The sequence below is a fragment of the Lycium barbarum genome, chromosome 3 (assembly GCF_019175385.1).
Source record: "Lycium barbarum isolate Lr01 chromosome 3, ASM1917538v2, whole genome shotgun sequence".
Lineage (NCBI taxonomy): Eukaryota > Viridiplantae > Streptophyta > Magnoliopsida > Solanales > Solanaceae > Lycium > Lycium barbarum.
Genome location: NC_083339.1, coordinates 5,046,981 through 5,119,069, shown reverse-complemented (window position 1 = coordinate 5,119,069; position 72,089 = coordinate 5,046,981). Strand labels below are relative to the sequence as shown.

The window sequence follows — 72,089 nt, the reverse complement described above, 5'->3', positions numbered from 1 at the left end:
TGATTTCTTTCTCTTGATATGTTAACGTGGACAAGTAAAAGTAAACAGAGGGAGTGACTTTTATTCCCGTTTCCTTCTTTGTCAATATTTTAAATGTAAAGAGAGGACGAATAATAGCAATGAAAATTTGGTGTATAGTCTCAATAGCCTCAGAAAATGATTTGAAAATGAGTAATTAATGTGAAGGGTAAAATAAGAAGAAGATTTTTTTTTTCTTGATATGTTAACGTCGACAAGTAAAAGTGAAGGAAAGGAGTGACTTTTATCCCCGTTTTCCTTCTTTGTCAATACTTTACTTATTTACTCTCCTTTGCAATCTCTAATTATTGTTTCTTTACATTTATAAAATGTATTACTTTATACTTTCATTTCAGAATTAAAATTTGGTGATTTATGATATAACATATATCTTTCTAATTTTTATTTCTTTGTAACAATTTGTTTTATCTATAATTGTTAATATAAAAAATTATAATATATTTTTTAATTAATTTGATAAAAATATTTTATTTGTTTTGCTTTTAAAAAAAATTCAATATATACAACAATGGTTCTTATAGTTGGATCTGAACAGTTACTTAATTGAAATGGATATCAACACGTCGGTATACATATAAGATATTAAAGAATTTAAAAGAAAAAATTTAGAATCAAAATATTAATTTTCCCTCATATTCTTACTAATTTCCTTTTTCACATCGATGAACAACTTTCATTATCATGATAATGAGAAAAAAATCAGACTCTTTCCATCTCAAAGACTTAATTCCATTAACTCTATTTTTTAATTATAACTAAAGTGATGGTACATAAAATACATTTTGTATATGTTGCTATATATAATAACAATTAGAATGTTTTTAAAAGTTATTTTCAAAATACAAACCATAAAGACTGGCTAATTAAAGTGAATAGACATGTTCGGCCCGTGCATCGCACGGGCATGTATTCCTAGTCTATTATATATAAGCCTCTAAGGAGGACCAACACAGCATCAAAGACTTGTACCAAAAGCTTTACAAACTGCATACGCAATGAATGCTTGTACCATAAGCTATATAACTTGTACACTTTACCCAACTATTTTTTTATCTCACGTGGACATATGTCATAGTACTTAATATTTATTCCATTCTCATGTATAGACGTATGCACTTCAATTTTAATTCTCCGACACATTTATTTTCTCCGTTCACTTTTACTTGTTCACTTTTGACTTTTCACGTTCTTACTGAATATTTATTCTCTTCTCATGTATAGACGTATGCAGTTCAATTTTAATTCTCCTACACAAATTTATTTCCTCCGTGCACTTTTACTTGTTTACTTTTGACTTTTGACGTTCTTTAAGAATTAATAAATCCCACGTGGATATATGTCATAGTACTGAATATTTATTCTCTTTTCATGTATACACCTATGCACTTCAATTTTAATTCTCTGACATATGTTTGTTTCCTCCGTGCATTTTTACTTGTTCACTTTTAACTTTTCACGTTCTTGCTGAATATTTATTCTCTTCTCATGTATACATGTATGTACTTCAATTTTAATTCTCCGACACATATTTATTTACTATGTGCACTTTTACTTGTTCACTTTTGACTTTTCACGTTCTTTGCTGAATATTTATTCTCTTCTCATGTATACATGTATGCACTTCAATTTTAATTCTCCGACACATATTTATTTCCTCCGTGCACTTTTACTTGTTCACTTTTGACTTTTCACGTTATTTAAGAATTAATAAATGAAGTACTGCCTTTGTCCAATATTACTTGACCACATTACTAAAAATATATGTCTATTTTTCTATTCTATATTTTTCTTCTTCTTATATATAAAAAGAGGCGGACATAACCAAAATAAGATAATATATTTTTTTTTTTAACAACAAACGCCCAAGTGGACAAACACAGCAACAATAAGTTGTACAAAAAGCAGCTGAAATTGTACTCTAAGCAGGGACTAACATGTGTACATTTCAGAAGTTGAACATTAATTCTACCTCTTGTGTGTTTACTTTTTAAGTCTCCACAGATCCGCAGTGTCTTAGTTGTCCTTTCATTTCCTTCATTTGACATATTTTCCCTCTGTCTCAATTTAAGTGTCTATGTTTGACTAGACATGGAATTTAAGAAATAAAGATAAACTTTCAATCTTGTGGTTCTAAATTAAAAATGTGTATAATATAATAACATATCCTATGAATCTTGTGATTATAAACTTGACATGTAGGATATTCGAATTGTCAATTTATTAAATATAAAAAGAGGCGGACATAACCAAAAGAAGACAATTTATTTTTTATTTTTTAACAACAAACACCCAAGTGGACGAACAAAGCAACAATAAGTTGTACAAAATGCAACTAAAATTGCACTCTAAGCCAGGACTAACATGTGTATATTTTAGAAGTTTAATATTAATACTACCTATGTTTACTTTTTAAGTCCCCACGTGTCCGCAGTATCTCAATTGTCCTTTCATTTCCGTCATTTGGCATATACTTCCTCTGTCTCAATTTAACGTTTGACTAGACACGGAGTTTAAGAAATAAAGATAGATTATCTTGTGGTTCTAAATTAAAAATGTGTATAATATAATAAAATATCCTTTGAATCTTGTGATTATAAACTTGACATATAGGATATTTGAATTGTCAACTTAATAAATATAAAAAGAGGCAAACATAACAAAAATAAGATAAATTTTAACAACAATTGACAAATTAAGGGAAAAAATAAGACGAAAAGAAAAAAATATGGAGACTCACTAAGGAGAATCACGGTATCTTTTGCAAAATATACAAACCTTAAAGACTAACTAAATTGAGTCACCAAATTAATCATGTTGGGCCCCGTGCATCGCACGGGCATAGTTTGCTAGTGTTTAGCTAAGTTTGCAAAAGGGATGAAATCTTTTGAAATGCACAGTACCACCCTAAATTTGTGGTCGACACATCGTGTCAAGATGGTTGTAGCATCCTTCTAAACGGCATCTCAGCTTTTCTATGACTTCCAAGGTTGATACAATTGTATCTGTCTAGATAACTCCTTCCCCCTTTTTTTTCTTGTTCTTGTTCTTTTTTTTTTTTCCAATTTTTGTTGAAAGTTAGGCATAGATACAATGCATAATCTTATCACGTTTTGGATATTTCAAACCCTTCCCCCTTTTGTGATAACATATGGAGTAATTGTTTTATTGGTCCATGGGTTCTATATTGCCATCTGATTGGTGTTAACTTAAAGTGCGCAAGTTCAAAATTCTGGGAGGAGTAATTGAGCATTGAAAAGATGCAAAGTCCAATCATGTATACTCTGTGCAACCCCCCACCCCAAAAAAAGAAGATGTGGCAAGTATTAGATACATGTACCTCAGATTTTTATCACTAAGGTTATCACAAGTCAATTTACTTTTGGTTGCAAATACTTATCATGTTGAATTTAATTTCCTCCCCACTTCCCTACCCTTGCTATTTGCAGCTTTGCACTGGATACAGGAGGAGAAGATTACGTTGTTTACCGCTGATGGACTCATTCAATTTGGAGGAAATATATAGTTCCACGACGTGTGTCTTTTGCTGATGCAAGTATTTATCATGAAAATTATCAGTTCTCTGATCCACCTTTCTTCTTGTCATCTCTTTACAAAAAGGACCCTAATTAATACTTAGGATTTCCATGTATTTGTCGCAAATGTAGCTAATTGATGGACTCAACACTTGAGCTATCTGTAAATAGTAAGTTTGTTCTGTTTGGGAGTATGTAACACATGCACAACATAGCTAAGTCTGCATTTGCTATTTGCATATTCTTTGACATTCTCATTGGCTCCCCTATTCCCTAATGCGACTGCTCTGATTGACGGGGGACACTTGCTTCAGCAAATCATAATGTTGAGCCCATTAAATGATTTTACTTTGGGATGCAGCAAAAGCAAGGAAAATTAGAAGTGCCTTCCAGATTTCAACGTTCCATGAGAGCAAATATATGGATCCTAATCAAAGCCTTTGCTTGGGTGCTCTCATTGACATCGCAGCGACTAACATGAACACTGTAATACTTTTTTTAACAAGTTGCTATTTTAATGTTTTCAGCTCATCACAACGGAAATGTGATCAATTACTAGGGGCTTGACATGGGCAGAAAACTCTGCATACTTGGATACTGTCGCTGTTCCGCTTCTCTGGGGAGTCCCTCCAGTATCTGAAACCCATCACTTTGCAGTTCGAAATTGTCACAACCCAAACAGCCGTGAGTGGCACCCACCCAAATCCCCTAGTAGGCAAACCATCTACTTGACCAACCATCCAAACTATTATCAAATTACCTAGCCAATTTTAAAGCATTCAAGGATATAACAAGAATAAATATCTCCAAAAGTCTAATCATGCCATAATTAAATAAAACCTGCGGAAGTCTAAACTATTACAACCCCAAAATCCGAAGGTCATTGTACAAGGACTATAACATAACCGTCTAAGAAAGAACCACTGTCTAAAAATAACATAAATGTCTGAAATGAAATAGACATCTAAAGTAGGAAAGATCTTCAGGCGGCCTGACATGGATAATAGCTCACCCTCGAATCTGTCGGAAACTGGCCTCAAGCTAAATATGAGATCTTGTAGAATTCTCTGGATCACAATCTCCACTCAAAAGAATGCAACAAGATAGTATCAGTACAAACACTATGTACCGACAGATATCATAGGCTAACTAAGATTAGTATTATGCATACAATCACAAAATCAATAAAATAGATAGATAGGCACAACAACACATAATCTCAAGAACTATCAACAGAAATCATCCAACACCGAAATATCAGCCAACACAGGGATAAGGTAAATCCACATAAATAGAAATCAATAAGAGTAACTCAACGCACGTAGTCACCAAACACAATTGTAAATCACAAATTATCTCAACTCTGTCACATATCCGTACACACATGCTAAATGATAGTGTTTCATGACCTGCAGGGGACCCATGGTGTCCATATACCCTCGCTCCTGAATCTTACCTCGGATCACGAGCCTTTAACTTAGGCCACATCCTCAGCCCTGTCAAATGTGCCCTTTCATATTTATATATCTTTCTCATCACAATGTATTTCCGTTCCACAATCAATAAGGAATGTGAATAATCAAGAATCAATATCAGGGAACCCAAGTCACCATGTCACAAGTCATATCAAGACTCAAAAATCAATTCATCAATAAACATGAATAAGGGATTACTCCAAGTCAACAAGAAGAGTATATATGAACTCCTTCTTTGTCATTTCATATCAATTCCTCATATAACTAATCAATCTTTTATCAAACTGTAGGAATTATCAACCACACTTTTATGTCCGAAGCCCTAATCATGCTTCTCCTATCAATTTCGTATCACATACAACCAACTAATCAAAGCCTAACTCAAGTAGACCGTAACCTACCTCAAAGCAGAACTGGAACAATGTAATCACTTCGCGATAGCTTTCCCCTTTCGCAAAGCTTCCGAACGTTCAAAGTCTAGAAATATAGAGCTATATGAGTATTCAAGTCATCTGCTCAAACAATACAACACCTTGGAGAAGAGAACCCAATTACATTCTACCATTTTTAGTGGGTGAACTATCACTAAGCGTGAATTCATTATAACATCAACCCCAAACCATCATACTATTCCCATTCATGGGTTCTCTAATCAATTCAACCCTTTTTTCTAGCAGTTTTTATGCTAAAGTTATCATCTTTATGAAACCCTAGGTCTCAATCAACAAGTTCCACCATTAATAGACAAGTTCTCATCCTAGAAAGCGATAATATATACTCCTAGATGATTAAACAACAATAAAATCAACAACCCGTTCATTAATCAAGGGTTCTATTAAGTTCTAGGGTTTTAGCCCTTTCATTCACCATTAATGGACCTTTAACTAGTCATGAGATCTAACATGATGATGGAATTAACAAAGTCAAGGGTTGAGACTTACCTTTCAAGCGCACTTTAGCCCTAGCCTTAAATTTTCGCCATAGCAGTTCTTGAAAACTATTTTGGTGTTACGTGGGAAATGGGTTCGGAATAAAGAATATAAGACACGGATTCTGCCTCCCGTCGACCGCTGCAGCGGTCGGTGTCTCGCTGCAACGGTGTCGCTATAGCGGGAAAGTCCCGCTATGACGGACCTCATTAAAGTCCCGCCTCCCGCGGCGGCGACCCACAATCCGCTACGACCGACCCGCTACAGCGGTCCATTTTGACCAGTAGCTCAGGTTTTACACCAGTTTTCACCCAAAAAAAAAACCCAACACCAATCCGAGGCCCTACAGACACAAACAAAACATGTACAGATACATCAAAGCACGCTACGAACTAACCCGCAGCCTGGGAATTCCCAACGGCGGTCTAGTTTTTCTAAGTCACCCCCCATAACAACCTAGCAAAAGTGGCGGAGGCATTGTAGATAAAGTTTACTGGCGATGGGACTTTTCTGTAGAAAAATGATCAAAGTCCCTGGCCATTGTTTGTACATTTGTGTGTAATTTTCTTGTTGTTCTATGTAAAAAGTAGAAATAAGTTTTAGATTAACCTCTGTACACTGATAGTGATAGACAAATAGTTCTAGAATGTACACTGGGACACCCTCAAGAAAACAATTTACATGTCAATAAAATTTCATATTGTTGAACCACCTGGAAAATCTAGACATGCTTATATATTGTTCTAGAAACTATTTGATACAAGCAGGTCCACCCCGTGTAAAACCTTGGACGATATTGGTCAAAGGGTAGTATGTGTACGTGGGTAACATCCTATGCAAATTCCATCGACAATATATAGGAGAGAATTTTGCAAACGTTAGACCTTCGTGACACATTTTAAAGTTGTGGAGGTCTAGATCCAAACGGACAATATTAGTAATGATCTAGAACATATGTAAAGAGGAGGAGGGTGGGGTTGAAAAGATAATAGTTCATTATTTTTCTTTTTCACTCTTTTCTGTTTTTTCCTCCCCATTTACATCTTTTAGATTTTAATTTCTCTTAGATTGGTTTGAACTTCTCATTCAGTTGGTATCTCAATCAATTCAGTTGAACCTTGCATTGACTCTGTGCCTTTGAGAAAATGACACCATATTTCTAATTACTTATTAAGTAATAGTTTCGTACCCAAGGCAAAGGTCTACTATAGAAGTCCTATTAAAAGGTTCAAACTTTGTGCCTAACTTTAATGGACAGCTAAAATGCATAGTGTCTGTGTCGAATACTAGACAGCTCATAATATGTCAATTTTTCAAGAGAACAAGACTTTTGTTTTTGCTATACGTCATCGATATCGATATGACATGTTATTTTATGACTTTTTTATAAGAGATCTTCATTTTTCACACATAAGAGATTTAAAAAAAAATACATAAGAGATTTGAAAAAGTCATTTTCTTCTATTTAAATTGTAAGAGGGTAAGAGATCCTATTTTCACGTTTAAATCATTGATTCATATTAACGTGTAATATGCGACATGAATAACTATAGACAAGGGTAAAAACTTGCTTGCGTTCAGTATTTATATCAATCCAATAAATACGTTACACCAGTCTTCACATACATTTTTATCACTAAACAATAGTTAATTGATATACGTTTTAATTTTAATTTATAACTTAACCATAGAAAATTAGTATGATCTACTGTAAACACGGGAGAATACGGGATGCATGTAAATTTTTACCACTCATTAAGGTAGCATCTAAGTTTTGGTTTATTCACCCCACACAAGAATTTTTTCACAAACAACACAAGATAGTATACATAATCTTAACACCAACTATATCATTTTACGATTTATATATTTATATATATATATATATATAATTTTCTTGTGGGTATGAGGTCTATAAATAATAGAACACAGAATATAGGTTTTCTCAACATTTCTTATTCTGAAATTTCAGTGTTTAACAATATTGTTAAATTTGTTCCATACCGAAACTTGGCTTGGTACGTCATCTAATTGTACTTCCTTACGTTGTCTTTGAGTAATTAAAAATGATAAAAGATTCCTACTTATCCAAGAAATTTTTTACTACATTTAATTTTACTCGTTGAAACTTCATAGCCTAGATGGTGAGTAGAGAGAAACAAATTTCTCGTATTATTGTGTGACAAAACCAGAATGACAAGCTTAGGATATGGATTAGAGAGAAGAACATCTCTATTGAGGTGAAAATTTTAATAGGGTATTCTTTTATTTATAGATTGTTTTATATCAAAATTTTCCGATCTTTGTTTGAGGTAATGCTCTTTGGGTTGATAGTGACAAGAAGAAATTAGTCTTAAAGCGACAACTCAAAAGGGCATTCCGCCCATTGTTTTTGTAAGTCGTAACTTATTTGGACTTATGATTTGATTGGGATTTGAAAAAAGTATTTTTTAAAATTGAAGTTGAGAAGAATAGTTGAAAGTTGAACTTGTGTTTGTAAATAGAAATAAGTTGAATTCCTAAAACCTGTTTTTTAAATTTCAAAATTTATATTTCAAGTTAAGGGTTGGTCTTTAATTTTTGCCCTTCATCAATCGAAGGCATAAGTTCTTTATTTTTTTTTTCACGGATTGCCCTTAAAAGGCGTTGGTCTTTAATTTTTGTCCCTCAAATTGCTGGTCTTTAATTTTTGCTCTTCGCTTAAAAAAGTGATCGAAAATACATCCAGGTTCTGGGTTCGAACTCCCACTCAGTCAAAAAAAAAAAATCTGCAAGGCAAGACTTAGCGAAAGGTTTGTCTGATCAGGCAGAATGCCTTAAGGCAATAGTTTGCTTGATTAAGCAGAGGTTTGCATTTGCCTTAACGCAAAATTTTTTTTTTTTACTCTGCTAGAATTTTACAAAGTTAGGCCTTAAGTCTTAACTTTTGCCTGAATAGGCCTAATTTTGTAACAAAACTTTGCCTTGCAATTTTTTTTTATTGAGCCGGGGTTCGAACCTCGGGGTATTTTAGGCGAAGAGCAAAAATTAAAGACCATCCCCGAATAAGGGAAATCGTGCAAATTGCCCTAACTTCATTAATAGCAAAAGTTATGTGGGGCATAACTTGTGAAATATTATACAAAAATATAAATTTAAAAAATTATTTGTTATGAGGGACAATAGGGGCAAAAGTGCAAATAACTCTTTCAAGTTTAAAGTTGAAATAATGAATTAATTTAATAAAACAATTATTTGAAATAATCTCCAAATATTATTTCAGAATTCTACTCATGCTTTTGGAAGAAGAAAAAAACATCGTGGAATTAATTTAATGTTTCAACTTTTAGGACTGCTTTTACGCGAAAAAGTTCTACAAACTCAAATGCTGCTTTAACACTGCACTTTGGTGTAATGTGTATATATAACTGATAACTACTTAAAAAGAAACTATGTTATACTCCTTTTTGTTCCAAAGGTTTCTGTCATGCTGATTTTTCAAATGGCTTCTATGAACTTCTTTGCATAGGAATCTTTAATGTGTTTTGTTCTATATATTGACTAAATAAATAAAAAATGCTTTCTCTTAGTCAGATTATTCAAACAGAATAAACATTCATATATGAAAAGAAATAGTATTATTTTCACAGTTACACATATGCATGTTGAATCAAATGGAACCAAAATTCATACACCATGGTTGTTCTTGAAATTAGTAACCATCTGATGTTTGAAATTTACTGAACTAATCATATTCGCGTCGTATAGGATCCATTAAAAAAAACGCTTTGTATCAGAAGTTTGTTCACTTCTGAGGACAAAACTAATCATATTCGCGTCGTATAGGATCCATTAAAAGAAAAAACGCTTTATATCAGAAGTTTGTTCACTTCTGAGGACATCTGATTAGAGATAAAAGTATCTCATACATCTCACCACACTCTAGTGATTCAATTGATATATCTGTAGACAGTGTAGTAATTCAACTTAATCAGATGGTCTCTCATAATATCAAATTGGAGTAACATTATAAACCCTAAATATAATTTATTGATTTGATCATTTAGCTGGCCACAGTAGCCACCTTTTGACCTTTTTAACTCCACTAGAGAAGACATTCCTAGAAAAAACCTTTTTCCCATAAGATTAATAAAGTCACATAATCTTTCTTCTCTAATAAATAAATGATTTAACGTTTCTCATAGCTGGCAAGTTCCAACAAATTAGTCTCCTTTTATACTATCATGCACATAAGAAAACAAAATGGGGCGAAGAAGTCAATGCATTCACCTCTCAAGAATCAAGATCTCCCACTTTCATCCTTATTTTAATTAAGATTCAGATTATATACATGTATAGAAATAAAGATCATTTTAGGATAATTAATCTAAATAATCGTTCAACCAACGACTCAAATTTAAAATAGCCGATGGATATAAAACAGATGTATAATCCATATAATAATGTGTATCATGTATACAACAACAACAACAACAACAACATACCCAGTAAAATCCCACAATGTGGAGTCTGAAAAGGATAAAGTGTACGCAACCTTCAATGTATAATCTATGCATAACGACTAGAAATTCAAAAAGTAAACAGTAAATCTAACCTGCTATTAGTGTAAAGACTCCATTATTTTACACAATCAGTGAATTTTAACCTATGATGGTTTCTACTTTTTACCATATTATCAATTTATGTTCAACAATAAATTTATCTATAATTACCTAATTAAGTGATTTAACTATGTAAAAAAAATTACACCGTCAACGAATAAAACTTAAAATTCAAATTAATTAACCTCTCTCCGGTGGAGAGCCTACATTATTAATTCAACTTGTCCTAACTTATAAAGCAAAGACATCACAATCTTTTGGATTTTTCCGGATTGTTTCCCTATGAGGATTCTCTTTACATTTTGCCTGCAAAACATGATTTGATTTCCCACTTTTCATAATTATGTCTTTTGTTCCCCACAAGTGGCATACTTTAGTGATAAATAAATTAATCTCCATTTACGTACTAATTAATCAAGCCTAAATATTTAATTTGTCCTAATCAAAGGGTTATCAGTGATGGGAACATGGTAATATAAAATATTAGCCAGAACTGTTACCATGTCATTGTTTGAGATATTAATTTAAAAAATTACGTCTTAAAATTGTTCGATCTTAAATATTGCGTAGGAAAAGTTCACAATTAATCACTTTTAGCCCAGATAATTGAAAAATAATCATTATCAACTTTACGATAAGTGATATTTTCGAAGACGGGACGAAAAAACGAAAAACGATCACCAAGCGCTATTTCCAGAAATTGTGATTATTTATCTTTTCACACGTCCTAATCAGTAGTGTATGACTAATTTAATTTGAAGGAAGAAACTCGTGGTGTGAATCACAACTTTCCTTTCATTAAAGCTTCAGTTTTAAAATCCTCCAACAAAGAAAAAATATTTGAATTTATTGCTTAGATTTAAAAAAAAATAAAAAAAAAATAGGAGCCTTTCAATCACTTTCAAGCCAAATTTTTTAAAGAACTTTAGACCATAAAAATCCAAGATTATACACTCTTATAAAAAAGGAGAAGGGTACACAACATGACAACACAAAGAAGTGATAAAAACAAATAGGATGAAATAAGACATTTATATGCAAAATATTTAAGTTATATACGTTGACAGTATAATATGATAATTTTCTTACACTGTGTAATTTAATCTATAATAACAAGTTACTTATTAATTATTTTAGGTTACTAATTGATGTTACTAAATAGAATTATCTGCAATAACCAAATTATGCAAATATTTTTTACCCCATCAATACAGCTAAAACGACAGTACTAACACACAATGCATTTAATAAAATTGTTGAAACTTATATGAAGATCACGATTCAAATTTTATCAGATACATAAAATATTAGATGATTTTCTTTTATTGGTTTAAATCTTGATAGACAAAATTACCCCATATTTGTCTTGATTATAAATATCTGTACTGATAAAATAATTGACGTGCGAACGGACCCTCATATGAAAAAGGACAGTACAAACACATTAGTTCCCAAAAAGAAATGCACAAAGGACACTTTTTACTTTACCAACTGTACTGTCAAAAAAACAACTACTTTTACCAAATTGAAAAATCTTCTGACTTGTACATCAATAGTACATCATGAATTTTTCTTCTGTCTTGATCTCGTCAAGGAACAAGCTATTGTTATTACATGTAACATGATTAGTACTAATTAGTTCCTTAATCTCCTCCAAGCTACTATAATCTACTGGATTTTGTTGTGCAACATAACAACCATTTCCACTAATCAACTTTCCTCCACCTTCATTAATCAAGAACTTTGAATTACTCTGATCTTCTGCTTCTTCACCAATAACACCATTATACATATAGTTATGAAAATCCAAATTTGAAACACCATAACTCTCATCAGAAGTAGTAGGACCCACAAAATTATTTTCTTGAATTTGGAGACCAGGGGAAGTACTAGCACTAATGTTTGAGGTACAACTAGCGGATGCAGCAGTGTTCAAGATAGTACTACTTGATGGGATTGTAGGAATATTGGTTTCATAGCATGGAAAGGTGGTGTTGTTGTTGTTATAGTTTGATGAGACTAATAAGGATGAAGCTTGAAGAAGTGAAAGTTGTTGGCAATAATTATTATTATAAGCATTGGTTATAATTTGGTGTTGATGATGATGATTAAGAGGCCTAATTTTGTGAGATGAAGAGACATATCCCATTAATTTCTTCTTGAGCTTTGTGTTCCAATAGTTCTTGATATCGTTATCTGTCCTGCCTGGTAATTGAGCTGCTATTATTGACCACCTGCACTTGTTTTGTTGGTAATTAGATAGATTACCGTAAACATAATAGCTAATTAACTAGCTATCAATTCTTGAAAGTAATACTCATGCATGCAAGCAGAGGTATGACTCTGAGACCGACTGGTTGAACAGATACGAAAGTCGGTCTTAGATTCAAGATTTAAACGTTATCGGTTCAAGTTCGACTTTTTATCACATCCCATCCAGTTACGGAGCTAATAGAGCAGAAGGGGTTCACCTGAACCTCCTTTCACTAGAAAATCACAGTTTTTATATAAAGTCAATTTTTTATGTATATATAGTAAATGATGAATCCTTTTGGTAAAAAAAATTACTTCCACCACTAATCCCATCCGATTTATTAGGCTCGAAATCTATTACTTGTACTTATTAGTGAATTTTTTAACGCACAAATTTGAGCTAAAGCTAATAATAACTCGTTCTCTACATCAGCCAGCCTGCTCAGAAGCTAATTCATGATTTGAATTTGATGTGTTAGATCTTTTAAAATTTGCAATAGTGAACTCATTACACTTTGATATTATGTGATCACAATTTAATAATGGTTAAATTTTTAGTGGAAGAAGATAGAACTATATGTATAATATACCTGCTTCCAATGTTAGCATAAAGGCTGCAAATGACTCTGTCTTCTTCATCTGAGAATTCTCCATGTTTAATGTTTGGCCTAAGATAATTTAGCCATCTTAATCTGCAGCTTTTCCCACATCTTCTTAGCCCTAATCACAAACAATGATACAACAAATAAGAGTTAACTAACAAAAGCCAAAAAAAAAAAAAAAAAAAAAAAAAAAAGACTGGGAAAAAGACCAACAAATCAAGTAGGAACAGAATTACGGTTCTGCTTATAGGTTCAACCAAATCAAGTAAGCTACTTCTTTTGTTTTTTTTTTAGAATTCAGCATCGGTAAACTGAAAATCTTAAATTTGTCTATCGAGAACCTCAAAAAAACAACTGTAGGGACAGAGCTACAGTTTTACTTACGGATTCGACAGAACCAAGTAAGCTACTTATTTTTAGAATTCAAAACTCCTAAATTGAAAATTACGAACCTGCCTATCAAGAAAGGGAATTAAAATTAATTAAACATACCAGCTTTTTGTGGAAGAGCAATCCAATTTCCACCAGTACCAAATTTCTCAATATACTCTTTTAATTTTGCATCTTCTTCAGGTGACCATGGCCCTTTCTTCACATTTGCCTTATCACAACATGGAGCTCTTCCCATAATTCTTGATCTTAATTTTTTTTTCCCTCCTACTCTCTCTTGATTTTCTCTCTCAAGGATTTTGAAAAATGGTCTAAAGGGTTGGCTTATGAGGAGTGAATTTGGACAGCAATATATATTTATTGAGAGAGATATCTACACAAGTCAAAGAACACACCTTAAATTTCAATTTTATAAAGTTGTCCTACACTATGCTTTAGATTAGACTAAGGGGACCGAAGTTTCCACCATAAAATATTTTACTATACTAGTACTATTATATAACAGATACATATATATATCCACTGATCTCTAAGCTTTATTTACTAGGTCATTGATTTTTTTTTTCTTTTTTTGTTATAATATTTTTCTGTTACAGTGAAAGTATCCAAAGTCTGCCTAAGTAATGGCGTACAATTCAGCAATTGAATATGATTGGTCATAGCCATATATAGGCCAAGTCATACACTAATTATCAAATTTGAATCACCAAACAAATACGACAAAACTTAAGAAAGATGATGTATTCAAGATTTTTACTTAATGAGTTTAAGGTCCAGATTTTTATCACTGTCTATTTGATTTAATTGTTCAGTTCGAAATGTATTATTTGTATTTGTTTACTAAAAAATTTAATATATATATATATATATAAAGTTCAAGTCAAAGCTATAATATTCCCATGAATGCATAACATCTACATCACATAGTGATGAATTTACACTGCCAATTATAGGTTTACCTAAATTCAGTAACTTTGTCCAAACCCTCTATATATATATATTACAGCATTCACTAATATTATAAATATTTAACTGTGGACCCCATTATTATTATAATATTAACTTAAGATCGTATAACAACCCATAAACTTGAAATTATAGCTACGCCTCAACACCACATCGCCAAACTTCAAATGCCCCCTTCTACTTATATGAAAATTATTAATCGTTACAAACAAAAATCTAAAAAAAATTACTGCGGCAACTAGCACTAATTGAGTACAAATGATGGGATAATATAATCATGGAACTAATTGATGGTTATATATTCCTAGAGTTTTATGAGCAATTTTGATGTGATTTTTATGAGGAGCTAATGATTTTATACGAGGATGTGCTAATTTGCGTCGCTTGTTATCTAGGTGAAGACGAACCTAACTTGAGCAAAATGGATGAAACAAAGAAGAAACAAACAAGGATTTGAACGGACTGTTAATGTGACTGCTCACCACGGCGCGCAGGGGAAGCAGTGACGAGAAGTTTGTGCTAAGCATCTGCGCGATCAGACTTCCAGCAGCGCGACCGTGCAGCGGACTGACGAAGGGTTTTAAGTCGAGGGTAATTTCAAAATTTTACGGACAAAACCCTAGAGTTATATAATATTATAGCTAATCTCAATTAGGTTATCTTGAGACTTTTGACCTAGGGAGCATTGGAGGCGCGTAGAAGAGTTCAGACGCCCGAATTCGTTACTTTCCATCACGATTCGATTCAATACAGAAATTTGGATCAATCGTCGGTTGTAATGTTTTCTAGTTCTATTTCTTCTATGTTCTTTTATTCTATTATGGAGTAGTTTTCTCATAGGGTTTCGACAAGACCTATGATTGATTGATCTTTTTAGATTCGATTCTTGTTTTATTGCTTGAATTCGTTAAATGAGTTTTGCATTGATTTCTAGAGCTATTTACTATTGTATTTAATCGAAAGAGGAATATCTTTGTATTATTGTGTCTAGTTTAAATTGGTGATTCTTCTAAGTAACCGAAAGAGCTTCTTGAATTATTGGTTGAACCAAAGAGGAAAATATTCGAGAGACGTTTTCCTTGAGACTATTCTTGCATATGTTCACAGACTTTTTATTAGTCTTGAACTCATGGATAGTAGTTTTAATTGATTATCGAGATATTCTTGGATGCTTTAATCGAAAGAGGAAGAGTTTTATGAATTATCTTAATATAAATCTAATTTAGCTCATGATTGAATGATTCTGTTGAGTAATCGCAAGAGGTTCTTGAATGATTTATCTTGGGGTTATAAGCTGACGATATTCACGAGAAGTCGTCCAAAGATCTATTTCTATCCATAGTTTTTGAACATTCTCGGGGCTTGCGTTAGTTTAATTTGTGGAATCTGAATAAATAATCGAAGGAGGTTTGTTAGTTTCTTGAGTAAACAAATTACTTATTGATGAATACGAAAGACTCAATAAAATTAAGAAGATGATAAAACGAATCGGAGCTAATTGCTAAAATCATGCATGCATCTGTCTTGTCTACTACCCTTACTTCTCATATTGATTGTAACTTTTGCTTTCGTTGTCAATTATCTTTAATTACGATATATTCGATAATCGTGGTTTATAACCACAACAAAATAAAGGTGTGATCGCCTGAATAGTACCAAACAAGTTTTATTTGAGTAATCGTTTGTACCAATTCATGTGGAGACGATCTAAATACTATACTATCTTTGACTAGCGAAGCGCTTAGATTATCTTGTTTTTTACGCTCGTCACTAATTAATATCTATAACCAAACACGAAATAATATAATCCCACATCTTATTCCAAAATTATTATCTTTATCCCATCAACTGAAAGACCCTTGATAGTATAAAAATATAAAAGATTGTTATTCTAACTAGGCTTGATATGAAGAGCGATCTATTAGAAGAGCGATCTATTATTGTAAACTAACTCATTTGGTAGTAAAGAAATTTATAATTACCCGTGCACACACTACTAGAAACAAAGATTTTTTTCACCGATATTGAGTGAAGAATTTGTGTTATAAAATATGATTTTTCCACTTCATTTCCACTAAACCAGTTCACTGGAAGAACGAACGATAAAAAACAGGTTCCCATTAAAGTGTTTGGGAAATTTTCTAATTTTTCTGTACGAAGACACTACTATTTAGTGAGATAGTAGTCAATGGTTAGTAGTGACAGGATATAAATGGACAATACATACATATTAGTTAGCTGTAATACATGTGGATGAACTTGCTAAACAAAGATTCGTGGCAAAAGATACAGATTAGACAGACTATTTATATAAAGATTGAACTAACAGATAAAAATTATCTTAAATTAGCATCTTATCTACAATAACTCATTTCTTAATTAATATAATTACAGATTTACAGTATAGATCTTCCTCAAAAAATGAAACAGGACCCTAGCTAGTTGTGTCAATTGACAAAATAATCATTACAACTATGCAGTTGGTATGCTAAGTACTTTGATCCTATCAAATTAGGTTGTTTCAATTTGACTGACTATTAGATTGACTGTTCAAATAACAGTAACAAGGTCATTAATAAATGTTTCATTATTACTTCTCACTCAATGTTATCCATACGGGGGCTGACTTATTCAGATCTGTGCCGCATAAGGATGATTAAAGGGAAAGCGCGTCCTACTAGCATATTTTCGATACCTAGTGCTCGAACTTGAGACCGCTCACTAACGATGGAGAGACCTTATTCATCCCGCCACAATTTTTAGTGGTATAAATAACTTTTTTAGTAAACATGGCTTGATAGCCTGTTAAAAAATGGTAAACAACATATTACGATATTACAATAAGTAAAGACATGTTTAATTTCACGTATGATTACCTACTATAACAGTAAACTCAAAAAAAATTGTCATACTATATAATTGAGTTTTACCAACTCTATAAGATGAAAGTCCCGAAATTATTTTTGGTCAAATAAAGAAAATGAATTTACCTCTGTATATAACAGTAAAGTCACAAACCTTTTTTATCAACATAACCGTAAAGTTGCCTTGTTGAATAAATTATGTCGTTATAGTGTGTAAAGTTTAGTTACTTTACTGTTATAGTGACTAAAAGTCAGTTATTTTAATGTGACAAATTATTATTTTTTGGCTATACTGTTATAGTTGGAAAAAAAAATACTCTTTGTGATTATAGAGTTGATACTACAACAATAACAACATACTCAGTGAAATCCCACAATGTAGGGTCTGAGGAGAGTAAAGTGTACACTGACCTTACCCCTACCTTCAAGGTAGGGAGGTTGTTTCCGAAAGACCTTCGGTTCAAGAGAAATCATGGCAAAAAAGGTCAGATAAGGATAAACAATTCAAAGTAGTATGAAATTGAAAATAACGAAAGCGAAAAAGTCGTGATAAAACAGTTTAGAAAAAAAAATAGTAACTACAATAAATAAATAAGATAAAGTTTATGAATTTAACTCATCAAAATATGCTAATGGAGTAAAAATTCTTTAAATCTAAGTCAAGTCCTACTAATATTATCGGCTAAATTTTCTTCCACAGATAGTGATGTACAGAAATAGGTCGCCATGTGCTAATTAATTGCTACTCTTATCTCAAAAGTCATTTACATATAATTAAAGATGATGTTGAATTTATCTCCAAAAGTACCCCCATTCCCCACCCCTCGCCAAACCCCACCAACCAAACTGCCCAATTCCCACTTCATCATTACCCAAAAAAGGGAAATTGCGTACTTGTTAACTTGATACAAGAACAAGTCAAAATTGAACCAAGAAAAAGTCACAATGCTCCACACTAGAAATTTTATTGTGTACTCCAAATTATGTGAATATATAGTAGTAGCATGGTGCACAAACCTAGCCTCTTCTATAATATGGCTTAAAACAATCAACAACAATTATTAATTATCTTGAATGGTCTCTTTTCCTTTATTTATAATCAATGTACATTAGGAAAGGAACTTATCAAACGTCAACAGAAAAACAATGCACAAAATTTCTTCTGAAAAGTATATTATATAGCAGGATTGACACAAAGAAAAATTATAGTTTCGTGAACCTGAAAAGTTCTACCATTTAGACAAAGTCATGTCGACACTAGTTATGAAACTACAGTATATGGGATTTGAATTAAGGTTAATATCACTTTGGTCCCTCAATTAGGTAAATTTTAATTTTAATCCTTGTAATATCTGATTAATCATTTTAACTTTCAATTAATTAAACGTGTACTTTTGAATAAAGTGCTAGCTATAATCAATGTCTAATAGAAAAGAAACTTATCAAGCGTCAACAGATCAAATAACAATATATAAAACATCTTCTGAAAAATATATTGTATCGCACAATTAACACTAAGATAAAATTGTAAGTTCGTGAGTCTGAAAATTTCGTCATTTAGACAAAGTCATATGCACACTAAATATGATCAAACTTAACTATATGGATTTGAATAATGTCCCATTATCCCACCCTCCCCCGTTATGGTGTGTAAGTGTAGAAACGTTGGCGACTTTGCCTCCCTATAGTCAAAGGCTTCAAATAAAAAGGAAAAAGTAAAAATAAAAACAAGCGAAAGTTTAAAATTAATTTGATAAGCCTAAGTTGAACACACATACACATACACACACATATATAATATACTTTATTGAAATGTGTTAGCATGTAACCATCAATCAAAATATATGTAATATTATAAACCCTAAGGTTCTATACGTTCATTATAGATGATGTTTCTAAAATTTAACTTCATATGAGCCCTATCAGAATAAGTTTAAAATGCCATGCTATACTCAAGAAAATACCAAAAGACGAACTAGGGAGGACTTTCTATAATAAGGACAGTAAAGGTGTGTTTAGTGCCTAATTATTTAAGTTGTATTAATTTCCAGAGTCCATTGTTTAACCAATAATCGAACTTAATCAAGGCAAAGCTTCATGGTGTGTAGGGAGAGGTCGTAGACTTGAAAATATGAGGTTCTGATGTTTGGTTAAATGTGACACAAATTGATGATTATCCACTAGGTTTCTTTAACCAAGCTACTGCTCATGAGTCGCCGGCTCATTCTTCAACAGGCACGCAGTTAGTGTCATGACTCCTATCATTGTTTGGGAGCTTACAGTTTTAGTTCTATTTCACCATATCGGCCACTATATGATGTACACCAAGTTTTTAGCAATAAATTCATTTTACTTTCTTATCACAATTTAACATGCGTTTTACGCATTCCTTTATCATGAAATCCTCATTATGCATTTTAAAGTTCTCTTTTTCAATTTGAAGTTCTCTGAATTTAAGTTAACGTATAATTATTTGATACCCCATTAAGCAAAATGTGTAAAATATGTTATGCATCGATTGATTTGATGCATTAAATTTTTCCATAATATAGTGACTAAGGTAACTTCCTTTGAAATTTTTAGAGTAATTGGATATGCCTAAATTTGGATTGGAGATATTGCCAAGACTTTGCATGGAAAGGAACGAGCCAAAGATTTGACTTAGAAGAGACTATTAAGGAGATGACTGTCTTTATGGGACCATTAGATTTGAATTAGACACCACTTAAGATTATATTAAAATAAAATAATGTCACTAATAATTTTGTAAATACGCAAACCAATAGAATATGGATGGCTGTCAGATAAAAAAAGGGAATACTAGCATTTCTAGTCCCTCAAATATTAACAAATTTTAACTTGGTCTTTGTGATTTTTGGTTGAGCATATTTGACTTTTAATTAATTGATATTTACACTTTTGATCATTCAAAGTGTATATGAATCTTCACAGAGTTAACAAATTACTAAGTGTTAAACTATTCAATTATCGATGTTATGTTAGATTTGTATTGTTACTCTATATTTGAGGGCCTAAGAATTCTAAGATATCACATATTTCTCATTTGAACATTTTAGAATTTAAAGGTTAAATATGTTTACCCAAATGTTACTAAAACGAAAATCAGAGGGACCAATTCCTTAAAAAAAAATATTTGCCAGAGCAATGACTTTTTCTACATTATAGTGTGGTCCAACTATAAAATCTAGATCACAAATTTAGGGCCGGGGAAAAGGGGTGGGGGTCCCATCTATAATATTATTATTGACATTTATAACGATTGGAGCATAATTTTGACCTTCTCCATTTTGTACTGCTAATAATTTTTCTAGCAAATGTTAGTTGCTACTATTATTGGACCATTATGAAAAGCATCAAACTCTGTAGGATGATTGATTTATTTATTTTTCAATTAATTAAACCTTTCGTGTGATAAAGATAGAGAAATATAAATTACTAAATAATTAATCGGTGGAGGTCAAAATCTCTTGATTTGTTTCTTTTCAAATAATCTTTTAACATTTCGTGTAAAATTTGATTAAATATTTGGGTTTGATTGAGAAAGGACAAATTTACTAAGCCTCTGTTTGGATGGTCGTCATCGTTTCATAATGTACAGAATGATATTATATAGTATGGTATTGTACTGTATTAATAAATACAATGTTTTCATAGACAATATCGTTTGTTTTGGTTTAATTACATTTTGGCCAAATACATAGATCCCCCTAAAGTTGATAGAAAATTCCATTTAGGCACCTCTCCATAATCCATATTCTAGCTATTTCCCTTTCTGTTTTTCTTCTCCACTAACAAATACACCCTTTGAATAGAAGAGCCAAATTTTTAATATGTACCGATGAGATGAGGAGGTGCTAGTCTGTGTTAAGTTTCGAATAGAAGAGCCAAATTTTTAATATGTACCGATGAGAAGAGAAGGTGCTAGTCTGTGTTAAGTTTCTATAATATTGAAGGTTTATTAATGGTGAAAATCCAAAGAGAGAGAAAACATGGGAAAAAGGAATAAGACAAAAGTAAAATAGGAAATAGACTACACGTGTAATCGTTTAGTTGGGCGTTTTGCCACATCAGTTGTGTGCCAACTTTAAGGGGTTGTGTATGCATTTACCTAACATTTTTATTGTTTGTTTTGATTGTATGTGATAAGATATGATATCTTGTGTTTTGATGATTTGCCAAACTCTCAAGGAACCGGATAGAGACCAGGTCCCCTGGCCTGACTGCCCTACAGGTCAACGATACAGCTGTAAACAGTGGCGGAGCCAGAATCTACACTAAGGGAATTCAAAAATATAAATGAGTAAACAAACGAAGAAGTAAAGGGGGTTCAACATCTATTATATATACATAAAAAATAATTTTAACCTTGTATATTTGATAATTTTTTGTCGAAGGGGGACCTCTAGCCACTACCTACATTCGCCCCTGGCTGTAAAGGCTGCTACACTGTACCGACTGGCAGCAGTGCAGCAGCACAACTGCATTGGACCAAAAGATGTATTGTCCCTATCCCTATCACATGATTCTCACATACTTTCCAACATATATGCAACATGTTACAAGGTTTAACCTCACACTTTGAGAATCAAAAAGGATTATTGTGCTTTCAAGAGGCAGCCGCCACTCCTTGCAAAGTGCTCATTCAAAGATCAAGCTACAACAACTAAAGGAACCAGTTTTGTATTCAGTGTCTATGTCTTAGGTTCTTTTAGTTGTTAGATCTTTGTCTTTTGTTCTTTAATTCTATTCCTACACAGCTTTCAAGAAGTGTAATAGTAGGACAGATCTACAACCCTTGTTAGTTTATGTTCTTGGCTAGAGTTAGTCAAGGTGTGATTGGATTCTTGGCTAGAGTTAGTTAACAATTGTCTTTGCAATAGAGTCATTGTAAAGGGCTTAAAATAGAGGTATTTTAAGGGGTAGGGATTACGAGTTTAATTCCTAGGTTGCAAAAGGTTGTAATTTGAAATTGCTCTGTTTAGTGAAGTTGGAAATCCTACTGGAGTAGGTCGTGGTTTTTAATCCCTTGAGCAACGAGTTTTTCACGTAAACATCTTGTGCAAATTTACTTTCTGTCGTTTATATGAGGGAACAGATAGAGAACTTGGTTCTCTATAACAACATGTAAGTTTACTGACATACCTTTAACTTAATTACAAACTAGTTTGTATATGTTAATAAAATTAGGCTAAAGGATAAAATTGAAACTTTAAAAAATAAGTAGGTGATGGTTGGGGGATAGTGGGGGGTTGCGTGGGTGGTGGGCTGGTGGGGGTGGGGTGATGGGGGGTGGTGGCGGGGTGAGGTTAAGGGTGGGGGTCTAATGGATAAATGAAATACATATCCACACAATCACTAAATTCGTGGTTACAAAAATTGTGTTTTTTCATGGTTATATAACCACAGAATTACAACGAGTTTACAATACCATACAAAATATAAACTTATGGGAGTAATTGTTAAAAATATCTACCAACTTATGAGTCTTTTTTTACAAAATATAAATTTATGGGTCAAGTTTTATATTTAAAAAATTTGAAATCATGGTTTGAAACCTGAGATGAAATGCATGTCCAAACGCTGATTTCATCTCATGGTTTCAAATCGCATATCCAAACGCCTACTAAAGAACAATAAAAACAAATATGAGTTCATCATGGACAAGCAATGAAGCCATTTCTAGAGCTATGGCTATAGTTACGTCGATTAATCAACTAGTACAGAGATGTCTTGCTATAATATTCAAGTCAGTATTTATTTCCTATTAATTTTGCATTTTTAAATCTATTCAATGCACTTTCTTTGGGAAAAGGCAAGAAAGAAGAATTATTTTTAAGGGTAAATACTTATCCGTGCAGGATATTTATATCAAATTAATTCAATTTATCATGATTAAGTAAATTAATAAAGTGAAAATATATATTAATTAACGATGATTAAGTGATACTCCTTTCATCTCATTTTTAACTGTCGCTTTAATTATTTTTCACGCTCTTTAAGAAAAACAATAAATATATAATTTATTAAGTCACCCCTATTGGTTATAGATTTCAATGTACATTTAGGAATCTAATACTGATAAAAATGTACCTAGCTTGTACGTACATGTATTATGATATGTCTTTTTTTTTTTTAAAACAAGAGAACTCGCAGCTGCTATCCTTCGGGTGCACACAAGGTAAACTTCACTCTAGTGTAATAACCTGCAAGCCGCATAAAAGAGGTAAACCGCACGAGGCTTGCGAGCTCGACTGAGAAAACATCTAGGGGGTTCGAACCTGAGACCCCCTATTTGGGAGATCACCTCTGCTCTGCTGCTTAACTAACTCGGCCACCCTCGCGGATTAGATATGTCATCAATATAATGAGAATGCATGAAAACGGCCGGTAAAAACGCTTAGAAAATGTTGCTCAATGAAATGGAAGTTCTTTATGTTCATGTACGGATTGCATATTGCTAGTTTAATAACTACATATGCAGGGTGGTTGAACGCTATCCAAATAACCACCTATAATTGTCGCTAACAATTAAGAGAACAAAAGGACAAAAAAATATTGGGGAAGGGTGAGTGGAAAGGGGGGTGGGGTTGTTGATTAACTTTGTGATTTTATATGTATTGGACTTGGAACATGTTAGTTAAATTTACTTTACCTACCAGTCTCTTGATAAATGTACTCTTTTTAATCTTCTTTTTTCCATCTAATGATTGTTTTGTACTCCTAAACCAACTTTCACCAACATTTTAGTTTACGTACGTCTTATTCCATTCATAACGGTTTTACTACTGCTACTACATATTTATAGTACTATAAGAATTTAATTATCACAAATCAAAAGAAAAAATTGATAGGTTAAAATTTCATTCATTGAAGCTTTGCCCCTTTTAATTGACATATTTTTGTTTCTTTTAAAATAAAATTTCTTAAAAAAAGAGTCCATTGGAAAATTAAGGTTAAAAATACTTTTAGTGGTTGAAGAGACATCGGTCAAATTAAAGATTAATAAAAAATGAAGCTAATTAGCTAATAAAATCTTAGGTGATATCATGGTGTGATTACTGATGAATGCAAAATCTATCATGGCGTTATCACAATTCGTATGCACACACACGCATAATGCCCGTAAACTTAGGATATGCTATTCAATCATCTCCTTCTTAATCATCTTTCTATAATATATGTAAAATTAAGAGCCGATCGAAAAACTTTTAGATACCATCCTAAAATGCCCATTCTCCAAAATTTCTGGTGCATATGGGTAAAAACAAATTAATTTAATATTGTTTATATATGTTGAATCTAAAACACCTTTGACGAAATTCTTGATTTCTTTGTTGATTAAGTTGTACGGTTCCCATAGTATACTTATATGTACAACTAATTGGTTCCATGATATTGTGCATTGCAGTCATAGTTATACCACAAGAATAACTAAAAACGTATGTACCGTCTCTAAATCTTAGGTTATCCCTGTCATAAAATCATGTTGTAAAAATTCTTAGTGAAGTTGGATAAGTCTGGTTCCCTTGAACGTGACTCTTTCTTTTCTTAACGTGGAATCTTGAATTGAAAAATGATACCAAACAAAGGAAAATATTTTAATAACAAACTACATGTTACGTGTGGAGGTACGTTAAGATTAACGTACGTGGTCAAGCTATATATAACTAATTATGATTGTGAGTGTAGCAAATTTGACTTTGGTTCTTTTAATTTATTCATTTCGTTTTTTTTTTCTCATGTGTTATTAAGAGCCTAGTTGTTTCTCACCATATATATTTAATTAAGCACTTAGCTTATGCTACCATATATGGTGTTGTTCATAGGTATTAAATCATATTTTTTGAACCACAAAGTTTAGGACAATTTTTGGTAGAAGGTAGTTGACATTTAGATGTAGGAGATAACCATATCTGAATTAAATAAATACTTTTACCAAATTGAATAAATGTGTGAAACCTAGCTACTTATGCTTGAAAATGGTGTCCTTAAAGAAGAAAAAAAAACTTGCACAAAAATAGGAGAGAAGTATGGCAAAATGCCCAATGGGCCGGCGACCTTATTTTTTTTATTTTTTTTTTTAAAGAGAAGTATGGCAAAATCAGAATTTTTACTAACGGTGTTTGAGTGTGTTCAAGATTTAATATATATAAAAGAAAAGTATCACCAAAAGTTGTGGTGGGATGGATGGGACCCCACCACCCTTAATCAAAGGTATCAGATTCGAGTCATGAGCATTAAAAAAATCCCGCTAGGCAGCGATTCTCCCTATAATAAGCCTTATACACGGTGCGGATCCAGATTAGTCGGGATTACAATACGGGTGCCAATACTAAGTGGGAAACCAAAAAAAGTATGAAAAAAATATATATTTTGACCTATATACACACCGCAGTCGAGTTTATGTGGCTCCATCATAGAAATCTTTTAAAACAGAAAATCACCTGAAATAATAAATCACGTCTATTTTGAATTATTTAACAAAAATTCTGAATCCGCCAATGAAAGATACCGGTAGATATGTAGAACAAACAACAACTTGAATTTCATTTGAGGAGGAATAAATCACGAAGATAAAAGAGGGGAAATATGGTTGAAGGAGTGAAGGACGAAGGTTAAAAATAACCTTATTTAGTTTCCATTTCATAGAAACTAAATATTAAACTTCCAAATTAAAATCCCTATAATTTAGTTGAACGTGAATCAATCCCAAACTAAACTCTTCCTATTTTTTTAGGCAGAATATTTATCTTCCATACTTCATACAATAATTCTCAAAAATAAAAAAAATGTTCCTTTCCTTTTTAAACGTTTTTTTTCCTATTTTCTTAATACATGTAAAATTTATAGCATAAATCCACATGGTATTTTCGAAATTTATACCATAAATATACTTAGTACTTTTGAAAAAATATATTTATAGCATAAATATACATGGTATTTTCTAAATATATATTTTTACCACAAATATACGTTGTATTTTTGCAAAAATATATTTATACTATAAAATATACATGTTAGTTTTACAAAAATATATTTATACCATAATACATGGTATTTTTTTCAACTGAAAAATATTTTATATGTAAAAATATTTATCAAAATATGCAAATGTTACCTTTAGATCTCATAAATTTATAATAGAAAAAATTGCAACCGTTGGATGAATACATGTTTATATATATATATGAAAGATGTGTCAAGGGTAAAATAACACTAACAACTCGTTTTGGTATAGGAAGAGAGAGAAATGAGTATACATAATAATAGGAGAATAAAAATGAATCCTTGATTAGTGGACTTATTCTTTTCAAATATTTTTTTAACTGTATGGATTTTTCTAAAATATATACCGAAAATTATAAAACCTGCTATTTTTGCGGAACACTAATAATTGTGTTAATTATGTGCCTAAACTCAATGACAAACAATGTCATTTGAAATAGGTGTAAAAGACAATTGAATTAACTGATTGCTTCAACAAAGACGGTGGCCCAATTGTATATGGGTCGGGTCTGAGCTATCCCCTAACACGCCTCCTACTCTTCTCTCTATCTCACATTCTCAGAAACCCTAACCCGCCGCTACCTCCTTCTCTCATACACTCTCATAAACCTTAACCCGCTGCCATGTCTAACTCACTATGTTCTATTTGTTTCGCCACATGAAAAATGTCTCTTGTATGTTCTGCTGTTTCCAACCCATTTGCTTCTATTGCTACTATTTCCAACCCCATTCCTTCTATTGATGTTGTTTCCAATACCATTCCTTCTGCTACCACCACTGTTTAGGACACCATCAATCTATCTACATCCACCACTATCAGCCTTAGCACAAATCGTATTTCTGATTACAAAGATTTTGATTATGGTGGTCATTACGACCACAACAATGGGTTCGACCATGAGCCCGATGATGAGTTCAACCAAGAGGCTGAGTTGGTTGAGAATTAGGCTGAGGCTGAGTTGGTTTTCCTGCAGAACAACAACAACCGCATCCTCCTCCTGCCATACCTGTGCAACAGCAACAACAATAAAATTAGGGGCCTAAAGCCGATATTTAACAAGAGCCTATGTTTTTTTTTTATTTCACACTTGTTATTTATAGTGTGGTATTCTTAAAAGTTTAAAGTCTTTAACTTCACATAGTAATATTATTGCTTATTATTTACACTAGAAGGATTAATTCAAGTTAATAAGATGATAACCATGTGTCTGCAATACAATTCGTTGGATGATGTTGTATAAAATTGTATTTCTTATGAAGATGTGAATAGATTAATTCAAATTCTATAATATATCTACCATAAAGAATAGACAGTTTGTCTTTCCTTCTTTTTTTTCTATAATGATTTTTTACTTTTTAGTTTTCTACAAATTACAATATTATCTAAGCGGAAATAAAATCATAAAATTCATTATTAATTAAAAAAATTGGAGCCTCAAACTTTTGGGGGCCTAAAGAAAATGCTTCACTAGCCTCCCCCTCGAGTCACCCCTGATTTTGGCATGAAGTTCAGTTAAACAAAATCTTGCCCATAAACGGTACCTTTGTTCTTCGAATTTCAATAATCTAGCACACGATTCAACATCTTAATCTACCTCAATATAACTGAGCTCAAATTTGAAACATAAGTCCTAAATATCATAAACAAACAAATTTGAGAGCCTTTCAAGTGAATTCTAATATCTATCCATGATTTCTAAATAAGAATTCACTATTCCTAACCTATGGTTTTCAAGAAAACCCATCACAAGGATTCAGGACTAAGGCTTTTGGACTTCTTCTCAAAGTTTAGAACTTTAATACAAGTTTTGGAGCATTACAGGTATGTAGGGTTTCTATCTACGTGTGAAAACATCATTATTTTTCCCACGCCATGTTCTTCCATGATTATATGAAAGTTCACCAAAACTAGGGTTCTGGACATTTTCATGATAACCCTAAGTACATGTACCATGATATACCATATTTGTATTAATAGTTCGTTATTGTGTTCTTAATATTCTCTTTTAGTTATTGAGAATCTGTCAGCAATCCATGAAAACCCATATGTTGCATTTTATAGGTTCTTAAATGCAAGTTATTAACTATTACCGAGAAGGTTTAATACTTGAAACTACATATGACAGCGTAGGATAAGGATCCCTCTGCCCAGTTAGGACGATTCCTTCATGTTCCCCATTGCGGGATATTGGATCAATTCATGTCATGTTCATGTCTCGTACTCCGGCAAGGTATGAGATGGCTTAGCTGATCGGGCACAGATCAGACGCCACATACTTACATGTCGGTTATACTAATACACTCCTACAGATATCTTTACAGACTTAAAATACTTTATTCATGTTATACACATTAATGTCAGATGATATTCATATTCATGTTCAGCTTACAGATACAGTTTCAGTTTCAGTTCCATTATACCATGTGCCATGTTTATTTCATTCAGTCGTTTTATATACCAGTATAATTCCAGTGTACTGACGTCCCCTTTTATTGCGTGGGGGCCAATGCAGGGATTGACTTATAAGATAACAGATCTGCTCATTAGGACTATTGCTCGTATCAGCTATTGGTGAGCCCTATGCCATTCGGGGTGTTATCTTTATGTTTCTTTCATGTTAGTTATACAGTTAAGGTATGCCGGGGGCCTTGTCTCGATAAACAGTTTAGCAATCAGACTCATGTTAGAGGTTTCATAGACTAGTTCAGTTATGTCATGTCAGAAATTCAGAGTTGTATAGCCAGTATTGGGTCAGTACTTACATATTTTCAGACTATTTTTGCATCATGATTTAAACAGTATTTCCATTAATATTAATGACGTCTCATGTTATGTAGACTATTCACGTTTTAAAAGTGTATTCCACATTAGTTCATGCCCCATATTGACTCAGCAAGCCATGTGGTTCACTCGGTCACATGCAGCAAGGCACCGAGTGTCGTGTTACGCCTGGGTCATGGTTCGAGGCGTGACAAAGAATGTTCCGGGCTAACACCCATTTGGGCATTACACAGCAAAACTTCACGTTCATAGGAAATTCTTTACATGTCTGCCCAAAACACACTATTAACAAACATAGGAGGAATTGCTTTCAAAATTCCCACCTTCCTCGGCCAAAAGGTCGGCTACTTTGTTTTGCTTCCTATAGCTATACTTTGGTACCGGATGTCCCAGCTATCTCATCAAGGACCTGCATGATAAGGCAGATGTCCCTCTTTGATCATTGTAATTACCTCAGTTGAGCCAGTGTTGATCTCCAGAGGCATTAGATTATTTTCCAGTGCAATTCGGAATCCCATAATAATGGTTATTAATTCATCAAGATTATTAGTGGTATGAGGAAGACCTTTCATATAGCCTAAAATACAGTTTCCCCTACTGTTCTTGATGACTCCACCTATACCCCCTTGTCCTGGATTCCCTTGGCATGAACCATCAGTGTTAAGTTCGTAAGAACTGGGTTTAGGAGATTAAATGAATATTTTTGTTCTAGTGTTAGCATGGGTGTTATAGGTGCATACTTTGGAACACTCTGGCTTGACTATAGAGATTAAAGAAGAAAGAGGGATGGTCATGCTTGCCATTGAATAAGTTGCAATTTCTATTTAGCCAAATACCCCAGATTCATGCTAAGAAAGAAAATGAATAATAATACTTCGTTCATGAAGATAACATAAAAAATGATTAAAATAATTAGTAATTTTGATGTGAATAGCAATAGCAATTGTTTCATGATATATAAAACATTAGATAGCTAATACACCTAAAAAGTTATAGCCAAACAAAAGTCTTCTCTGCAGATAGTTACGTTAATCTTCAATATTATTTATCACTTTTGGTTTCATTCAAAATTCAACGGCTATTGACTTTGTATTTAGTTTCTAGAACATCATATGTTCCATAATTGTGTTTCATTGGTTATTGTTAGATTATATAGTTGATAACTACTTTTAGGTAAAAATCCCAATTACTCTTCCAATTAAATGTAATCCAAATGAATAGAAAAATTGGAAATTGGTTGTTTGTAAATGAAGTTGAAAACTTGAAATCATATAGATAGGAGCAAAAGATAGTTGAGCATAATTCAGTGTCCGGTATCCATATTGGGCTCGACCAAAATTCAGATTTGCGCTGAAAAGTCACACATTGAGGGTTAAAGTGCTTCCTAACAAAGGCGACTCCGTACTACAGTCGAACATAATTGCTCAAACATATTTGATAATTTATACATAGAAAAATACAATAATCTTAATTGGAAACAGATAATAATTTGCTCAAACTTAATTGGAAGGTTAGCTCGGAATCATTGCAGATGATTCAATTTTTTACTTCATGTCCAATTTTCTTTTAAGAAAAATAAAAATGAGTTTTTTTTGGGAAGGGGGAAGAGTGGTTGGGTTTTAAACTTCAATCGAACTGTATATTGGCCCAACATATATGAGTTTTGACCTATATCTGGACCTGGGCTATACCAGCTTGTCTGGGCGAAGTCAAATATCCAATTTTGGGACCAATATTTAAGTTGTAGTCGAAGTTGATATATTTTTCTTTTTGCAAATATGTCCTCTTTGAAAGTATTTCAGACGTACGGAATGATGTTACAAAAATTTGTGTCTGAACTTTGGTAAACTTCGGACATTTTTGCCTGAAGGGCATTGTTACGGCTAACTTTGGACATTTTTTTTTTAACTGAAGTTATGACCTCTTGACAAGACCAAATTTCATAGTATAATGGTTGCACTTCAGACATATAGTGACTTGCCAACAAAGACATTTTTACTGAAATTGTGGCCTTGGCAAGGTCAAATTTCAGACATATTATGACTTCACTAAAGATTTTTTTTATACGAAATTTCAGCATATATATGGCCTATGTCAGACATCTTTGGCTTGAAGTTCAGTTGAACAAACTGTTGCCAAAAAACAATAGGAGTAACTTATTCTTCAAATTTCTATAGTTTAACACACGATTCGACATTCAAATCTACTTCAAATGAAGTCAAATTTTAGACATAAGCTCCAAATATCATGAAAATAAATAAATTTTAGAGATAAAGGTCAAAAACACACCTCAAGTATTACTTTGTTTGTGAGTTTTCTACATGAACTATCAGGTGTGAGAGTTTGCTACCTAAACTATCACCAACTAGTTTGCAAAATACACCTCAACTATCAGTTGTTCACTTTTCCCGCCTGAACTATCACCAACAAGTTTGCAAAAAACAACTATCAATAGGTATGTTTTGCAAACTAGTTGGTGATAGTTTAGGTAAGAAACTCTCACATCTGATAGTTTAGATATGAAACTGGAAAAAAAATGATACTTAAGGTGTGTATTTGACCCTTGAGGCTCGTTTGGTACGAGTGATAAGGATGAATAATTCTGGGATTATATTTGAGATGTGTTTAATCCACGTTTGGTTGGGATAAAATTGCGGTATAACTAATTCCGGGATTGTAGTGTTATTTTATCCTTGTGAAAAGGTGAAATAACTAATCTCAGGTAAGTTATCCTGGGATAGCTTGTTTCCAACCAAACAACCCCTTAAGTCTAAATTTTAACTGAACAACCTCAAAAGATGATAAACTATGGTTAAATTTGGGGGAGAACAAACCACTTAGTACAATTGACAATCAAACTGTGTTAAAGATACTCCCTCCATCCCATATTATTTGGCCACTTTCCCTTTTACACGCCACTTCAGAAATCATAAATAAAAGATGTATTTTACTATCTTACCCCTATCTCTATCCAATAAATACATTCTAACCAATATTGACTATTTTCAAGAATATTAAATACTGCAGGTAAGATGAGAGATGTTTAATTAATATTATCTTGGTTTGGTAAATGAACAAGTAATTTGTGATATATATTTTTAGTAATATGGTCAAGTAATACGGGAAGGGGGGAGTAACTTATACAGAGCCCGTTTGGCTTAGCTTATAAGTTGTTTTCAGTTATTTTGAGTGTTTGACTAACCAACTTATAAGCCATTTTGTGCTTAAAATAAGTCTAAAAAGGTAAGTTGGGGTAGCCCATTTTTTTTTTTTTTTTTGCTTATAAGCTGTTTTTCTGAGTTTTTTTTTTAAGCTAAGGGAAACGGGCCCATACTATATTTAGTTTGGATTATTAATAATCTTATAAGATGATAAGCCTTTTTTCCAAGGGTCCGGAACCAAAATGCCCCAAAAAAAACATTTTGAACCAAAATACCCCAACAAAAAAAAAAGTTACCAAAGTACCCATAGCGCAGTATTTTACTGCCTTATAGAAAAAAAAAATTGGTACTTCTATAACGCAGTATTTATAAACAGTACAAAAAAAAAAGCCCACTTTATTTTTTGTAATACTTAGTGTTATTTTCCATATTTTGACCAATAATTAGTCGTGTGTCAAGATTCCGAAACGTCAATATTTTATATAGAACCTGATATTTTTTTCTGCGTACAATAATGTAGGCTCAATACATCAAGGATACGTAAACGTTCGGATCGTCATTTTAGGGGTTGAAAAGGTGCCCGAAGTAAGTTTTGTTTGAAAAAACTTAGTGTTTTTTTCATACTTTGGCCAATGATTAGTCGTGTGTCAAGACTCCGAAACGTTAATATTTTATATAGAACCTGATATTTTTTTCTGCGTACAATAATGTAGGCCCAATACATCAAGGATACGTAGACGTTCGGATAGTCATTTTATGGGTTGAAAAGGTGCCCGAAGTAAGTTTTGTTTGAAAAAACTTAGTGTTTTTTCCATACTTTGATCAATGATTAGTCGTGTGTCAAGACTCCGAAACGTCAATATTTTATATAGAACCTGATATTTTTTTCTGCGTACAATAATGTAGGCCCAATACATCAAGGATACGTAGACGTTCGGATCGTCATTTTATGGGTTGAAAAGGTGCCCGAAGTAAGTTTTGTTTGAAAAAACTTAGTGTTTTTTCCATACTTTGATCAATGATTAGTCGTGTGTCAAGACTCCGAAACGTCAATATTTTATATAGAAGCTGATATTTTTTCTGCGTACAATAATGTAGGCTCAATACATCAAGGATACGTAGACGTTCGGATAACCATTTTAGGGGTTGAAAAGGTACCCGAAGTAAGTTTTGTTTGGAAACTTTAGGGTGTTTTATTTTTTAAGATTTTGATTTAAGCGTGTTATTTTTTAATCAAGACATAACTTTATTTTGAATATAAATATAATTCTAAAAAATATAGGGACAAAAACTAGTTGTAAAGTCGTCAAACTTTAGATGGTCATAACTTTGCGCTCGGACGTCCGTTTTACGCGTTTGTTTTTTTTGAACTTGCGTATTTTTTCGAGATCTATGCGGACAAACACCGCAAGGCAGTTTGGCCGAGCCGATTTTTAAAAAAACGCCTTTTATCCCATTCAATTTCGATTTCCCCCCAAATTGGCGTGAAATTTTCAGTTTTATTTACTTATAAGATGATGATACGCAATAAATTTCAACGTAAAAATCCCAGGGTAATGTAGCTGTGAATGTCAATTTCACTTCTACTGTTTCAATTTTTGAAAATAAAGCTGACTAATTTTCTCGACATATAAAGTTGACTAAAATAACCTTACAGTCAAACACTAAGTTTTATCAAACAAAGCTTACTTCGGGCACCTTTTTAACCCCTAAAATGACGATCCGAACGTCTACGTATCCTTGATGTATTGAGCCTATATTATTGTACGCAGAAAAAAATATCAGGTTCTATATAAAATATTGACGTTTCGGAATCTTGACACACGACTAATCATTGGTCAAAGTATGGAAAAAACACTAAGTTTTTTCAAACAAAACTTACTTCGGACACCTTTTCAACCCCTAAAATGACGATCCGAACGTTTACGTATCCTTGATGTATTGAGCCTACATTATTGTACGCAGAAAAAAAAATCAGATTCTATATAAAATATTGACGTTTCGAAATCTTGACACACGACTAATTATTGGTCAAAGTATGGAAAATAACACTAAGTGTTGCAAAAAATAAATTGGCCAATTTTTTTTTGTACTGTTTATATAACGCAGTATTTTACTGCGTTATAGAAAAAAAAAATTGGTACTCCTATAACCCAGTATTTTACTGCGTTATAGAAGTACCAATTTTTTTTTTCTATAATGCAGTAAAATACCGCGCTATAGCACTTAACGGCTCCGTCTCCGTTGGTGCTATAGCGCAGTAAAATACTACGCTATGAATACTTTGGTAACTTTTTTTTATTGGGAATATTTTAGTTCAAAATATTTTTTTTTTTGGCATTTCGGTTCCGGACTCTTTTTGCAAAAGGTATAACAATCCATTTCTTACAATTAGCAACCCCATTAGTTGGAAAAAGAAAATAAAAAACACTGCATTCCAAAAGAAAAAGTTGTTGGCTCTTTCTCACAAACTTGTTACTATTACCTTGAAAGTTGTACTTTAGCTTCAAATCCAAACATTCCCAAGTTCTCAAATGCTTCAAAACTCATTTCATTTCAAGAACTTCTTTGTAATGGCTACTCTCTTTCATTTCCCTACTTCACATAAACTCTTCTTTTCTCCTACCCCATCTCTTTGTATACACCACAATCATCATCATTTCCTTCTAATTTACCCTTCAAAACCAGCTATTTGTGCTTCTATTAAAAAACCAAGGTTAGTTCTCATTACCCTTTTGAGTATATTATAGTTTTATTTACTTTTCTTGAGTGTATACTGATCCTATGTTTGTAGTTTGTGGTTCTTGATACTGATTTTTTAGCACCAGTATGAGTGTTTTTTCTTCAAATCTTGGTTGTTTTTTGCTAAAGTATAAAAGAGAAAACATTAAAAAAAAAAAAAAAAAAAGGAGGGGGGGGGGGTGGGGGACCCTGAGCTGTCCACATTTTGCAACTTTGGTACTTAAAACGTAAAGTGTTGCTATTAAGGGTTATGGTTTCAATTAGGTATACTGTGTAGATTTTTGAAGAGGAAAAAGGAAATCAAGAAAAGAAGAAAGCAAAAAGAAAGAAGCTCAAATAAGAAGTGAGAACAATTAATTAAAAAGAAAAATAAAGGAAAAATGCTGTGTGGCTGCTCTTTTTGAACTGCTCCCTCTGTCCCAAACTTTGACAGTGAATTTGGACATAGAAGATTTAAGTTTTTTGACATAAAATTTATATATTTAGAAACTACGTAAAAAGTACTTTAAAATGACAATAATTAACAACTTAAAATACTTAAGAGGCACATAAAGAAATTCAGTTCAAAGGAAAATTTGGTTGACTCTCGAAATTCCAATTGTGCCGCATAAATCGGGAAGGGCGGATTTATTTTATAGCTCTAATGCTCAACAACGAGAGTGAAGTCACTCTCCATACCACCTGGCACTCCAGGAATTTTTAAATAGGAACATTATAGTTCGAGGCAATATCAACACCATAGTGTAAGTATGAAAGTTGCAAAACATGAATAGTTTGTATGTATTCTCTGGTAAGAAGAAATAAGGTTCATTTTCATCACTCACCTAAGTGTATTTTGGTTTTATCTACATTTTGTTATTTGTGCTGTGTTTGTGGTTTTGGTTCTTGAGAGTGACTTTTTAGCTATGAAAACCATTGGATGCGCTAATGTGAGTGATTTTCTTGTAATTGTGCTTCAATAAAAGTTCAGTTATGTTCAAATAATCTACCTTTCTCAATTGTACAATGTTTACGGTTAGGTTCTCGATACTGACTTATTAGCTATGAGAATCTTGGTTGCACTAATGCGATTAGTTTTCTTGAAATCTTGGCTTGTTGCTCTTATTGAGATGGGTGTTTGACGTGCTTTTTCTTGTCTTTGGGTGGGTATAGGGCAAGCCGGAAGGTGAAAAGCAATGTTGATCTTTGCAATGACATCAGAGAATTTTTATCTTCTGTTGGACTTCCTGAGGATCACGTACCCACCATGAAGGAGCTGTCACAGCACGGAAGGTGTGAATTTCAATGCCATTTATGTTCTTGGTTTTCATTTTCCATTTTTATTTCATTTTGCAGCTAACATTGGTACAGTTAAAGGATTTGAAGCTATTTAAAAGTGTATTTTATAAAAGCTGGATGTATAGTGGAATGGACCTAATTCATGTCAAACTCCAACTAATATTAGCAGTGAAAAAGAATTTCTCTTACTGTGAGTATAGCAACTAGATCAAATGAAATAGGACAAATGGAAGTTCTCTAAGTACATATTAAAGTGACCTGGTTAATAAGAAAGATTTACAGCACAACTAATTTTTGGCTGTAATTAAATTAATTTGATGAGTAACTACATAAGCAGCAGTTCTCATCTGCAAAACTTCTTCGTCAGTTTTCTTCCACTTGTTACTCCAACCAAACCATGTTTGAGCAAATCCCATGCATATGGAAAAGGTGAAATTCGACCAAGCTTGTCTTGCTTAATTTGATTAGTGAATGCCTTAGACTTGTCAAAAAAAAATAAAAAATTAGTGAATGCCTTAGTGTAGCATAACTAGGTGCCGTTGGACAAGACTCACAGGATAATGGTAAATAATTTGTAGATTTAGATTCATTTTGTGTCCGTGACTGTAGCCATCATCCTTGGTTCCCAGACCACATTACCAGGAACTAGGGCTGGGCCCCCTAGAATTGTATCTCTCCTTTATTCATATGATCATAGGTGGGACCCATGGCTGTGAATCAGAGAAGCAATTCTCAGTTTAATTAGGTTCCAAAATCATTAGATGTTCCATAGTATCTTGAATTTCTGGATGTGTGGCACACGTTATTTAGGTTTCACTTAGCATCATAGATTCATAGGAGTTTGTCATGATGTCGAAATGTTGCTAGACCACGAATGGGACCTTGTGAAGGATGCCCACTAGATAGCTACTAGGGGGGCCATCTTGACGGCAGAAAATCTTCGAAAGCGAAAGGTTGTTTGTGTCAGTTGGTGTTGCATGTGTAAGGAGACGGGTGAGGATGTGGACCATCTTCTTGTACGCTGTAGCTTAACCATGAGGTTATGGTGGGATATGCTTAGGTGGTTTGGTACTTCATGGGCAATGCCAAGAACTGTGAAAGAGTTAATGTTTTGTTGGAAAAGCGGGAGAAGAAGATGTAGGGCATGGAATGTGGTCCCTCTTGCGTTAATGTGGGTTGTCTGGAGTGAGATAAACAGGAGAGCTTTTGAGGGAGTAGAGTCGAGTTTTTATCCGTTGAGGAGTAGTCTCCGTTCTCTTATTTTCTTTTGGTGCAACCATAGAGTCCCTGTTTCACTGTTTGTATAGAAGATTGGGTGGAGTTTGTAGAGAATCATTTCTTTTTGTAGATTCTCTACCTTTTGGTATACCCCTTGTATACGGCCAGCTTTTTGGCTATGTTTATGAATGAAAATATATTTACTTGATTTAAAACAAGAAGAGTTCCTTATTTCCAGTAAGCAAATGAAGCTAAAGAGGTGAAGCTTCACGAAGAGGGTGCACTAGGGTAAGTGAGATTGTATAAGATTCTTGCCAGATATGTTGGGGTTAGAACTTAGTCTGTACGGACATGTGTAGTAGTGTATGTTCTATTGTTTCACGGATTAATAATTAATGTATAATATATGGATTGTAAAGTTTGCTATAAAAGAATTAAGGTGTACATCTTTTGTGTTCATACACTCTCTCAGTCGCTTCTTTCTTTCTTTCGGCTAAAGTGTAAATACATCAAAAAATTTGGATTTTGAGTCTTTAAGAACCAGATCGTGAAAAATGCAACATTTTTGCAAGAAGAACATGGGGTCTAGCATGCTATTGGTTTGGTGCGTTAGATCTCGGATAATTGTACAAGAAATAACGGGCGAGTCTTACTTAGATTATGACTATGATAGTTAAACTTCTTCAAGCAAGCTACATTGGCCAACAGCACCAACCCCCCACCCCAAAACACCCCCCTCAGGTCAAGAAAACAAGTCTAAGCTTTAGCTATGTGATTGTTTCATACATTCTACAGGCAAGACCTTGCAAACATTGTTAGAAGAAGAGGATACAAACTTGTCAAAGAGCTTCTTTTAACTTCCAAACAACTAACCTATGACTGCAGTGGAGAGGATGGGCTTGTTGAGAAAAGTGAAGACGAACCCTCCGGTCAGCTTATCCATGTGTATTAATAATAGGTTGTAACAACATTGCCAGTTTGGAATTTTTCTGATTGACAACCTGCTATTTAAAAGGTCAGATGGGAAGATAACAGACATGGCTTATGATGTTTCCTTGCCAAGTGAAGCTTCTGCAGCAGATGACTACACGAATGATGCAAACAATGATATAATTCTGAATTCTGATGAGCAAAATTCTGGTGATCAAGAACCCTTGGGCTATTCCTCCTTGGAGGAAAAGGTGGCCAATTTTATTCAGAATGGAGAACTGGATGGTGGAGAGGGTAAGTGATCCTCTTATTCCTCTTGTTTATCTGGGTTTACTGACAGCAATTCAGGTACTTTATGGTGACAATACTTGGCACTCCAATTCATCCATGTTACACACTTCCCATTTGGTCCCAAATATTTCATGCAGTTTCAAAAGTGCCACACTAACCATTTCAAGTCTCAACAACAACAACATACCCTGTGTGATCCCACAAGTGGGGTCTATCGGAAACAGCCTCTCTACCCCATAAAGGTAGAGGTAAGGTCTGCGAACATCTTACCATCTAGCAACTCAATATAAGCTATAGTTCTTTTTTTGATAAGGTAAACATTTTATTAATGTATAGGGGCAACAGCCCAGCATGCAAGAGTTTACAGAATTAGTGTATCTTACTAAAAAAATTGATTATCTAAAAGGGCACCCTGTCACCTTTACATACCGGAACCTCCAAGGTGCTTCAGAAGTTAAGTAAAAACAATAAACATGTCTCATTTGTATAAAACTATTTTCTACCCCTTCGAACACTCCTATTTCTATCTAAACTATGAGGTGACATTCGTTTTCTCTGTCGAACCAACTCTACAAACAAATTCTGAGAATCATCGAATCAAATAAATAAATTCTCTCCTCAAAAGCTAGTTTCCAGTTACGAATATGTGCCACTGGATCTAACTGTTCCTTTTTTGCTTGACTTTTCAGATAGCGGCTTTGAAATTTTTCAAGGAGGTGAGCAAGTGGAGGGATCTGTTGAAGGACAGAATGTTGTAGAAACAGAATCTACTACTCCTACGGAGCATATAGATCTTGTTTATGACGGTAATGGTGCTGAGATATTTAATGGAAATTCCATGGCACAGTCCACCCAGCATGTCAAATATCCTAGTATGCAGACTTCTCCGATGAGGTATGCATTTCTTGCAATATTTAGGCTTCCATCTGAATAGGTTCTTCATTTTCCGTGGGGCTTCATTTTTTGCAATTGTGTTTACCAATATACAGATCATGCTTTGTGAAACTTGACGCAGGATGAATGTGAAATAATCTGTATGCATAAAACCATCGAAGTTCTTTTTGTGTCTCATTCTTGTTGATTTGATAAACCTTCTTGTTGTGTCTCATTCTTGTTGATTCAATAAATCATATCTTTCGCCAAAAACGTCCTTCAACTATGTCCCAACCTAAACTACATCCTTGAACTATTCTTGTGAAAAAACATCCTTAAGAGTATCCTGAACTTAGCAGCTTTCATCCTTCCATTAGTTTCTTTCAAAACTTAACAGCTCTAACAGAAAAAGGTGGAGAGCACGTGACTTCCCCAAAGCTATCCTAATTCTAGAACATTTTTTCTGGCAACAACATAGATGGTTTGGTTGGGAATGGAGGTGGAAGACATTGGAAATCCTTGACAATGTATGGTGGTGATGACGGTGATACAAATGTGAAATGTTTGACGAGGAAGTAAAAGTAAGAGGCAAAGAAAAAAAAAAAAGACAACGACGACGACAAAAACACTAGGTGCTTTCTTCGCATATGTCCTTGCGTTGGTGGACAGAGTTACCTGATACCTGTTGTCGCTGGTGGGAGGTGGCAGGTATCCCATGGAATTAGTCGAGGTGCACGCAAGCTGACCCGAACACCACGGTTGAAAAAAAAAAAAGACGATGATTTTGAGAATATTTGGAGTCTTTGTGAGTGAAACATGACAAGCTGGTGACTATCTCCTCTGTTCTTTTTTTTTTTTTTTTTTTTTTTTTTAAGTTTCAAAAAAAAAAAAAATCCCCTTTGTTCTTTTTTCAAGAAAAAATTGAAGAACTAAACGCAGGCTCTCATGCGCAGAAGGCTGTTGCTCCATACAGAAATAACTAATTTCCCCGATTCACACCAAGAAAAAATTTAGGGCACCAAGAAATGTTTAAATTTAAAAGGGGATAATTGGTGAAGGCAGAAGGGAAAGAATAAACTGTAAAATAACGAGGAAATCAAATAAGTACCTTCACTATACTTCTATAGTCCTCTTCTCTGTTCACCAAAAACCCAGTGAAGTTTTTCTTTGTCCCAGAGTTTTGCAGAATCATTCTCCTCTTGGTGGCCACCTTCGTTGGCGGACGAGGCCCATTCTCTATTATATCAATTTGGAAGAAAGAGCATCGAGTAGAGAGAAAGAGTTGAAAGCTCAAAAGCTACATAACAGTAGGATGAAAGTTGTTTAACGTTAGATTCTTCAAGGATTTGATTTTTGTTTGCATGGATAGTTAAGATTTTGTTTAGATTTGAGGTATAGTTTAGATGTTTTTGGCTAAAAACTCCAATAAATCCAACTCGATGTTTTTCTGCACACTATCAACAAGCTGATGGCTTTTTCTTCTTTGAAGAGTTCACATTTCCTGTCCGCTTCTTGTCTATGGTATTTTCTTACTAGCTCTAAGATTACAGATCAGATATTAATCTAAAGATGCTTCTTTTTCAGCTTATTTGCATCTTTCTGTTATCTGAATGCACCTTGATTTTTGTAGGAATGATAGCCTGTCAACTGAAGGGAGAAATAGTGCTGATACTGAGGTGATAAAATTCTTTGTTCTGATTGTTTGCTTTTTATTTGATTCCACCTTTGACTTGGAATTTCCTTTGCCTTTATATTTTATATGTTAGCCCCACAAAATGGAGATTGAAGCTGAAACTAATAGTCTCAAGTTCATGCTGGTACCGCTCTTTATTCACTGTTGAAATTTTGCTTACCTTACTTGGTTCAATGTTTCTTTGTTTATTGATTATTGACATACATTTTCCCATAAGAATTCCAATGCCTTAAATGGTTTTTTGCTGTTCTTAGCATCAGAGGGAGCTGGAGTTAACTCACTTGAAGCAGCAGATTGAAGAGGAAAAGGTATAATTTTCCTTCTTACTTTTCCTCTACAAAGACCTAACTCCCTTTTTTGTCTTGCGATAGTAGTGGATATTTTCCTTCTTTTAATGAAAAATTGACATAAACAACCGCCCACGAAAATTGTAGCCAGCAAATGTGAATTTTGTGTATATTAATGTATTTAATATACACAAAATATACATTTTTAATACATAATAGTGTATATTGTTTGTATATTAGGTTAGCGAATGTAATTATTTTTGGCCAACCGGCCAAAAGTGTAACTTGCCCTTTTCTAAATGACAGAAAAGACACATTTCTCTGCGCTGCTGGCATGTTGCCACTTATTTGTCATCCTTATGTCATCTTAACTGTTGACTTATGATCTCTCATGTTCAGTTTCTTCATTATATCTTGTAATGTACTAAGTATTACTTGATGTTTTGATGATACAATGTTATACACAATAAACCAACTCAATAAACTATGAAAAAGACCAGTTGATAAGGGAAACTGGAGTGTTCTTTCTTGGAACTTGCTGTGGCATTTGAATTGAACTAGTTTATTCATGCTGCTGATATGATCATTAATATTATATTTTGGTAATTCATTTCAGCTACTCTGGTCGTGTATTACTGTGTGCGAGAATTTTATCATAAATTTGAACAATTGGTTCTTCATGAAGTGGAAAGGTGTAATTTTCTTATAATTCTATTTTCAGCGAAAACTGTCTATTTTGCAAATCAAAGCTGAAACAGAAATCAGAGATGCACAAAGACTTATTACAGAAAAAGATGCTGAGCTAAACGCTGTTGAAGATAGCCTTTCAGGACTGAAGGAGGTATTCAAACAACCTCTTGTATTAATATTCCTGAATTTACAAGATTCTTGGCTACTGCAACCAAAGTATAACATGGAAAAATAATTGGGAAATTGCTCCACCTTCTGCTGAAATGAGGTTTTATGAAATTTAAATATCTACCAGAAATGTCATAAAGATGTTGGCTTCATTAAAGGTAATATCATTTAAATAATATTTGACATAGCAGAAGCAGTAAGAACTTGTGATTTCTGAGAGAAAGGAAAATCAAGAAATTTTTTATTTTGATAACCGTGGTGTCCGGGTTAGCTTGCGCGCACCTCGACTAAATCCATGGGATACCTGCCACCTCCCATCAGCAACAAATACTAGGTAACTCTATCCACCAAGGCTAGAACATATGGGAAGAAATCACCTAATGTTTTGTCTCTACTAGGAATTGAACCTGAGACCTCATGGTGCTCAACCCACTTCATTGACCATTAGATCACACCCTAGGGTGCAATCAAGAGAAAATTCATAGTGAACTTGAACTATAATAATGTTTGGAAGTTTGAGTCTTGGTCACTACCCAGTGTAATCCCACAATAGTGGGGTCTGGGGAGGGTAAGATGTACGCAGCCTTACCCCTACCTAGGTAGGGAGGCTGTTTCCGATTGACCCTCGGCAACCCTCCTCCTTTATCCGGGCTTGGGACCGGCAATGTGAGCGAGCTCACACAAGCGGAGTTTGTTTGGAAGTTTGAGTGAAACAAATAAAACAAGAGTTTAAATGCTGAAAACCCTAATCTGAAACTAATTAGAATTCATTGTCCTCATCAATACAAAAAAAAGAACAGATAATAAATAGAATAGAAAGAGATCCTAAATAACTAGGAAACTAAAGCCCCACCTCCAACTTTCCATCCTATGGCTTGTTGATATAGCACATTTTCTTCTGTTAGGTTGAAGTTCAATACCGGGCAGATGGAGAACATGTTGAGGTGGCTGGCAGCTTCAATGGGTGGCATCACAAAGTAAAAATGGATCTACAAGAATCATCAGATCCCATTGGCAAAGATATACAAGCATCATCAGATATCATAGATCCCACTGGCATGAGGTTATTATTCTATCTATTTCTTTATTTTGGGGTGATTCTTAATGTATCAGTTTATCAGTTGTGTAATTTCTGACTCCTTAGATATGGTACTCGTATTTAGGTTATTTCCTTTTCATCTCTTCCTATCGTTTTGTACTACTTCAAATCTTCAATAACACATTGTTTGTTGCATGTCCTTTTTCCTTATAAGTAGTGTCTTTCTCTGATCCTGAAGGCTTAAGATATTTGGCATTCTCTATATGTGTAGTTAATTCTAGTCTGATGTTTATAGTTCTCAACTGCTAAAACTAACTTTGAGACATTTGGGTACTGTATATTCGTGCTAAAATGGAAACTAGCTACATTTGCAAAATAGTACAAGGGATGGATGTAACTACAATGAGAGGGAAGGAGAGAGTAGGGAGGAAAGCAGTTTCCTCTTTCCTCTTCTCGTGAGAAAACAAAGTATGTCCCTGGGATTTCATAGGAGTAGAAGAAATGTATAACAATGCGTTAGGAAGTGTCTTCCTTTACCCTGATTTTGGTCTTAAAGCGACTGACAAGACACTGCTTAAGTTAAGTAGTGCCTTCATGATCATCGCTTGTTATAACAATGCCATCTACATGAACAACCAAGAATATGTGTTTGCCGTAATGAGAATATGAAGTGATCAACATGACTAAGGCATGTCAAATTGTTGGACAACAATACTTGAACGACCAAACCAAGCCCTTAGTGATTGCTTAAGACAATATAGAGATCAACATAGTGTACGAACTTGGAGGTTGGAGGTTGATCCATGTAGTCCTCCTCAGTGAGTTCGTCGTGAAGAAAGACAATTTTTATATCCAAACTGACAGAGGGGCCAATAGAACATGACTAAGAAAAATAATACAAATGATAACTAAGCAAACCTTATCAAAAATAAATAAACTGTATGGAGAAAGAATTTAAATAACTACAATTACACGGAATATGTAAAGTGATTATCATATCAATCAAGTATCAAAACCATCTTAATTTTTTAATTTAGATTAAAAGATAGTTTTATGTTTTTTGGAACTAGTTTTCTTATACTAAAATTTTAATTTCTTGTCCTAATCAATAAAAATACCTTTGAAACGCTTAATTATAATTAATGCATCACTTGCCAGCTAGTATATTTTTTTCCTACTATTTTCCTCTTAAAGATATAGTCAACGGGAGATGAGGCACTCACCTTAGCACCATAGTGCCTCGCTACTTAAGCGAAGTGAAGCACACAACCTGCTTTTAGCTTAGCTCAGGGCCAAAATCCATGATCTACTGGGTGTAAATCTATAGTTGGCTTCTTGCCCTGATAAATTTGAACTATTCTTATCTTTTGAGTCATCATATTTTTTCATTTGTAATACTATGAATAACATGATAAACGATGCGTTCCAGGGAACCTCGACTTTGGAAAACCGTGTTATGGCTGTATCCAGGGATATATGAGGTACATTATCTACAAACTACTGTATGATAGGCAATAAGCTGGCTGTGTGGTCACTTATCGCCTCATAGTTGTATTTGGAATATGTAACTTGGCTTTTCTTGACATGCATTTGTGTTGTCCATAGACAATGCTATTAGGAGTACATTGGTTGATTCTTTAAAAGATCTTAAACTCTGTCCAAACTCATCTGTGGTATTCTTGTTTGAGTCATGTTCATAACTTTGCAGTACTCATGAGGAGAACAGGCAACTGAATTAGAGAATTGAGGTTGAGTAAAACTAATAACCACGATGGAGTTTCATTCATACAATGTGTTGATAAAAGAAACAATGTATATTTTCTTGCAGTTATAAATTAGATTCAGCTTATGTTGCTTGGACTCTTAAAAAATGCTGACGGGTGCGTGTTAGATCCTCTCCAAAAGTAGTGGATTTTAGAGGATCCGACACACGTGGGGCAACATATTTGGAAAGTCGGAGCAACCGAGGATTTAGCAGTTGTTCCTGTGGTAGGATTGTTGTCTTCAAAATGCTCAATCAGTCGCTGGAAAAAAGAAAGTGTCGTTACTTCATTAGATTTTACATGGTCAGAAAAATATGTGAACATTCAGATTATTAAGTAGGCCTTTGGACATAAAAACTATGGCACTTGAAAAGTAGTATTTGGAGTTAAGTTGAAAAAGGGTATTTGGAAATTGAACTTGTGTTTTTCTGCACATGCATTTACTTGCAAAAAAGTTGAAATTTTGTGCGTGGAAAAGATCTTTCACTTGAAACACTGGTTTTGAAACTCATCTTCAAAAAAAAAAAAATTCAAAAACTCTATCCAATGTATAACCAAACATTGTTTTGAAAACAAGGAAAAAATTTCTATGGCCAAACGGCTCCTAAGTCGGAAGCAAAGAACAATCATTGCAAGTGTATCCAGTTTAGTTAAGTCCAAAAACAGATGGAGATCCAGGGACCAGGTATGCTCCAGTTTGCAATTTTTGGTATAGGATCATAGAATCTATTTGGTGAATCCACAAACCAAAATACTATTGAAAATCTCCTTTCTCACCCCGATAGAGGCAGACATAGACGCACACACGCACAAAGAAAAGACGGCAACAAAAATAAACGAGGGAAAGAGGAGGAGGAAAATAGACTGACCTCTCAGAGTCAATTGAAGGGGTCCACTAACTCTTTGCCCATTTCTGACCATAGTTCTCTGATGAAAGTTCAACTATTGTGCTTACTAATTTTGATTTTAGGAAGAAGTTTACAGCGATTGTTCTGCTCAGGCACTTCACTCAAAAAAATCAATTTTCATTGCTTCAACCTTAAATTTTTATAGTCTGATAATCTCACTTAACCAAGGACTTCTTAAATTAGAATGTCCTACCATGAGTGGGCAAGTTGAGTCCTCTGATGAGTTCCTATTTATATTAATCAATCTTACCTCTGCATAACAGCTTTTCTGTTCTCCTGCTTTAAAGATGTTTGAATGTGTCTTAACATTGTTCAAGGACTTTATTTCGTACAGATAAAATTTATCGTTGATAACCACTGGACAACTGATCCTCAAAGAGAGTCTGTGACGAGAGGTTCAATACACAACAATGTACTGCGAGTTGATAGATGACTTGGGCATTGCATTCCCACATGCAGATACCGAGGTAGCTTAGTAATCTCTTCCGACAATTATGACGTAGAGCCAACATTACATTTCTTTGTTTACAACCCTACCGACTGGAAATGCCACTTTCTTTCTCTTTTTGAGAATGTTGGTGGCGGTTGACATGTTTGCTCTTTTAATCCGTATAAACTCTGATTTTCTTATTCTTCCTCTCATCATTTGCTAATCTTTTACCTTCCCCTCCCCAAAACGTGCCTCGACTCTTCCCTGCAGACAATTGCAAGCAGCAGTAAGGATCTAGTTTGAAGTTCATTCATGAAAGATCAATCATGCAGTCTATGGATCATGTTGCTTTTATATTGTTGCAAATCAATGAGCCGGTCCAATGCAATTTGAAAAGTTACATGCTTCGTCTACCTTCAAAGCGCCTCGTCCTACTGAAGACACAGGCTATATTGGACTACTTGCACAGCATAGCAGCTGCTGGTGTAAACGTTTAGTTGTAGGCTGTAGAGTTCTGATATGCACATAGTTGAATAAGAGGAAGCAAAATGTAGTCACTAGGATGAATTTTGTTACTATTGTGTTTGTACAATGGTGAATTCTTTGTAAAATTTTAATGGGGTGGCAAGTTTCCACCCTACCATTTAAGCCAATATTGGCGAACTTCAGGCAAAAGCGCTCTTCCGGTTACTTGCTTCTTCATCATATTCTTCGTGGTTGTTGTATACTAGTGTGTTTCGAATATATTGTACGTCAATTGAAGTATAATGCTTGAGTGAAATTTTACATCAGAACCACGGATGAAGCATTTGTGAGCTGCATTTAGTCAAACTTTTTTACAACCACACGTGTTTGAAACAGAAGAACGGCAAAAAAAAAAAAAAAGAGGCAGCTCGGTGCACTAAGTTCCTGTTATGTGCGGGATCCGGGGAAGGGCCCGGACTATAAGGATCTATTGTACGTAGCCTTACCTTACATTTCTGCAAGAGGCTGTTTTCACGGCTTGAACCCATGGCCTCTAGGTCACATGACATCAAATTTAGCAGTTATGTTAAGGCTCTCTTCAAACAGAAGAACATTTCACAATATTAAACTTATCAAAAACTATGAAAGAATTAATTCCAGGATTTCACAATATTAAACTTATCAACAACCATGAAAGAAATTATTCCGGCAGCACCTAGATATAAAGATTCCATGGAGTCAAAGTACCATTTGAAAATCACCATTGTCGTAAGCTTGAAGAAGTGAATCTTAAATTATGAGTATCAAAATTAAGTTTAAATCAAGTGAATATTACCGAAAAAGCTTGAAAACATTGATAAAAATGAAGACTAACTATATGAACTACTCTCAGTTTGACATATGTTGTAACTAAAAGTTACTAGCAAATGCTCCTAAAAAATGTCTGATCATAGTAAAAATATTAAGTGATTTCTTTTTATCTGTTCAAATGTTAGACATAATTATTTAATATTTATGCTGATAGAAAATAATAAATATTCATACAATTAATTGAGGTGCGCTCAAATTATACACTCTCAAATGTTCCTAACCCTTGCCAATGTCTTATCTGTTGTCCTGATCCACCAGAACTGTGTCATCCCATCATGCTGAAAAAGAACCAAACAACTTTAAAGTAGTGCAATGATCCTTATTCTCGAACTTGTGGTCACCACGTGTAAATGCTTAGTATATTCATTTTAATGTATAGTCGTGTCACTTTCTTTGCCTTTCCCAATTTTCTCTTATCTCCAACTACTATTACTACGCCTATTTATTATTAGTCCAAACCTATGCACACAACTCTTTACTCATAGCTTCTTGAAATTAATCACTTTGTTTTTACTTGCTTTGTTATCACAAATGGCTAATATAGTGAATGCTTCACCAATTGCATTCACAAAATACACATCTCCTTCTTTTTCTTCTATTAATTACCAACCAATTATTTCTTCCAAAATTACCTCTGAATTTTTGAAAAATGAAGTGTTTGGTAATGCAAAAAGAAGGGTTCTTTTAGCTCCTACCTTAGCTTACAAGAAGTTGAATTCTGAAGACATTGTTGATTTAAACATAGTTGAATTAAATAAAGAAAATGAAGTGGAAAAAGAGGATTATTCTTCTACTGATGAGACATTTTTGTATTCATTCAATCCTTTGCCATTGATGTTTGTTGCTGCTCTTCCAGGAGGTAATGCTGCTTTAATTACATTAAGTTACTTTTCTTATACAATCCAGCATAAAATATTACTTTTAAGGTAACCATATTTTTAATTTACATCCGTATAGTCAACTTTTTTTTCAACAATGTACATGTATCAACCTTATATAAAAGTGTATAATAATGTATAAAAAGGTCATTTCGGGTAATATTAGAAATATGGGTCATTTTGGCTAAATATTTTCTCCAAATAGGCATAGGGTGTTATTTTTGCTTTATCGTCTTATACCTATGATGCTAATTTGAATTGGTTGAATATGCCCCAAGAATAGTTACAACACGAGTCTTTTGGTATGACATAATTCATTTCTGAAAAAACATAGTGATTATCTTTAATTATATGACTTAGGACCAAACTGATCACTTCATGTTTATATAGTAAGGACCGAATGGAACAAAAGTCCATACATTAAGGACCATTTTAATCATTTCTCAACACTTACGACATTGTTATTAATCTTTAGCACTCAAAATTTTCACTAGAATACTCACCTATATGCAATTTGGGGACTTTTTGAATGTAAAGATTTTTAGTTCAAATGCTAAATGCTGTAAAACTGCTTTCATAGCCTTGCTTATTCTTATGTGCTGATTAATTAGTTTGACTTGTATATTATACAACTACTTGTGGAAGAACATATAAGAATAGTGTTTAGCATTTTGGAAAATGAAACATCCCATCATACTAATAAGGGCAAAGGTCTAAATATTATCCCTGGACTATACGATTTAGAGTTACCCTCCATTAAAAACGTGTCTCGTTCTTACCCTTGCCGTTACCAAAATGGCTCAATTTTGCCTTCTGCGCTAACGGGAGCAGCATAAAAGGTAAATCTCTCCTAAATAAATCACTGTTATTGAAACTTCTCTATTACTATTATTAGTAGAACAATGTAAAATATTTTAGGTCTAGAATTAGAAAGAATGTCATATAAGGAAGTGCAAGTTATAATCTTTTACCGTAGTTTGCATTAACAAACTACCATATGGTTGGGCTCATGGGATGCTTGGTACAAGGTCTTTTCTTGGCGCTTCTTCTCTACTGTAGTTTTGGTTTTTGTTCTTACATAATAATTCTGATTTATTTATTTGTAATCCTGTTATGAAAATGCTGGTTATTTTGATTCAGCTGGAACTATAAAGTCTCTGTTTGGACCTTTTGTTGAGCTTGTAAAATCGTTCGACCTACCTGATTGGCTTGTGCATTGGGGTCATCCTGGTAACATGGTATGTATATGTTTTATTGTTTTATTGCAGAATTCTTTTGTCTTTCATAACACGTAAAAAAAACTCAGATGGATACTAAATTGAAGTGAATTTGCTAAAAGATCAAATTCCCTATTTCAGGCTGTTGTGCTCTTTGCTATGGGCGGATATGGGACTTACCTTGGTTTTCGGATACGCTTTTCCGATGATGTGGTAAGAATTAAGAAAATTATTTAGCTTATAAACACTGACAGTATAAAGAAGTATTACACTATCAATCTAATTTTTTTGCTATGGTGGATATGGGACTTACCTTGTTATGGCGGTTCTATTTTAGGTTACTCGAAAGTGGAAACATAGAAGTTAAACTCGTACAGGATTTAATTTTGAATTCGTCTTCCTGTCTTCTTGAGCTTAAACGAAAGTAGGGATTCATATATAGCCGATCCCAACTTGTTTGGGATTGGGGCGTTGTTATTTATGATTATGGTATGTGATGAGTTTAAATGGAGGAATTGTTAGGTATTTTTGGTGTGAATAGGAAATGAAAGTTTTATTTCCTTTGCCTTTTTTGGAAAGATGATTTTTTGTCGAAAAGGCACGTGCCTTTTCAGAAAGGACACACCTATTTCTTAACCAACACTTGTTGGCTATAAATATTTAGCCATCTCTTTTGATTTTCCACACGAAAAATCTGATTATCTTCTTCCTTCTTTCTACACTTCAAATATATTCTGTGTGATTTGCTGCCGCCTGTTGCGTTCAACGTTCACCGGGGTTTAAGGTACCGCTACGCTGGTGAGTTAATTCGTTCTATCCTGGGAGGATATATTCCATAACCTCGGGTACTTGAGGGATTAATTTCCTTAAGGAAACACTGTGAATTCAGTGGGCTGTAATTATTCCTTTTTACATTTATTTACAGATTCTGTTTAAGTTAATTATCGCATACAGATTGATAACAGAAACAAGATCAGTAGGATTCATATTGTTGGCTCCCATTTATTTGGTCTGAGGCGTGATTGTTGTTGTATCGTCTTCCTGAATCCAGTCTTCTCCTTTTTTTTGGTTGAAGCGTTCAATCAATTGTTCTATGCTTTGCTGGTGTGTAGGAAGAAAAGGCAAAAGCCAAAGATTTGCATCCAAAACTTCTAGGAGGAATGTTCTTCTTCTTTGCTCTTGGAGCTACTGGTGGAATAACATCACTGCTTACTTCAGATAAGCCTATTCTTGAAAGGTACCTTATTTAATCTCTTGCCACCAAAAATTTGAAACTTGTATACATTATGATTAATAGTCACACTGATAATTTCTATTTTTGTTCAAGTCCTCATGCTGTCACAGGTTTTATTGGCCTTACTCTTTTGACTATACAGACCATTTTGCCTACACTTTTCGAGGTAAATCCGCTCAACGTGTCCAAAGTATGAGTCTTATTTCATCAACAAAATGAACTTTTCTCCTTTTTACGTTGTCAGTAGCTAGTTCGGGATTGAGACATAGTTGATTGATCGATATTGATATTACTTTATCTTAAACTCGATGTTTTGTTCAGGGAAATCCCGGATTGAGGAATGTTCACGGCATATTGGGTAGTGGCATAATGACTTTGTTTCTCGTTCACGCGGCCTTTGGGCTTCAGCTGGGCCTAAGTTACTAGCCCATTAGAGTAGCCTGCTGGGGAACTCAGTTTTGGTTATGAGAAATATTCTGTTTAGAGCTGAGAAAGATTTACTGTTTTTGGCATTATAGAGAGAAAAAAATGTGTTATAGCAATTTGAGAAAGGGTATAAATCAGAAAGGTTAGTCAGATTTTCCCAAGTGTAAGGGCCATGTATTTGACCAAACTTATTTTTCTTTAATACAACAAATCAAACGTCCATCAACAAATAATGCTTGTATTACAATCTTGCATTACTATTCATGTATTACTGATCTCCGATCTCTGCATAACCAATACAACCTTGCATTACTATTCGTGTATTACTAATCTCTGCATGACTTTTGAAGCCAACGGTACGAGTTACATCCTTCAAGAGACAGTCTTAACAAATGACAGCATCGATTGTATTTCTAGACATTGATATAAAATGTGTTAATTAATGGTACTATTTGAAGTTAAGTGCACTTAGTTAAATATATTCAGTATCAAAATTAAAATTTGTCAGCAGCTTCAACCATTGAAGTTGAAGTGTGTAATTGACCACTGCTAATTTTGACAATTGATAGGCACATTTACGTTGCTAAATAAATACTAACTTCTCTTTCAAATCAATTACTCCTTTTTTTTTTCTTTTTCTTTGTCGGTCATGGCAAACTGTAACTATTAAATCAACGGAAAAGGTCCAAAAATACCCTTAAACTATTGAAAAAGGCTCATAAATACCCTCCTTCCATCTTTTGGTCTAAAAATACCCTTCCATCCACCTTTTAGGTCTAAAAATACCCTTAAGGTTTGTTTTTGGCTCAAATATACCCTTTAAACTAACAGAATATGTTTTTTTGTTTTTTTTATCGGAAAAGGTCCAAAAATACCCTTAATCTATTGAAAAAGGCTCACAAATACCCTCCTTTCACCTTTTGGTCTAAAAAAATATGAACGAAATATGTTTTTTTTGCATTTCATGAATAAAAAAATGAAATAGGAAATTATAATTTTTTTTTTTGCATTTCGTGTATTAAAAAACAAAATAGGAAATTATAAAAAAAAAAATCATTTCGTGTATTAAAAAACAAAATAGGATAAAAAAAATTAATTTCGTTCATATAAAAACGAACTTGGAAAATATATATACCAACGAAATAAATAAAAAATATATATATATATATATTTTCCAAGTTCGTTTTTATATGAACGAAATTAATTTTTTTTATCCTATTTCGTTTTTTAATACACGAAATGAAAAAAAAAATTATAATTTCCTATTTTGTTTTTTAATACACGAAATGCAAAAAAAAAAAATTATAATTTCCTATTTCATTTTTTTATTCATGAAATGCAAAAAAAACATATTTCGTTCATATTTTTTTAGACCAAAAGGTGAAAGGAGGGTATTTATGAGCCTTTTTCAATAGATTAAGGGTATTTTTAGACCTTTTCCGATAAAAAAAACAAAAAAACATATTCTGTTAGTTTAAAGGGTATATTTGAGCCAAAAACAAACCTTAAGGGTATTTTTAGACCTAAAAGGTGGATGGAAGGGTATTTTTAGACCAAAAGATGGAAGGAGAATATTTATGAGCCTTTTTCAATAGTTTAAGGGTATTTTTGGACCTTTTCCGTTAAATCAAAAAATCCAAAGCACCTTTACAACTATATTTGGGGTTAATTAAACATTCTCGTTTTTCTCCACTGATCATATATCATTAATATATGAAAACTCTATTTGTGCAGTCATCCTTCTGTTTAAGTAGTACTATATATTATTATTTGTTTTGTTTAGTTTACCATTAATAGCAGTGCAGAATATAGGACAAAATTATTAAATTACCATATAATTTGGGACGGGTCTCCATTATTTAGACTCCAATTTTCACTCACGTGACCAGTAAAACAAATTAAGAACTCTTTTAGTATACGTATGACCGACACATTTCCTTTTTTTTTTTTTCTTAATCCATGTGCACATTAGTTGAGGATAACATTTTATTTTGTACTACTATATCAAATTAATGAATGCAAAATAATTTTTCATATATGTATTTTCCACTTAATTATAGTTAAGTGATATACATGATATACATGTACTTTACTTTCATTATCTTATAGGTAAAAAGACTTTACATTTAACAAAACTTTAAAAGTTAATTCATGAGGTGGGAATTGTAAAGATCATATAAGGAGACCAAGTCTCTTATTCCACAACCTGATATGGGACTCAACACCTCCTGTACGCCCAGGTTTGCCAATTAAAGCATGGATAATATAATATCATGATTGGGTGTAGCCAATTATAGGTGGAAAATATAATATGGGACTCAACATCGGATAAACGAAAAATTGGGATTAGTTTGACTTTGATGCCATGAAAAAAAAAATGGATCTTGGACCTAACTAACTCAACTTCAAAACTAGCTCATAAGATGAGAATTGCCCAAGACAACAAAAGAGACCGGATCCCGCATTCCATAGCTGATGTGGGACTCAACAACCTTTTACTGCTAAAATTAAATTGTTTGAGTTAATGTAAATACAATATATGGGTAAGTCCATATCCTAATTGTATTTAAAATTGGGTTGTAACTATAGTAAATATTCTTTTATCTTCTAGTTTCTTTTCGAAGTCAATTGATCACTAGACTACAGATCTGTTCAGTGGAAAAAAGTATGACCGACACTTAGAAATACTTGTTTCATTAGATCCAATTCAAGAAGTAGATATATAAATGCTTGACAACGAAATTGATAGATCATATATAAGTATGCTTAACTTTAAGTGAACTGTCAATGATTGTATGTAAGTTGTAACAGATCTAACTTCTTTTCTCTTTTCTAGGTTGGCTGGATCTGCCCTAGGGATCCACAAATGATCTACCCTTTTTCTTTTAGTTTCTCATTTGTGTCTGATATTCGTACTGGGATCTGGATTAATAGTATAAATTGTGTCGTGTAAGAATTATTAAGGAAAATATTTACCTACACTGAGTGTAATTTTTCACCTGACTAAACAATTAACCTTAAGAATCAACAAATCAAAGTGAAATTATACATCACCTAATTAACCATGCTTAAGTATAAAAAGGTGTAGATGTAAGATATATGTCTTACATTTATTGACTTGATGTAAACTAAACTTTTACTATTCATTAAAGGAGAGAAGTACTCCCTACCAAAACTTCTTTCATACCCAGAATTCTAGTATGAAACTGTATGAAGGGATTTTATTCATTTCACCATAATTTTTAATGGTATTTTCTTGTCCTTTTGTTTTCACTCAATTTGGTTTAATTCAATATTAAGAGTGTGTTTGGTACCATGAAAGTTATTTTTCTTAGAAAATAAATTTTCATGAGAAAATTATTTTCTGTTATTTGATAATCTGAAAATGTTTTCCTGCCACTAAAATAGGGGAAATTCCTTCTCTAACTTACGGAAACAGATGTAATTTTTCATTGAATTATCTTAAGTGCTAATTTCATATTACTTGCGCGAACTGACCTTAGGTATCATTTTTCGGTCTTTCAATAGGGTTAGTGAATACTAAAAAGGACTAAAATTTTCTAATTGACTCAAAAAAAAAAAAAAATAGAAGATGTGGTTTTCATACTGCAAATTCCTTCATTCTTTTTTAAACAGACGAAATATATAAATGCTAGATCGATAGTATTCATTTGGGGGGAAAAGGAGACCAAGAACCAAATGAAGAGGGGTCAAAATTTGTGAAAGGAGCAAAAAAGACAGATCAAATCCTTGTGTAATTGCCAAACATACAGCTAGCCAAGTTCTCCAAGATATTTTTGGTCACACAAAAAAGACTATATATGAGCTTTTGACTTATGTTTGCAATTTGCATTACATTTCATGTCTGCAGCCTTAATATTATTGACCAAAAAAATATTATTTTTTAATCACTCATTTTTGTGGTCGGAGGAATGGTGGATCCTGCCTACACGCCATGTTACTCTTTATTGAGTCTTGACGTGCGACGCATATAATGTCTTTTTATAACTCTTTGTTTCCTTTTAACAATAAAAGATTTCTTCAATCTCTTATTCAAGATTTGAGGGTTATGAATTCTTTTTACAATTTCATACATCTATGTCTTAATCTATATGATGCATTTTGACTGGACAAAATATTTAAGGGATTCATTTTTGAAATTTTTGGTTAATAAGTCATATATAGTTGTATGACGATGAATCGTATCGTTACTGAGAAGTTTAAAATTAAATCATGTTAAGTATATATTTATGTATATTACTCCCTTCGTCTATTTTTACATATCATGTATTGACTCGGCAAGCCTATTAAGTAGTCATAAATAGAATGACAATTTTAACATATCACCCCTAGATATTACCAAATTATCTAATGGTTGAAATTAATCAAATATACTTTAAAAGTTGTGCAGATACTAACAACTTCTTGAAGTTTCCAACTCAATAATTAATAATTCCTCGGCTTACTTTTACTTGTCCACTATGGATTTGCACACCCCTTAAGAAATAATAAATGGAGTGCATAATTTACCATGATACCCATATTAATTGGAGCATATTTTTAATGGACATCAAAAGTGATTTGAAATGAGTAATTAATACTATGGGTAAACAAGAAAAAAGAAATTGTCTTCTCTTGATATGCTAAAAGTGACAAGTAAAAGTGAAAATATTTTTTTAGACTACTGGACAAGTAAAAGTGAACGGAGGGAGTAATAAGAATAAAATAGGTATGAAATGACAATTTGTCTCTTGGTTTTTCGAACTGAATAAGTAAAAGTGGACATCTATTTTAAGTATACGGAACAAGTATAAATGGACGGAGGAAGTATATTTTAGAACAAACTAAAAAGAAAAATGCATCACATATATCATGTGATTTTCTATTTTGGTTATTAAAGACATAAGTGTCTATTTATTTAGTTAAAGCATTTTAAATGAGACGAATTAGTAAATAGTTTGATTAATCATTAATGTGACAAATTCTGGTCTTCTGGAATCAAAAAGCTGAAAGTTCAATAAGAGATAATTAAAGATACTTCACTATTCCATCCTTAACCAAGAGATCTCGAGTTCGAGCCCTCTTGGGTACGGAGTCACCACTGTTATGGAGTGTTTTGCCCCCTAATGTGGGACTATCCGACGGGAATCCGGATTTAATCAGGCCCCAATGCGGGTACTGAACACTGAATAGGAAAACAAAAAATAAAATATATATATATATATATATATATATATACTTCAATTCAAAACCTACCACTTCACCTCGTCTTGATTAGGTAAAAATCAGGAAAATAATCTCGATGAGATCTAACAATTGGGCAAGCTAGTTTCTTGAGGAATTCTCATAATGAATTTATGAACCTCATAACCTTAAATACAAATTGGTATCTTTACCTTTTCCGAAAAAATAAAAGCTACACTGCACATATAAAAAAAACTACATAAAAATTTGAAAAAACACTATTTTTCTACTTAAAGATACATAATAAATGTTTGAAGGAATCATAATTGAAAAAAATAATTATTTGACTCTTCAAGCAGTAATATTTCCTTTTTTTTTAGACGAATGAAGTTATTATTTCTACTATATTAGAAGAGTGGGTTGAATCGTCATCCACCCACTCTTCTAATATAGTTAAATAAATAAAAAATTAAAGTGGGGCCCACTCTTCTACAATAGTATAAATTAAAAAAAAATTAAGGTGGGGTCAATGTGAACAATTAGGAGACATTTGCAAAAAAAAAAAAAAAAAAAAAATTGGTGGGGCTCACGTGAAGAAGCAGGAGACAATTACAAAAAAAAAGAATATTTAAATAATGATAATAAGTTCACATCAAATATTCGGCATAACTCTCTCTTGAGCCGGAAAAGGGAAAGGCAAGTGTGGTAGGCCGGAAAACCCCTTTCTCTCTCTTGAGCCGTCGGCGTAAGTAACGATACCATGCGTCGACCGGGATTATGGCCGGAAAAGGGAAAGGCAAGCGTGGTAGGCCGCGTAAAATTCCTATCATCACCATTGGAAGCTCGGTAAGCTCTAGATATTACAACTAAACCCCAGCCTAGGAGGTTTTCATTCATGCCCTAACGAATGCAGATCTACAATCTGGTAAGGGTTTACAAGCGGAATCATCAAGAGGAGCTGTGAAACGCCTACAGATGTCAAATCTCTCTCAAATTCAAACCCCACCACCAACAGGGCCGAGCCCTAACAAGGGTTTTGTGGGCTCAACACCACTGATGGCCGGTGAGACTAATCAACTCGAGAATCAACAAGATGTAACCCAGGTAAGCAATCCTATACCAATTCCTCAGGAAGACAATACTCACCCATTACCTCAAGCACCATGGGCCAATTTATTTGCTGGAAATAGAGCTGCTCAAAATGGTTTAGACCTAAAATATATTCCACCTGAAGTTGTAGATGGGAAAATAGTGGCGAAATTGGATAAGTAAGAGGTTGAAAATGAAGCAAAAAAAATGGGAATGCTCTTTAATTGCCTATGTAGTGGGTGACACACCCGGATATAAGTAGATGAACAGATATATCAACCAGATGTGGCCTCCAGTTACTGAACCAGAATTATATCTTCATGAGGATGGGTATTTTGTTGTAAAATTCCATGATATGGATGATTTGAATGAAGTACTATTAGCTGGGCCATACACCATAAACAACAAACCTATTATCCTCAAAATGTGGAACCCGTATTTTGATTTCACTGATGAATTTCTCATAGAGATACCTCTATGGATCAAATTTCCACATTTGCCAGTCAGTTGTTGGAGTGATGATTCTCTAGGGAGAATAGCTAGTGTCATTGGCAAACCCCTCTTTGCAGATGAGTGCACTGCAAAAAGGACTAGGATTTCTTTCGCAAGAATCTTAGTTGAGGTAAACATTACAAAACCTCTGCCTGATACAATAGTAATATTTGATCCATTTGGGAGAGAGCTGGAACAAGATGTCATTTATGATTGGAAACCAACCTTCTGTGCTAAATGTATGAAACTGGGGCACCAATGTCCACCTGAAGTAAGGCCAGATCCTCTACAGCCCTGGCTTAGAAGAAGAAGAAGGAATCAACAACCTACACAAGCATGGATGACTAAACCAGTTCAGGGACAGCCTGTTGTACCAGCCCCTCCTCCCCCCGCTATTACTAGCAATGATATGACAACTCAAATAGAAGATAGTGCACTGATAACTAGCACTAATTCAGGAAAATATCCAGAAGGGGAACAGCAGCTAACGCCACCTGCTCCACAACAAAGTAGAACTAGGATTACTAGTATGCCACTGGGTGAGTCTCAACAGCAGTCTACAATAATGCAAGATCATGCCCTTGGAGAAGAACAGGGGTTAATGCAACAAAATAGTAGCAACAAAGATAAAGAGAAGGAAATGAGTCCACCAGTGATAGTTAATCTACTTCCATCTGGAGAAGGGGGAGGTTTCCAACTTTGTCTATGAATTGGCTAGTGTGGAACATCAAGGGACTCAATAAAGTGTACAAGCAGAAAGAGTTGAGTATCTACCTGAAAGAACAACATGGCAAAGTCTCCATAACTATACTTATGCTAACAATGGACGGATATGGTTGTTATGGGATGATTCCTGTTATCAAGTCACTCATCTGGAAGCCTCACCTCAATTGATTCATGTTCAAGTGATTTGTAGACACACTGCTATGAAATGTTGCATGACAATTATATATGTTTTTAATAATTTGGAACATAGGAAAAGTTTGTGGCACCAACTATGCGATCTTGCCCAGCAGACAACCATACCTTGGTTGATATGGGGAGACTTTAATGCAGTCTTGAATATACAAGATAGATTGTTTGGAGCTCCTGTCACCAATGCAGAAATAAAAGATTTCCAAGAGTGTGTCCAAGTTCTTAATCTAACTGAAGTGAAATGGATGGGAGAATATTACACTTGGACAAATAAGCAAAGGGGAAATGACATGATCTGCAGCAGGTTAGATCGAGCACTGGGTAACTCTGAATGGATGCTACATCGAGGTCACCTGGAGGTGGACTTCAAACAGCCTCATATCTCAGACCACTCTCCAATGGTCATGAGCATCAAACTGGATAAACAACCTGTTGACACCTAATTTTGGCTCGACGTGCTTAAAATTAACATTTTAGGGGGCCCTGATTCGTTAAAGAGCACGAAATACATTTTTTTACAAATTTTACATTTTTTCAACAATTTATTGATGATTATCCTTATTTTGGGAATTTTCTCAATTTATTGTCATTTTTCAAGAATCATTATTTTGCACATGTACAGCGTAATACTACCATTTTTTTTGTGCAATTAATAATTGTTCTTAATTTTATAGCGATACCTTTTCATATCTTACACATTAATATTTATATTTTATACTTACGTTATTATTTATACATGTATTAATTAACTATATTTTAGTACAGCCCGACAGTGCAGAGAAAAGCGGAGCAACTAATTTTTGAAACGCAGAGCAAAATTCAATCAAATCAAGGTCTCGTCACTTTTTTTTAAAGTGGACATTTTGAGGTGATGGGTTAGGTTTTGATTAGTTAAAAGAAATAAGGGGACAGAGGGGTATGGCTCTATATTTTTTTGGACTTTATGTATGAAAGAAGGGGAGGGGTTTAATTTTATTGGAATCCAACACATATTTGCACAACACACACAAGCACATATCAGATCTTCTTTTTTTCTCTCCCCTAAACCCTAAACATTTTCTTTCTCCCCCAACTTTTCTCTTAGCCGCCGCCCCTCGACGCCGGAGCTCCGAGCTCCGGTGAACCCCAACAACACCCCAACATCACAACGACAACACCGCCCTTCCCATTTTCCTGCTCATCTCCCCATCTTCGTCTTTTTCGCTGCTCCGGTGAACCGGAGCAGCCAATGACAACCAAACACCACGCCAACAACAACATGATGCCACTTCCCCTTCCTTTCTTCCTCCATCTCCGTTCTCTTTTTTTTTTTTTTTCTTTTATCATGAACGGAGCAGCCGCGAAGAAGCCCGCACACCACCACGCCTCCCTTTTCCCCTCTCCCCCTATCTCGTTTACGCCGAAAAATAATAATAATGGGCACCACCTTGAAGACTCAGATCTGGCCGGAAAACTAAAGCTCCGGCGTAGCTGTTGACACCCAATTTTGTCTCACCTTTCCTCCGAAATATCTATTTACCCTATTAATATTTTGGCAACTTAAAAAAAAAATATATTTATATTTTTTACTATAATTATTAGCTTCTTATCAATACCGGCATTTCATTATTCTATTGCAGTCACTACTGTTATTGAGTTTTGTTTTATTATCGTTACTGCTATTATTATTATTATTATTATTATTATTATTATTTTTGTTATTATTATTATTACCAGTATTATCATAAGTTGCGTTTCAACATTTTTACCACCTTATGCATAAGCATCGCATTTATTGCGCACAATTAAATAATAGCGTTTATTTATTTTCAAAATATTATTTCCCGGCTATTACCATGTCATATAATTTTATTATCTGAGCACTAATAGTTACATATTTTATATTAGGTACTATTTTAGTCCGTATTAATTTAGTCCATAATTAAATCCTAAAACTATTTGGGCTAAGACTTAATTCATAAAATCAGCCCACATTTTCAATTTATCTAACCATATTTTAATTCATCAATCCATTTTAATACCAGCCCACTACCCTTGTCATGACCCGGCCCACACCTTTCTTTTATCCCCAAAAACCTAATTCTTTATACACCATTTTTCCTCACCCGTCGTCTTTTTCTTCTTTTTTCTCTCTCTTACGCTCGTCTCTCTCTTCTCTTCCTCTTTCCCCGCTCGCCTGTCTCTCCCACTTCCCCTTTCTCTCCCCACGTTGCCTCTGTCTTCCACCTCTCCCTGTTCCCCACGCCTCTGCCATCTCCACGTCCCTCTGTCCCCGCTCCTCTCAAAAGCAAACCCTAGATTTCCCCCCTATAAATAATCGTTTTCTGAATCGAAAAGATTAAGCTGGAGCCGCCTGAAAATCGAAAGAGTTCAGCTGCAAAAATTCCCCTGAAAATAGGTTCTGGACCACCGAGAATTCCCTCAAAATATTAGTGTATTTTTTAGTTGCCGCAATAGTTTCGCATATCGGGTCAAGAATACCCAACCAATTTTTTTTTTTTTTTGTGTTCGCCTTGTTGTTGATACGAATCCGAGCATCGCACGCTAGGATTTGATAGTGCTTCGAGGTAGATCGGAAACCCGCACCCACTTCGCTGCACCCGAAGAAGGTCCGTTAATCCCCTTTTCCTCTTTTATTTTGCATTTTTTATTGTCTGATTTATCATGTACTAGTTTAGTTTATCGTTTTGTATGGTTTTAGCATGTTATTGTGTTAGTTTCAGTTTGTGGTCCTTGTAATTAAAGCATGCTTATGCGCCAGTATGATCGGATAATAATGCCCCCGTCTTAGTTTTCTGCTTAGTAGTGAAACATGACTTAGTATGTTAGGTTAATTTAATATTATGCATCTTATGTGTTATAGCCTATAATGTCAAGCATGATTGGTTGTTACCCTAGCCTGTCAGTTTAAATATGTCTGAAACCCTTGTGTAATTTGCCCATGATTAACGTCGGTCCTGTGTTAGTTGAATGATTCATAGTAGAGTTCAGATATGCTGATTTTGAATCTGATTGCAAAGTATGCATTAGTCTAGCTTAGACTATTATTTGCTTGATTACTGTTTCAGTTAGTGTATTATTATGGTGGATGTAATGTTATGATTGATCTGATGAAGTTTAGAAGTTGATGTTTATTGTGGTTTCATACGTTCTTAATCCGAGATTGTCCTTTATATTTGGAATAAGTCTACTGTCATCCAAATATATGCTCGTGTATATATCATCCCTTAAGTTGGCTAAAAATTGAGCAGATCTGGTCCAACTAACGCAAGGATATAAACTAGACCTAAAAGCCAACCCAAGAAACCTGAAAAAGAAAAAGGAGACCCCATCTTAAATCCTTTTTTCAAATGTTGTGTTGAAGCTTGTGTATACTGTGTCGAAGCTGAAATTGTTGAGGGTTGTTCTGTTGCTAACTCTCAAATGCTGTAGTTTACTGTTTTGGCTGCTTAAACTATATCGGTAAAACTAACACTTTATTGTTTTTCTCATTTACTTAGTTGAAAGTTCTTACTTGTATTAATTAATAATTGGTTTGTGGATAATTATGAACGCGTCCTCAACGTTAGGGTGATCTTGAATAAATTCTTAAATTTAGAAGTCATTACTTGTCTTGATTTCTCTTGTTAAGATGTTTCATTTTTTTAAACAAAATTCCCGCTTGGATTGTAATACGTTTTGGTAAACCTTTCAACTCTTAAAATTGAGGAGTCCTCTCCTTACTTAGAACTCATTGGCGAATTCGTAGAAATCCTTAAAGTTGTGTTTTTTTTTTCTTAGTCTAGTTTGATTGGTTCTTATCCTGAACCTTTGTGTTTAAGCTCAAATGTGCTAGTGACTAATGTTATACCCCATTTTAACCCGGGTTGAAGCGGAGTACAACATATTGGAGATTCCTATATTGCTTTGTTTTAAGGAGTCGCCACCTAATTAATTTAACGGTGAATTAGGACACCTAGATACTAACTAAGGTAAAGTTAAACCTAAACCTCCGTTAATAGTCTGCTTAACCAGGATGATTCTAGGTAAGGGTTCTATATTATCCTAAAGGGAAGGGATTAGGCATCCTTTAGAATCCGTTAACTTACGGTTATCCGACCAAACTTAGGTTAATTAATCCAGATTTGAATATAGTATTTGAATTTTGAGAAAAATAGCTTGCACATATTACTAAGGTTTCCAAGGAAAGTATAATAACGCCGCTTGAAATAGTTTGTAGAGAAATATAATAACTTTCCTAAAAGGAAATGCTAAGACTTATAAATGCTGTTTAAACTTCAAATGAGCATAATAGTGTTATCCCTTTTAAAAGATAAGGCTCGCAGAAAGATATGATAATTTGTGTGAAAGAATATTTTAAATGCTATTTATAATAAGATTTATAGAGACTTCAAATAATAAGGCTATAAAAATAGGACTAATAATTTGTATAGGAGGAGGTTTTAAAATGCTATTCGAAATAAAAGTTTATAAATGTTGGTAAGGCTCTAAATAAACATGCTAATAAACTTATAGATCAATATAATAATTTGCATCAAAGGGGACTTCCAATGCTATAAAATTTATAAATATCGCTAAAGTTTTAAATGAGATACCTTTTAGAATGAAATTTGTAGGAAAAATATGATAATTTGCATAACAGGAAAATTTCAAATAAAATTTATAAATGTTGCTAAGGTTTTAAATAATAAGGCTATTTTAAAATAACAATAAAAAAAAGAAACTTGCAAAAGATGACTTGCATATGAGTGGACGAAACTGCGATTTTTTGTGCAACGCTTTCATAAAATATTTGAAACAATTAAACGATGAGATATTAATTGACCTTGCATTTTAGAAGTATAAACCAAAATTATGTTATTAACTATATTCGGCTAAACGTATGCATAATTTAGATAACCTTAAAAGATATTTGCAAAATATTTTAGTTCTTTTCCCTAAACTAACTACCCATTACTAACTAAACCTACTAATTGACTAGGATTTATCTAAACTAATAAAACGGAACAAACAGAGAGTTAGTTGAATAATACAAATTAATATGCGCGAAATAAATAGAGTCAGAGATAATTTAAGTGAGCTCAGCCCATTTTCAAAGCTGCTATGATCGGATTGTTGTTGGACTTCAGTCCAAAATTTCATTTGAATGGCTACGGGGCTGCTGCTGTTATCTGTTTGCTATTGGGCCTTGGCCCAGAAAGTATATTTTTTTTTTATGGGTCAACTGGACACGAGAGGAAGCCATGTTGGGCTTCTAGCCCAACCGAATGCGGAGGAAAATGAATCCCGAATCGAGACTCCATTTGCTCGGATGTGTACATGTAAAGAGAAATGTAATAAGGATTAGAAACGTACGTAACTATTAAATAAAGCAATATAAACACACATGAATGTTAGACTTCTAAATACACGCATTAACAATAGGCATAAAGAAGATTGCAACAGATCTCAAAATCATTCGTACACCTAACTAATGCATTCTGCTATAACTATATGTTGATAACGGATTCTGATTTTTATTTAGGATACAGATATCACAAATGGAACTGCTCTAGGTGTAGATGAGTCAAGCATTTAACCAAAATCACCTTTCATACTTAGTTTGTTAATAGACTGTATTTCAATATCCTCAATGTGAGCATAAATAAGACCGCTATTTCAAATCCTTTTAGTTAAGGAAGACATCTTCTAGCTAAAACACCTCCTCTGCACACCCACATCAATTCAAATAAAGAACAAATTTCCCACCAAGTTGAAACAGTTTGCTGAAAATTTTTTAGCTCATAGGATATGTCGGGATTCCTCCTATGTAGGCAACAAATAGCTTTACAATCACTTTCAAGGAAAATAAAGAAAAACTGTTACAGTGAGATCTTCAGGGATGTGTGAGAGGAAAAATGAGATTACTGTTTCCAGAAGCTCAAGCTTGCATGTCTTATATGTTTATAGAAAGATTAGGTTTCATTTCCTATATCTTGTATTTTATTATTCCTACAAGGGGGTCTACATAGCATAATGAATTGTTTCCCAACCTCTTAATATATAATTCAATAACTAGTATGTATTCTTCATTCAATTCAGCAATAATCAAACCTTTGCATATATTTAGGCCAACCCAGAATCTGTGGTTTGAAAACTAGAATATAATCTTATTCCAATTATTTCAGACAGTCCCCATATGATGCCAAAATGCAGGTGTCAAACAATCAGACCTAATACCAGACCTCTAACTTGAGTTAAACAAACTCTCAACTACATTGAGACAAATAAAGATAAGATCCCAGCCATCTAAATATCTGAGAGACATCCTTATGCAATGACAGATCCTTACAAACCATCTTGACAGTGATCTTATTTAAACATCTCGAACATTTACTCTCAAGATCACACACCATACCTATACTATTTCCACTGGAAAAGACATCTTATCACGTATTTTAACATGTAAAGTCACGCGAAAGGAAATTTAGAGAGTTTTAGCTCGAATCGGGAGACACGCAGTAATAGTTTAATCTCAATACCAAACCGCATGAACACATTTTAATAAGATGGACAATGCTGATCGTACACAATATTCAGGTTTCAGGAAAATCTATTGGCGCAACCTTTCACCCTTCCACATAAATCAAATTCAAGATTAAGCTAAGCATCATGTTTTTTTTTAAGCCGAGCCACTTATCAAGGATTTGAAATCGATACAAAGTTATACATAATATTGTTAAAGTTGACTGCCCTGTAGATGATTCACATCATCAAACTAAACCAAGATAAGCATATGTTATAAACTGAACATAATTTGGCTGAATCAAATGCATACCGAGAATGAAACAAATCGTACATAACCTAATTAACTTATTACATATAACCTTAACCAATTAAAATCTAGACTATTGCTCTTATAAACACACAGGAATGTTGGACTTTAAAACACGAGGAAAGAAATTTACTTTTTCTTCGTGAAAACAGAAGGGTAAATTTTAACAGAAAGAAATGAACATAGGATGTCGATTTGAATCGATGATCAACTGGGTTCTACTATGTACTTAATCTCGTAACGTCGAAACACGAAAGCAATTAACATAAATAAACAGCGCATCCACAACACACATTAAAACACAACTTCAGCCAAATTTCGTACAAATATATATATGAAAAAAGAAATAAGACGACTGACCTATTTCGTGTGCAGCGAAATGGGTGCGGGGTTTCGATCTTACCTCGAAACACCACCGAATCCTAAGTCGATGTCTTCTCAGATTCGAAACGGCCAACAGAGAATCAATCAAAATGTTCGGTATTTTCTAATCGATATTAGGTAATATTATGACAGCTAAAAAAATGCACTTTGCAGGGGATTTCGCCAATGGAAAAAAAAACTTGTTCTTTTCAAGAAATTTCGGGGTTCAAGATCTGTATATCTCTTTTGGGGGGGCTTTCCAACCTGTCCTCAAATGATTCAACTCGCCCCTCTTTATAGGGTTTTGCTCTTTTTTTTTTGTGTTGAAGAAAAAGGGAGGAGCGGGAGAGAGAGAAGAGCGGGGAACAGGGCTAAGTGGGGGACAGGGCATGGTGGGGAGCGGAGAAGAAGGAAGAAAGGGAAGGAGAGAGAGGAGCGGCGGATAGGGGCGAGAAGGAGGAGGCGGCGGAGAATGAAGGGAAAGGGAGAAGGAGGAAGCGGCGGAGAATGAAGGGAAACCCTAGGGTGGGTTTCCCTTATGTTGAGACTGATGCGGGTTGGACCCGGTTCATTTATGGACTGGGTTGATTTTTTGGACCGGGTATTAAGAGAATGGGCTAGGGAATTAAAAACATGGGCTGGTCTAAAATTTGAGATAAAAAATATGGGCTAGCCCAAAATATTTAGGAGCTAATTGGACTTTGATTCGGGGTCCGATAAATCAAAATACGGACCGAGTGCAAGAAATAGTTTGGCTTCTAAATTTGAAATAAGAGACCCATTTTAATTAACGATGTATTAAGGGTGCCAGAATATCACCTAATACGGAAATATGTAATTATAAAAGATCCGGATAATAAAATTATATGATGTTGCAATGACCGTGCAATAATATTTAATAACAAACGCTATCATTTAAATGTGCGAAATAAATGCGATGTGTATGCGGAAGTTGGTAGAACGTTGAGAAATGCAAGTTTCAATAATACTAAATAATAGCAGCAAATAAATAGCGGTAGTAATACTGCTAATAATGATAACAATAATGATAATGGTAATAATGATAATGCTGATGATAATGGTGATAAAAAATAATAATATATATAATAATAATAGTAGATAACAAATATTGATAATTAATAACAAAAAATAACAATAAGAATAATGATAATAATTAATAATAATAATAATAAAGATGATAATAATTAATAATAATAAATAACAATTATTGATAATAATAAATTAATAATAATAACAATAATAGTGGTAATAATAAAACAATAATGATAATAAGGATAAGAAATAATAATGATGATAATAATAATAATAAATAACAATTATTGATAAAACAATGATAATAATTAATCATAACGATGATAATGATGATTAATAATTAATAACAAAGATAACGCTCATAACAATGATTAGTAATCAATAATAATAATAATAATGATAATGGAAATAACAAGAATAATAATAATTAATGACAATTAGTAATAAATGATAATTTTAAGAATAATAATAATAATAATAATAATAATAATAATAATAATAATAATAATAATAATAACTGCAGTGGAATAATAAAACGGGGCGTTAATAAAAGACTAATAATTATAGTAAAATTAAAATGCATATTTTTTAATTTCTCAAAATACCAGAGGTATAAATAGGTATTTCGGGGGAGAGGCGGGACAAAATTGGGTGTCAACAACTTGTCCCTCTTTGCCTGGTAATGATGAAAGAATTTTCGGGCAAAGACGTTGACTTAGTAGCCTATTTTGTCCCGGCTAAAGGATTGTGGAGGACTAAGGGTAAAGAAAATTACGGCCGAACTCTGGTCTCTGAATCGCCTACATATCTCGGGTTGCACGAGAATCAGGCCGTGTGTAGTTCTGGGAAGACTACGACACCTATGACTGGCAACTCACGATTTGATGTGAATCTTTGCAGAAAATATTGTCCCAGTGTCGAATTATGATGACACTGGGTATCGTGATAGAACCCTGAAAATTGATTGTGCTGGAATGTGAACGGGAAATTCGAATTTGGAGCCGAGTGTTCGAGGTAGATCTTTGACCCTTGTCGAGAAGTCTGCTTGTCCTTCCCGACGTATTGCCCCAGTTCGCTGCCGAAGAAATAGTTCCACGTTGCGCTAAAGCTCCTGCGAAACTAAAAACTAGATGAAAATAGTCAGTAAGAATAAATATTGAAATATAGCGACGCAAATGCGGTGCAATGTCCTTATGCTTTAATTTGAAAGGGCGGTGCATGACCCATATAATGTATGAAAGGCGGTGCTAAGGGCGGTGCGCAGCCCATGCAGAAATTTACAAAGGGCGGTGCATGGCCCATATAATAGATGAAAGCGATGCAAAGGGCGGTGCGCAGCCCATGCTGAAATTTAAAAAGGGCGGTGCATGGCCCGTGTAATATATGAAAGCGATGCAAAGGGCTGTGCGCAGCCCATACATCATATGAAAGGCTGTGCAAGGCTTTATGCTGAAATTTAAAAGGGCGGTGCATGGCCCAGGCAATATGAAAGCGATGCGAAGAGCTGTGCGCAGCTCATGCATCATATGAAAGGCGGTGCATGGCCTTATGCAGAAATTTAAAAGGGCGGTGCATGGCCCAGGCAATATAAAAGCGATGCGAAGAGCGGTGCGCAACTCATGCATCATATGAAAGGCGGTGCATGGCCTTAGGCAGAAATTTAAAAGGGCGGTGCATGGCCCAGGCAATATATGAAAACGATGCAAAGGGCAGTGCGCAGCCGATGCATCATATGAAAGGCGGTGCATGGCCTTATGCAGAAATTTAAAAGGGCGGTGCATGGCCCAGGCAATATATGAAAGTGCTGCGAAGGGCGGTACGCAGCCCATGCATCATATGAAAGGCGGTGCATGGCCTTATGCAGAAATTTTAAAAAGGGCGGTGCATGGCCCAAGCAATATATGAAAACGATGCAAAGGGCGGTGCGCAGCCCATACATCATATGAAAAGGCGGTGCATGGCCTTATGCAGAAATTTAAAAGGGCGGTGCATGGCCCAGTAAATATATGAAAACGATGCAAAGGGCGGTGCGCAGCCCATGCATCATATGAAAAGCGGTGTATGGCTTTATGCAGAAATTTAAAAGGGCGGTGCATGGCCCAAGCAATATATGAAAACGATGCAAAGGGCGGTGCGCAACCCATGCATCATATGAAAAGGCGGTGCATGGCCTTATGCAGAAATTTAAAAGGGCGGTGCATGGCCCAGTAAATATATGAAAACGATGCAAAGGGCGGTGCGCAGCCCATACATCATATGAAAGGCGGTGCATGGCCTTATGCAGAAATTTAAAAGGGCGGTGCATGGCCCAGTAAATATATGAAAACGATGCAAAAGGCGGTGCGCAGCCCATGCATCATATGAAAAGCGGTGCATGGCTTTATGCAGAAATTTAAAAGGGCGGTGCATGGCCCAAGCAATATATGAAAACGATGCAAAGGGCGGTGCGCAGCCGATGCATCATATGAAAGGCGGTGCATGGCCTTATGCAAAAATTTAAAAGGGCGGTGCATGGCCCAAGCAATATATGAAAACGATGCAAAGGGCGGTGCGCAGCCCATGCATCATATGAAAGGCGGTGCATGGCCTTATGCAGAAATTTAAAAGGGCGGTGCATGGCCCATGTAATATATGAAAACGATGCAAAGGGCAGTGCGCAGCCGATGCATCATATGAAAGGCGGTGCATGGCCTTCTGCAGAAATTTAAAAGGGCGGTGCATGGCCCAGGCAATATATGAAAACGATGCAAAGGGCAGTGCGCAGCCCATGCATCATATGAAAAGCGGTGTATGGCTTTATGCAGAAATTTAAAAGGGCGGTGCATGGCCCAAGCAATATATGAAAACGATGCAAAGGGCGGTGCGCAACCCATGCATCATATGAAAAGGCGGTGCATGGCCTTATGCAGAAATTTAAAAGGGCGGTGCATGGCCCAGTAAATATATGAAAACGATGCAAAGGGCGGTGCGCAGCCCATACATCATATGAAAGGCGGTGCATGGCCTTATGCAGAAATTTAAAAGGGCGGTGCATGGCCCAGTAAATATATGAAAACGATGCAAAAGGCGGTGCGCAGCCCATGCATCATATGAAAAGCGGTGCATGGCTTTATGCAGAAATTTAAAAGGGCGGTGCATGGCCCAAGCAATATATGAAAACGATGCAAAGGGCGGTGCGCAGCCGATGCATCATATGAAAGGCGGTGCATGGCCTTATGCAAAAATTTAAAAGGGCGGTGCATGGCCCAAGCAATATATGAAAACGATGCAAAGGGCGGTGCGCAGCCCATGCATCATATGAAAGGCGGTGCATGGCCTTATGCAGAAATTTAAAAGGGCGGTGCATGGCCCATGTAATATATGAAAGCGATGCGAAGGGCGGTGCGCAGCCCATGCAGAAATTTAAAAGGGCGGTGCATGGCCCATGTAATGTATGAAAGCGATGCAACGGGCGGTGCGCAGCCCATGCATCATATGAAAACGGTGAGTAATGCAGGTGCAGTGCAATGCGGCCGCGAGCATATGCAGGGGCATTTGAAAGTAAATAAAAGCAATGTATTCGAAAGCAATAGAAAATATTTGTGCGTTTGATATATATTTGAAAAAAATAATTTGCAAGATTAGCTTATTGTGATTGTCGAAAGTTATTGATACTTGAAGGCATAATTGATAGAAGAATGCTCAAACCGTTTGACGCGCCATCCTTACAAGGTTGTACATGTTTTAGCTTCTGCAACTTGGAAACCTGCATCCAAAGAAAATTTTGTAAGTTTGGGGAGGGGGTTGATTCGCGTTGACTTGGGGAATCCGGCTCTTGGCGCTTCATGCCTTCAAACTTCGTCTGAACTTGTAACCTCCGCTCATTTTAAGTCTTGGCAAACTAGTAAACAGTCTGATTACAATCACATTATTTTGAAAAATAGGCATAGTAAAAGATATGTATGGTGATAAATAATTTTTGCTGAACTCGGAACTGTGACACATTGCGAAACAAAGCGAATGCCCTTTTTCCGGAGTTTCTTCTGCCCGACGACTCTGTTGAACAATATTCTCCCGAGTTTGTCGATGCTATCTTGCGGCGATCCCTTTAAAAAAAAATTGTCCCAGTTTCTGGTGCAAGGGATGTTGAGCTTTTAAAATGGCGAGACCGAGCCTAC

The 72,089-nt window shown here is 34.2% G+C and overlaps 4 protein-coding genes across 6 annotated transcripts; 3 read left to right on the top strand and 1 right to left on the bottom strand.

The window, feature by feature from the left end:
* Positions 1–3,370: 3,370 nt before the first annotated feature.
* Positions 3,371–4,212, top strand: LOC132629785 (uncharacterized). The gene is given in 4 exon segments (XM_060345136.1): positions 3,371–3,556; positions 3,559–3,592; positions 3,934–4,058; positions 4,132–4,212. Coding segments are annotated over 4 exon segments (426 nt in total).
* Positions 4,213–12,071: 7,859 nt separating this feature from the next.
* LOC132630004 (transcription factor RAX2) lies at positions 12,072–14,292 on the bottom strand. Its single transcript, XM_060345490.1, has 3 exons — positions 13,925–14,292; positions 13,421–13,550; positions 12,072–12,811 (listed from the first exon to the last, which is right to left on the bottom strand). The coding sequence occupies exons 1-3, from the start codon at positions 14,058–14,060 to the stop codon at positions 12,127–12,129; spliced, it is 951 nt and encodes a 316-aa protein (XP_060201473.1). The 5' UTR covers positions 14,061–14,292; the 3' UTR covers positions 12,072–12,126.
* A 20,729-nt stretch (positions 14,293–35,021) lies between these two features.
* Positions 35,022–47,607, top strand: LOC132630003 (protein PTST homolog 3, chloroplastic). Of its 3 annotated transcripts, XM_060345486.1 has the most exons (14): positions 35,022–35,338; positions 36,517–36,636; positions 38,656–38,789; positions 38,881–39,084; positions 39,771–39,975; positions 41,585–41,630; positions 41,721–41,771; positions 41,902–41,955; positions 42,656–42,775; positions 43,698–43,855; positions 45,261–45,312; positions 46,172–46,279; positions 46,837–46,969; positions 47,203–47,607. In XM_060345486.1, exons 1-13 carry the CDS (start codon positions 35,157–35,159, stop codon positions 46,933–46,935), a joined length of 1,533 nt encoding a protein of 510 aa, XP_060201469.1. In that variant the 5' UTR covers positions 35,022–35,156; the 3' UTR covers positions 46,936–46,969; positions 47,203–47,607. The 3 variants fall into 3 exon arrangements, with proteins under 3 accessions (XP_060201469.1, XP_060201470.1, XP_060201472.1); XM_060345487.1 differs by lacking the exon at positions 41,721–41,771 and having other exon boundaries at positions 41,908–41,955; XM_060345489.1 differs by lacking the exon at positions 46,172–46,279 and having other exon boundaries at positions 35,023–35,338.
* A 1,017-nt stretch (positions 47,608–48,624) lies between these two features.
* On the top strand, positions 48,625–52,345 carry LOC132630002 (uncharacterized). Its single transcript, XM_060345485.1, has 6 exons — positions 48,625–49,126; positions 50,286–50,383; positions 50,504–50,575; positions 51,475–51,599; positions 51,690–51,762; positions 51,918–52,345. The coding sequence occupies exons 1-6, from the start codon at positions 48,799–48,801 to the stop codon at positions 52,020–52,022; spliced, it is 801 nt and encodes a 266-aa protein (XP_060201468.1). The 5' UTR covers positions 48,625–48,798; the 3' UTR covers positions 52,023–52,345.
* Positions 52,346–72,089: the final 19,744 nt, after the last annotated feature.

Coding starts and splice junctions, on each gene's coding strand:
- LOC132630004 (XM_060345490.1), bottom strand. CDS start 14,060: ATGGGAAGAGCTCCATGTTGTGATAAGGCAAATGTGAAGAAAGGGCCA. Junction 13,551..13,924: donor TGCTCTTCCACAAAAAGCTG/GTATGTTTAATT, acceptor GTTTGTGATTAG/GGCTAAGAAGATGTGGGAAA. Junction 12,812..13,420: donor TATGCTAACATTGGAAGCAG/GTATATTATACA, acceptor AAACAAGTGCAG/GTGGTCAATAATAGCAGCTC.
- LOC132630003 (XM_060345486.1), top strand. CDS start 35,157: ATGCTTCAAAACTCATTTCATTTCAAGAACTTCTTTGTAATGGCTACT. Junction 38,790..38,880: donor AAGTGAAGACGAACCCTCCG/GTCAGCTTATCC, acceptor TTAAAAGGTCAG/ATGGGAAGATAACAGACATG. Junction 41,631..41,720: donor GAAATAGTGCTGATACTGAG/GTGATAAAATTC, acceptor TTTATATGTTAG/CCCCACAAAATGGAGATTGA.
- LOC132630002 (XM_060345485.1), top strand. CDS start 48,799: ATGGCTAATATAGTGAATGCTTCACCAATTGCATTCACAAAATACACA. Junction 49,127..50,285: donor TGTTGCTGCTCTTCCAGGAG/GTAATGCTGCTT, acceptor ATTTTGATTCAG/CTGGAACTATAAAGTCTCTG. Junction 51,763..51,917: donor TTTTGCCTACACTTTTCGAG/GTAAATCCGCTC, acceptor TGTTTTGTTCAG/GGAAATCCCGGATTGAGGAA.